Source organism: Trichogramma pretiosum, unplaced genomic scaffold (genome assembly GCF_000599845.2).
Source record: "Trichogramma pretiosum strain Unisexual culture from Peru unplaced genomic scaffold, Tpre_2.0 scaffold3, whole genome shotgun sequence".
Classification (NCBI taxonomy): domain Eukaryota; kingdom Metazoa; phylum Arthropoda; class Insecta; order Hymenoptera; family Trichogrammatidae; genus Trichogramma; species Trichogramma pretiosum.
Window position 1 is genome coordinate 4,190,814 of NW_019641698.1, and position 72,089 is coordinate 4,262,902.

Here is a 72,089-nt window from a genome sequence, read left to right on the forward strand (position 1 = left end):
AAACAATTGATGAAACTTACGATTCGACAATAAAGAGCGCAACATTTTGGGGGTGAAAAACAAACGACGACGTCTCCCCGGGGGCAAAGTGTCGTATCCGAGTTTGGCAAGTTTCAGACGTCAGCCGAGCTCACCTCGGATTTTAGAGCATTCGCGCAAGTGCGTCTCATTTGCGTCGTCTGCTGCTCATTGTCAACTGACACAAGCTCTGCCAGATGTCAGGACAAGCCGTTCGTCGTAGGAATTGCACTTTAGCGCGTAATCGTGCCGCACGTTTTATTTCTGATCTTCAGGTTTGCGATCTCTGAAAAGACGAAAAGTGCAGTTTGCCGTTTTTTTCATCGTCGCAGCCACGCTTACAGTTAGCCTACTTTTTGGATATGGCGTTGTTTTTTTTTACGACAAGGTGTGAACTCTCGGGCTCGAGATACGGATCTCTTCCCTAGAAATACAAAATTACCTAATGATAGGTTGCTCTTTTAGGAAATCTGCAAGGGTGCATGTGCGGTGGTGTCTTGCCGAGGTAACGAAATCACCTGCACGCTCTTGGACCTTCTATATAGCACCTGGAGGAAAGATAGCACATGCGCTTATAGAGTAAGAATAGTTGAAAAATGACTGTTATCGAGTTGAAAGAGGAGCGTCGAAAAGAACGAGTATGAACTTTAATTTCAATTAGTCAAGTGAGCGGGGTTAAAATTTTAACCGCAGAAATTTTCGTAAATAAAAAGACCTCAAGGATTGTCGATGAAGTTATTAATTTTAAAAATGTTACAATTGATCATTTCACGGAAACACGTGAAATTTATTTAACAATCGTGCATCGTCCAGCTGCTTTGCACATCAATTACTCATTTTCCGCGAGCTTCATTGATTCACTTGCACGCTCAGCAAAATTTTTCGCTTACTTCTTTTTGTTTGAAGAGAAAAAAAGTCATTATGCGGAGAAATCTGGCAGGAGAGGCTCTTTTTTCAAAATCTTGCAGCAGCAGCTGTATAGGGTCGCTGCAGAAGCATTTTTTTATCGAACGTCTTAATTGCTTTTGAGTTGCAGTACTTACACACATTGCACCTATGTACTTGGCGCACTTGGCGGGAATGGAAAATCTTTAAAATATGTTATGAGTATGCAATTGCAATATGTAAGTGCACTTGCACAGGCACCTTTGAAGTGAACCGCGCACAGGTGTCTATGTGTAAGTATGTGTTCGCGTTTCATAATTCGCTATTCGGCTTATCGTTTGAGCATATCTTGGGCTACGCATTACGGTTTACGCTTAATTCCATCCTGGATTACGAGTAAACCATTTTACTCATTTTTTTTTATTGTAAGAAAAAAATAAATCATAACTGTTTTTTTGTTACTTCGGTTGAACGTATCGATCTTAATGGTCGATATTACAGACAGTCGGGAGCACATATAAACATACTTAAATTATTTTCTGTACCACACTTGAGTCGTTTCCATTCGCTTGACTTTTTTCTGCAACTGTAGAACTCCGTAGAGCAGAGCCTCAGCCGAGGGCGGACAACCTGTACCCAGCACCACAGACGTGTTGAGCGTAAGTGAAAAAGAAAATACATTTGTAATCAACGGCAATCGTCTTACCGGGTATGTATATGTCCACGGGTATGATCCGGTCGCAGCCCCGAACGACCGAGTAGCTGTAGTGATAGTATCCACCACCGTTTGAGCAACTGCCCATCGATATGACCCACTTGGGATGGGGCATGAGATCGTAGGTCTTCCTGAGGGCGGGTGCCATCTTATTGCAGACGGTGCCGGCGACTATGACGACGTCGCACTGCTTGGGGCTGGCGCGAAACACCACGCCGAAGCGGTCCATGTCGTAGCGCGGCGCTGCCATGTGCATCATCTCGACGGCGCAGCAGGCCAGGCCGAACGTCACCGGCCACATGGAGCCTACCATAAGGAGTCCCGGATAAAAGAGGCCGCGTGAATTTATATTCAATGGTTATTATTTTACACACAAGCACACACTGCATTTATTTACTTTTACGTCCCCAGTTGATGAGGTCGTCGAGTCTTGCTAAGGCGAACTCGGCCAATCCGTCGGTGTCTTGAAACGGGCTGAGAGGCTCTTTCTCCACCTTCTTCTTGCCGAAAAAACTGCGACGAGCATCGATGCCCCGGCACCGTGGCCATCCACCTGTAGAAGCACGATAAAATCGACAAAGTTATCCGAAACAATAGGTTACACGTCACGCTTGCTCGATCTCGCCCTCGCCAAGATCTTAGCCGTGTAACACGATAATAGAGACGCACAATCGTCGCGAGCAGTGCCAACACAATTTCTTTTATCTTTACCATGCGTCGTTGTCGTCGTCTCCGTCAACTTCATTATCTGCGACGATTCGCCAAAAATCAACCGTGACAATGCAAACATCTTCGTGCGATCGATCCTGTCTTCTTTTTGTGTCGCCTCTCACTATAAGCATCACTCGCGCGTGCCAATTGCAGCGAACAGTTCACAGTCTGCAACAAGCGTCTCGGTCGAGCGCTGCTGATGACCGCTGGGCTCCGCCGACTGTCTCGGCGCACTTTTCCCGCGCATAAAATATTAATGGGCCGCCGTCGCGACTCGCCGATCGTCTTTTCTTTTTTCGCCGTCGCGACGGAAGCGATTTAGATTCTTCGTCGCGCGGAAACTCACACGTATCTGTATGAATGTCGAGTGTCTGGATTGCTTGACGCTAGTTCCTATTATAATTTTATATTTTAATATACGTAATAATTTATAGGAGCTATATAACTGTAGTTACAATTTCAATTGAAAACGTGTCGTGCAGCGAGGCATCTCGCGCGACGCCAATCCGCAATGCCTCATCATCCGAAGGCAAACGATTATCAACGAGGGCTTCAAAATCGTAAATAGTCCTGCAGTGTCGGGGAAGATTGGCCTCGCGCGCTGCAGGTGAATCGCGCACCGACCCATCGGCCACCCAAACCAAATGGGAAAGCTATAAAATATCCACTTTATACGTGGGCCGCGCGATATGTATCGCTTATATGGATCGGCGGCAGCAGCAGCAGAACCGATAATAATACACATACAATATTACGCTCGGGGCTAGCAAAGACTTTCGGCGGAAGGTGTGTATGTGTGCGCGCATCTTGACGCGTCGGCGGAGCAGCAGCCTATAACTCCGATATAAACGGGATATATAGGTATACCTATACATAAGCGAGCGGCGCGTGCAGTGCTGCTGCCGATGCAACTGCACAACGACGGACGCGAGCCGCCTATACATGTTATATACGTCGTGAAATAAAAAAGGCGTGCGCCTGAGCTCGAGAACGGGTAAACTTGACGGATGCTTATACAACGCGTATAAGAAAGGGTCTAGCCGCTCGCCTATAGATCACTTTCTTCAAGACACGTCGCATCTGCACTTGCACACATACACAGTCACGTGACTCTCGGTGTTTTAAGGCGCGCGTTCCGCTTCTCCTTCCACTTATTCCTTGACTTTTTGTTTCTCTCCGCGCTTCCACCCTCCGCGCATACATATTCTACTTTTTTTCGCCCGAGCGCAAAGAAGAGAGAGGAACAATCGACGATCGATAACCGATTTATACGTCCGATAAAGCTGCGGGCAGGCGGCGTGGGCCGCAGCAGCAGCAGCTCTCATTAGGTATAAGTAGATGCGCGCGTGCCACACGTTCTCTCTTTCTCCCGCTTCCGATTCCCTTATATAAAAAAAAGCTACCGTGAATTATCGGTCTCGTTCATCATTCGCTCGATTCGCTCGTATAATGCCTGCCGACGTTCCTTTCCTTTTTTGCGCGAATTTTGTGGCCAGGCCGCCAAATAATACGATCGTTCGACGAGCCGTAATGCGTATGCATTTTAAGCATCTAAACGGGTGAGCATAAAACAATGCAAAATCGACTGCGGGTAAATATCATGTATTATATAGGCAAACAAGACAAATTCTACTAGGTAGTTTAGCTCGTTTGAACGCGAGTACTCCAGACGCAGATGCAGAATTGATGAGTAGTTATAGTATCAGTATGCTGCTACTATACTTCAAGTCGTCGATGTTTTGCCCACCCAACTTTTTATCTATTCATAATCATAAATGAATTATAAAGTTCAATTGTATTAAAGAAATGCTGCTGCTTACCGATCGCATTAAGTGCCACTCGAGTGGATTAATGGTGATAAAAAAACAGATTTTCCACCAAAGTAGACACACAATATGTAGTAAAAATTCTCCTCTGCATGGTCGGAAAGACTCGCAAGTTCAAAAATTATCCTTCACACGTGCAGCAGCAGCAGCAGCAGCAGCAGCAGCAGCAGCATAAAGGGCCAATAAATCATGCCAACGGAGCTTATATCTGATCTGGCTTATATTAATACACACATGTAATTCACATACGAGGATCGCTTATATGTATAAAGAGAGAAGTGGGATGGAATAGAGAAAGATGATCGAGACGTCGCGTGCATCCATCAGACTGAGAGAGAAAAAGCCCGGAGCGTTTTTATAATTTCCTAGTCTCTCTCTATATAAGTATACGATATATGCGCGCAACGCACGTAATAACCCGTGCAAGGATCTCTCCGTATTCTCTTGCGAAAAAAAGACGCGCACACGCACTACGTACTTATGGTAGCGGGTGCGTCTATATACATATATACATTCGTTTGGTAATGCGAAAATTATCAGTACTCCAGGATCAAAGCCGATGCGTAACTATATACAGAGAGCCCAAAGAGAGAGAGAGAGAGAGAGAGAGAAGGAACAGGTGCATATATACCGTATTTATACACAGGAGGAGAATTTACCAGGCAGACGGAGATGGAGTAAAGTCCGAAGGAGAGAAAGAGAGAAAGAAAGACGAAATCTGGGCCGATTTCGCGCGTTAACAAACAAGGCCACAAGCTGCGCACTTTATGTATAGACTCTTTTTTTGTGCACGACTGTCCGCTCCGTGTATACATACAATATATATATATATATAACATAAAAGTGACTTAATGATTGGCGCGCGCCGCGGCCTGGACTCGATAATTCACGAATACGCGCGGCACATAGGCTGCTGCAGCTACCTACATATGCAATTTCACGGCGATGCAACAAACGGCTGCGTGAGCGGTACAAAAAAAAATCGGACGCGCATATGCCACGTGTACACACAAATATAAAACATGATTTTTCTTACCGATTTCGGCGAGGAGATTAACCCAGGAAATGATTTTCACGCAAGGGCGAGTAAAAATACAGAATTTTTTGCTGTAGCGGCTTCGCAAGAGTATGCAAGCGCAATCTCGCGAATTGAAACGTAATATATGTTTATGTTGCAAACGAAGGACGAGACTATCTTTTATAATTTTTTTTCCACTCTCCAGGCTCGATAACGTCTCGAAAAATTAAGGGATTATTTAAAACGTTACTTTGCGACTAGTTAAGCCGCACAGGAAAACAATAGCAATTAACAATTAACAATTTACTATTAGCCGCAACGGAGACTTGTGTTTAACGGTGTGTCTGTGTACACGTCCGACGTTATACGAGCTCGCAAAAAACAACAAAAAAGAGAGTTAAAACGATCGGCAGACTCGAAGCAGATGTCGTATCGAGGTGCATACATATCTCGCACCAGCTTCATACATAATAAATACGTTTATAAAACATTTACAGTATATAATATAGCCTTTTTTTTATGTTCGGTTTCTCTATCTTTGTACAAAAAAAAATCGCAAACACAATCGCACGCACACACGCACGTACACAGTCGCACAATTGCAAAGGCAAAGAGGTATGGTATTATTTAGAGAGAAAATTTTCTGATACGCGTGTGCTTATAATGGCTAGTTATCCGCGCATGGGTCCCGGTCGCGAACGCGCGCGCGCGCGCGCCCGTGGAACCGCCAGGTATAGAGAGCCGAGAATTATAAAAGGCCGGGAAGATTTGTTCGGGCGTATACAATAATAAGTGGCAAAATAGCTGGCTTGGCTGGCGTCGAGAAAGCGTAAACGGAGCGTATAAGCGACGATCGACTGCGAGAGAGAGAAGGAAAAAGAAAACGATCGTTATCGCGCGACTGCGCCGCTGCAAAAAGGCGCTCTCGCTCCGATGTATTAAGGCCTCGTTGCGCTCGCGCGATGGCGGTGCAGGCGGCGGCGGCGGCGTCGGCGGCGCTTCTTCCTGCCGATCTATCTATCGGAGTTCGCGAGTATATTTATATGTATATATGTGCGGCGCCTAATTGATGCGGAAAGCGGTTGTATGCGCGAGTGTGTGTATACCTGTGTCTTCCGTAAAATGTATAATGCTATTGTCTTTTGCCTGCCCGCCCGGTTTGCGTACGCGAGCGCGCGCGAGCACTCCTCCTACTTCTCACTGTGCGATAATCATTTGCAAAGCGTTGCACTTTGTGCACAGCGCGCGAGGGGGAGAGCGAGACGGGGGCTAAACGACGGCAAAAGATGGAGCGGAGGAGAGGTTAATTATAGATACGCGTGTGTTATAAGTTGAAAAGAACGAGGATTCCCGGGCGCAGAAGCGTTTTAATGATTATTGCGCGACGAGGAGATAAATCGATGCAAAACATTTTTTGTTACTCATTCGTTCCTTCGTTTCGACGATTGCTCGAGGAGGAAATTAGGAAGGACGAAAAAAAACACAATAAAAATGTAGAGATGAGTTTTCGACCGGACGCGGCAATGTCTCAGGCAACGGGCCCAGAGACTATTGTTACAAAGCGATGAGAATTAGAGAAAGCGCGAGCTTTGAGTTACAGTTATACGAGTGTCCTTCCGAAGAGTCAATCGGAAGAATCAGCCTCCGTGCATGATTCCCTGGAAGAAACAAAGATTGGGCACGTGTTAAATATTAATCACGACAGAGACAAGGAAGCAACATTATGAGGAGCGCGAACGAGCACGACGCGCACTTTAAATGACAATAATGTGTTACTGCTAAATTTCCACCTTACTTCTTGTGTTCTGCTTCGCATTCATCTTATCCAGTTAAAACGTCTTTATGTACACGTATCTACTCCAGTCTCGAGCATCGATTCTCTTCTTTTTTCTACCACATAACGTACATCCTTTTATACCTTCTCAATATTTTTCCTCGAAGAGGCGAGTACGAGCGCGCGCGCGTACATATCGTATAAATGACTAACTCGTGATTCCGTCCGCGCGCACATCCATCACGCACTCGCATGCGCGCGTGTGAACGATAATATACATGATTTTTCTTTTTTTTTTTTTACTTTTTTGCGAGGACAGGCGCGCGCGCGACGAGGAAGAAAAAAAATCGCTCGAAAGAAAATGATAAAGACGAGACTCATTAGACTCGAGCGATATCGAGTGGAATACCCGATGAAGTCGCACAGCGGGCGCGCGCATATATGCGGGTGTGGTTCAGCCTTTTTCTCTCTCTCTCTCTCTCTATCGCCCGCTCGCGATGCCGATGCTCATCGGGTAGTCCCGACACGCTCGTACCGACAAGTGTTAGTTTTTTCGCCTCTTTGTTACGCGCCTGCCCGAGTCACGACTATACATTACAATAATATAATATAATACGCGTCGCGTTTGACATATTTACGTATGAGACTTTTTGCATATTTATGCCGCGAGCGTAATTATATTACGGTCTTAAGCGATATTTAAGCATGGACGACGCTTTACCTCTCCTCTTGGAACTAGCTACTCGTATTTTTTTTCCTCTGCTCTCTATCCTTCATCCGCTTTTAGGTGAGCCTTTTTATGCGCGAGTTTTTGGAAAACCGTGCTTACACACGACGTACGCGAGCATTGTGGATAATTAACCAGACTGTAGATCTTTTATTTTGGCGCAACTTTTCCTTTCTTAAAAAAAGTGACAAGTAAAAAGTTTGGCATAAACAACTGTCTACACTGTAAATGAGATATTGTCAGTCGTTGCAAGGTTAATTGAAATATAAGTGGCATTATTTTACATTTTATCTTTTTAAATTATTTTTATTTACATTAATATAAATATAAGAAAATCACACAATCTAATATAATATTTAAATTGATTCCAATATTGATATTTAGACATTGTACATTTTCCCAAAAAAATTTACTGACATTTTTGAAATGGAAGCTTTGTTTTATATAGTGCTAAATAATAATTGAAGGTACATTGAGATACATAATTACCCTTGAATTAATTTGAAAATGGATAAATTTCAAATACTTTTGAAATAAATTTGAAGTTCAAATTCAAATAAAATGAATATGATTACAATTCAATGTAATAATTTCATGCACAATATCACATTAAATTCGCATTAACAGTTTTAATTCCTATTCATTTTGCTGCAGTTTTACAATTTTTTACTTTCAATAAAATCTTTGTTCTTTTTTATTCGTTATCCACACAAATCAAACTACTTGGACTTGTATAATTAAGTTTACTTTGCCACTTAAAGATTTACAGATAAAGGTACTCGCTATCTAGTGGTCAATGGTGGAAGCTCTTCAGATAATAAAATTTTCATTGAAAATCAAATATATTTAACTGAAGTATTTTACAGAAGAAAAAAAATTGAGTATTAAATGTAATTTTCCAAAAAATAGAATAAAAAAGTGACACAAAAGAATTTTCATGCTACCTCAGCCGAAATTAACCTTTGAGGCATTTTATACCCAGTGTCCTAGCGTATCGTCGCACGGCCCAATTAAGGAGGCTGTAGCGAAAATGAAAAAAACTTTAGATCGAAGTGGAATTTTAACCAATGATAGTTCATGAAATTACAAGATTTTTGGTATAAAAAAAATTTGGGGTTTTCATGCAAATTTCGATCATCGACCCGCAACTCAAAAGGAGAACTTTAGTGCTGCGCGTGTAGATCGAAAGCGGAGGTGATTTAACATCGAAATGATGGATTACTTTTTTCTTCTTGGTGCGTTTCGATACTTTTTACGTGAGTTAAAAACTGAGTAATTTCGCTTAATTGCGCCGTGCCCCGACGCACTAGGACCGTTGGTATAAATGCCTCTTTTTCGGTCATGCAGCCAAAACGAAAAAATCAATTTCTGCTGAGGGACTCATAAAAAACAGTAGACAATCCTATGAAGTGAAAAATGAAAACCTCGTAGAGAGTAATCTACTATTTTTACAGTATTGCACGCGTTTCGATTTTTTTCTCAGCGCAAGAATTAGCATAAAAAAATATAAAAGCACTAAGAATTGCCCTTTATTGATTGAATTATATTTATAATATGATTTTATAACGAATTGATATATTAATGATACTTCATTGCAAAGAAATATTGAAGTTTTAAAACGAACCAAAAACGCGTAAAGCGTACTATTATAGAGCCAAAATTGAAAGAAGATGTGATGATTTGGTGGACAAACGATAGATCGCCGGATAACATGAAAGATAAAATCCCAAAGGACAGATGTATCTAAAATTGCTTCGTATTGAAATCGAAATTATATAGAATAAACACTTTTTAACACGTATTTGCATTTATCGTTGAACGCGTAATAATACACATAAATACGTTTAATAGATGGCCTTGATGAAGAACTTGCAATTGTCATAAGCGCACATAAAAGGACCGTGAGAGACCGAAGAGAATTGAACGTTAAAACATGCGCATTGAATACATATTCAATTTACAATACAAAAGTTTGATTTTAAACGAAAATTTATAAAACTTCTCCGACTGCTACGCAATCGGCAATACGGTACGAGCCTATACATAAATCTCTATAAACGTTACGTAGGTAAAAATCATCACAGCGCAATTATCTATATGGTAAATAGCGGATATTATTATGCGCGTGTGTGCAGATGTCAGAGCAATGCACTATTTGTACTCTTGGCCATTTATTACATACATATAAATATATGCGAGCGTGTAAGCGATTGGAGTCGACGATCGATACGAGAAACGGAAGTTCTCACGCGAGGAAATGCATCAACAGATATAATAGGAGCTTGGTACACGAGTAAAGTACAGATTCGTATATGAGCAGAGCAAATATTATATAGCATTTACGTAAGCTATTTTTTTCTTTAAGCGTGCATGTCTGTACGCGAGTGACAGATATTTTTAAGAATATATCGTCTCTCTGCGTGATGTGCGATCGCGACACAATGTAGGGCATTTTTAGCTCGTAAAACACATAAAAGACCCAACGAATAATTGTTACATCGCTACTACGGAGCGCTGGAATAATCGTCATTAAGAGGAAAAAAGATTGCGAATCGAGGCGCAGATGCGCGCCGAGCGTGATTGCCACCTCCGCGTGTTCCGACCTCCGCGTCGTGACAATGGCTTTGCACGCATGCAGATACTGCATTCGCGCGCGGTTATAATAATTCTCCAACGTCACTGCACTTGAACTGAAAAGCTCGCTCTTCTCTTGTTCTCAAAAGCTCGGCTTACACGCTATTTATGTGCGTGGGTATAACTTATACGTATGCAAAAGGAAAAAAAGAAGGTGGACAAAAAAAAAGAAGAAAAAGAAAAGAGAAGATCGCTCTTATCCTTGCGCCCGAAAGGGTAAGCCTCGAGTGCAAGGAACGCGACATGTGTGCAAGGAAAAACGACGTAAATAAGAGAGAGAGAGAGAGAGACAGAATAAGCTAGTCCGCGACCTTGTTTTATTATATAGGCGCGCGCGAGACAATGAAACGTCGAATTACGAGCGAAGTACATCTTTTGTAATACATTTTAAATCGTATTTGTAAGCTATATAATGCATAAAGCACTTATTATTAGTCTCCACGAGCAGCAGCTACATACGAGGCCGTGACTTTTTGTTGTTGTTACTGCATATTATATGACTCTTAATTCTCGAAAGAAAAGAAAATTCGCGCGCGCCTGCATTGCTCGTAGTAGCTCGACTCGCACATTACATTACGAGGGATAATTTAATTATATAATAACGCGGTTGGTGCGAGCTCGAGCGAGCTGTGACTGAGAATTGCGTAGAACGAAGCTTGCCTGAGATATATCTCGGTACACACACGTGCACACAAGCAAGCCTGAGCTCGTAATACGGCGAAATAAAAGTATTTTATTTTTAAGGAAGAAGTAAAGGAAGAAAAGAAAAAGCTGCAAAGACGTGGGCCTTTTCCTCTAAATCGAAGAAAATTACGAACACGACTGGCGAATGAAGTATAATTTTCACGAGGCGACATGCGCTTCGGAGTTGCGGAGATTAAGGCCGGACAGGCCAAATCCAATATATATTCGTCATTGCGGGTGCATTTGTCTATGGAGCACATACGGCAAATAAGATTTGGGAAAGTACTTTCTTAGTTGGCGTGGCTCTATGTACTACTACAACGTATGCAACGAGTGCCGAGGGCGAAGTGAATGTGCCACACACACTATGTTCTGTACGTATGCCCCGGCGCGCGCATCGCTGCGACGTCTATACACAAGTGTAGGTATATCTGCGCTGCGCTACAGCGTGTATAGCTATGCACTAAAACTCGCGATGCCATACAAATTCTCTCCAGACTTACAAGTTTTTAGCTTCGTTCTCACGAATATATTACTTCACGCACTGAAGTCGACGCGGCACGCGTATAGCTCCATCGCTACTTCCCTAATACTCGAAAATGACTTTCATCTAATACCTGTGTGGGTACATCACAATGATGCAAATCAGTACTGTAGGAGACGCGGAAATAAATTGCTCGTACCTTTTCCTTGTCAAGAGTAGACGTATGAACTAGATTAATAAAAAATTGTGAATAAAATATTAACATATGACAAGTGTAACGCGTATGAAATTCTGTATTCTTGGCCTCTGTATGCACATATAGTATGTGTGTGTGTCCGAGAATACAATAAGAGGAGGAAAGAGTTGACTGCTGCGTTCGTGCGCGGGTGACAAAAGCCAACATCCGCTCCTTCGTCTCACCGGCGCAACAAAGATATTATACTCCAGGGGTCTGGTCGCGTATGTGCATGTATGGATGCGACAAAACACGCAAAATAATAGGATAAATTCGGTCGCGCGAATTACCACTCGACTCTTTCCCTTTTTCTCTTATATACCCTCGAATCCCAAAAATAAAAAAAATAATGAGGCATGAAGTTTGGTTAAACGCTGCTCGCGCCCGACTGTCCATTCCACATAATGCGTATAAGAGGAAGCAGGAAGAGGGCGTGTGGGAGAGCGAGAGAGTGAGAGATGCATATTATACATGTAATAATGATAGTAGAGAGCGAGCAGGACGCATCACGCAATGGCTTGATACGTATGTATACGCGAAAATGTGTGTGTGTGTGTGTGTATTATAGCGCCGTACTTTTGCTCTTTCTTTTTCTTTTTCTCTTTATTTTGTGGCTGCAATGCGACTGCACACACATAGCGTTGGATCTTGTCACTCGATACACAAACACACACGCATATACACACACATGCTCACAGCTGGCAGAGTATTTTTTTCTTTTTCCCATTTTTACACGTACGCATACTTACATGCACACGGGGCTTATTAATAAATGATATCGTGCTCGCGCTCTACAACTCTTGCCTGGCTATTAGACAACTCGAGCTCGTTTATACGGACGAACGCGCGCGCGTCGCTCCCGTTGCATTACGACGACGTTGCGTAGAAAAAATGTGCTCATATATATACAAGCTGCGGGAGAGCTCTATATCATACACGCATATGTTTTTTAACGTGTGCATCATGTGCAACGTTTTATTAATATGCGTGCCATGGCGCGTCCGTTCGATTCGCGCGCGGCTATTGTCGGAAGAGAGAGAGAGAGAGAGAGAGAGAGAGAGAGATCTGCCCGCCTCTTTACAATAAAAGTTAAAACTCGCTATGTGTGCACGTACACACGTGCGATCATTGTGTAATAAGCACATCATTTGAAAACACGTTCGCACCGTCAAGGCTCATGCGATACACATACATATAAATGTGCCTCTATATATACGAGTGTGCGTCTGTCCCTCTGTCTGCGTGCATGCCCATTTCGATTCTTTTCTATAATGATATAGATCACAATTATATTTAAATATATCGTGTCGGGCAATTCGAGTCGTTGCATAATCCATGAACCAGCGGCTAGAAAAGTGTAACGTCGTTGTTTTTGCAATACAATGGATGATTAAAAGCAAAAAAAACGAAGGGAAAGGAAAAAAAGAAAAGAACGATTGTACTTTTTATTGAACTTTTTCATTTATTCATCCCGCAACTTACAGGTACGTAAGTGAGTAGCTTCGATTTAATAAGTCATCGCACTTGTTTCTGCTGCTGCTGCTGCTCTCTCTGTCTCACTCGCGGTCGTCGCAATTTAATCCAATCGTCCGGTTATTTCATAAACGGTTCTTTTTTCTGCTCGCTTATGTACGCACGCGCCTATAAGTGCGCAAGTAGCGCGAGTATTGGCCCTTTTTAAAAAGCGTTAAAGCTAATTACACAGTGTGTAGTGCGTTGCATTGTACACATGCGTACCTATATATGCAGTACGCGCGCAAGAAGCACAAATCGTATAATGAAAAGTGCAGCAGCAGTCAGCTATATCCCAGTAGCAGCAGCAGCGGTGCGCGCCGCCTGCAGGTGTTTCATAAAATTCTTCATAAATCATTAAGAGTGAATTTAATACACACACAGACGGACAGACGGACGGACAGATATGGTACGCGTGTACGCGAAAGCGATGACAAATAGACTCGAGTTGCGACTGCGAGTATATTTCGAGACTCGGAGTTCCGAGCTCGCGCGTGCAACTCAAAAAAGGTGCCAATCAACGATTTCAGGCCCGCGCCTTATAATACGTATTATCCCACAAAAGAATAAAATGAGCTTCGTACGTATATACGTAAAACAAAAAGATACGACGATAAGGATGTATTATATACGTATAGCCGTGCGCGCCTCCTTCTTTTTGTTTTATTTTTTTTCTTTCGGCGCGATTCCACGAATGTAACGTGCCGTATCTGAATAAAATCGCGTAAATTACCGTAATAGTTGTAATCCGAACGATTCCTTTTGCCAATCGTCTAATTCCACGTTCTTTCTCGTCTTTTTTGCCGCATACTCCACCACTAGAAGATTGCGTGGATCAATTTTAGAATTGCGCGTGCACGTTGATAGATCCAAACGTGCGGCTGCATATAAATGTACACTATATAAACACAGCGATTATAGCAAGAGAGAGTCTAAACCTGCAATTAACACACGCGTATAACCGAAAAAAAAAGTTTTAAGCGATGATACCGCATCGCGCGTAAAAACTCGCTGCATAACGTGTGCCGAGTGTGTCGGCGGCTGCGGCGGCGGTGCATCTGTATATATATTATATAAATACGTACGTATGTATATAGGCGTGTGTGTAGGTGACTTTTATTATGCCCAGCTGCCGCCGGACTTTTAGCCCTTTCGCGGGCCGCGGCGGCGGCTACCGCTGCTTCTGTTTTCTAGAATACAGAGACTTGTCTGCGTTACTTTAATAAAATATATACAGGTGCACACTGACTGCAACTTTTGCGTTTGTGTGGGGGTATGTGTGAGTATACGTACGAGAGACGTATCAAGCTACATCTATTATGCATTCAGGGATGAAAGAAACAAGACAATGGTGACATCTGTCCAGGTTCCGTATTGCACTTTTTGCGCTGTATACATCTACACGCATAATAAACCGGATCCTTGTAAGAGTTTAATGCCTGAGCTGAATTACCCATGCGCCGACAAGTAGCAATGGCAAATCTACGAGAAATTTTTCTTCGCTCGATTTTTCATATTTTCAATGATACTTGAATGGTTTGTATGAAGCGGAAACTGATAAATTATCAAATATATCGCCTTTGGATTCAAACTCAATGAAAGACCGAGCCGATATGATTTAGTTGTCGAATGCTCTTGAAAGATTAAGGAAACGAGTCATACACGCTCGACGTTTAATTGTCTCGTTGAAACACGTTCATCTTCCATTCAATACCAACAAGCGTACGACACAAAAATACAACAGAAAAAAAAGATTATACATGTGTATGATTCACAGCATTTAGACAATATAATCGTCAAAACAATCGATCTCTTTTCAGCTTCCAAGTTCAATGACTCAAACGATTTTTTTGTCGTTTCGAGTCTCGAACCAGAAAAAGGCTAATCGGTATTGGATTGTTGGATCGGCAGGAAAAAATGGAGAAGAAATAGCACACGCGATTACAAAACTACATATCATAACGTACGAGTCTTATGGAGCGGAAGTCTCTCTCGGCACGCGAAAAACAACCTCAGCCAAGTCGAACGAATTTATCCGCGTATCCGCGCGCGCGCGAGCCTGCGTTATATTATATATACTTGTGCGCTATCAGCATTTATAATACAAAACGAAACAATTGCGATTCTCTGTCTCTCTTCTGCTCTCAATCAAGAGAGAGAAAACTCGTTCTTCCCTCAGCAAATGCTAATCCATCAACAAACATTTACAGTTATATAGGCTCCACCTAATTCAGAAGCATGGCAATAACATACATAGGATAGCGCGCGAGCGAAGGGAGGCACGCAGCGGAGACGATTCAATGCAAATTTTGCACAACGAGTTATGTACATTATAGACGCGGAGTCTTGTAATTAGTCTGATTCTTCGGCGATTAAACGGTTTTATCCTCTGGCAGAGCAGCAGCAGCAGCAGTGGCTATTGACTGGAATGGAACGCATATACATGTATATATAGTTTAAGTTTCTTGTATGTGCGCAAAAGGCACAGACGCTCGACGGCGGTGGCGGCGGCAGCTATATCTGGAACACGATGAAGGCGATTTTCATGCGTGACTGCTAACGTTTAATACGCTCTCGATCCCTCGGCTACACCTGTATTTAAAGGTGATGAATTTCTAACTCTTGTTTTGCCTTTTTTTCCTCTCTCTCGCTCTGGCTCGCTCTTTTCTCTGCGTTGCATGGCTCCACTCGACAAAGTGAGAGAGAGAGATTCTTCGCGTGGAGCTGTATATGATTGATGCGTGGCTCCGCTCTATTATGCACTACTATACACACACATGCATACGCATTCATACACGTATATAAATGCAATGTTTTCTCTCTTTATATACGTATCTATTTGAAAGGTCTCCTCTTTTTTTATGTTTTTTTTTGTCAATCCAATTTACAAGCACGTGATTATTAGCGGTAGCTGTTATTGGTCATTTGATGCACGTCTCTGTTTCTCTCTCTCTACCAAAACAGAGGCGCTATTCTGCGAAAATATTTTGGGACCTCTATTAATATACTCTGTATTATTCAGAGCTGTTTAAATACATTATCATCATTTGTGGGTTATTTTAAATAAAGTATACAGCAATCTATGTGGGACGAATTGACATACACACACACGAATGCAAGGGACTTTGCGAAAAAATTCGTTTGCATTCAAACTGAGCTATAATTTTCTAGGGTCTTTTAAATGCTAATACGATTGGAATATAATACTTTTGGTTAATTTTAAAAATAATTCAGGTCCAATTATTCAAGCGGTATCATTATGCTGCATCCTCTCTCGAAAAAGTGTATAATATATTTTTCATATCCATACAATGTGTGTATCGCGCGTACAAGCGCGTGCAGCACTGCGGATTTGAAAAATAAAAAAAAAACTGGTAATTTTTCGCAAACATAATCGCGCTCCGCGTTTTGTAATTTACGAATAGAACCGTACGTGTATGCACTCGGTGTCGTGCGCTAGGAGTGCAGTTTACGTAAGTTGACTATAATTTCAGCGAGCACGAGCGCGCTCGCTTACCGATCATTATAAATATTTCTTCGTGCGCGGATCGTTTAGCAAGCACTCGTAATACATTTAAAACTTGCGCTATGTGGATCTTATAAATCGTCGAGTGAATTTTCGCCCCGGTACGAGTTGCACGTAGCTACTGTACTGCCACGAAAATGACGACGAAAGGTAAAAAAAAAGAAGTGCACGCAATCAGGGGTAGGTAGGTAGGTACACCATGGGTGCGTGGAGAAGAGCCAAGATCTGGAAAGAGAGAAAAAGGACGCCGATGAGCACACGCAGTCTTTCATGCCTCGGGCCAATTAACTGCACGTTATATATCTATACATAAACGATACATGACAATTCCTCGGCTTTGACACGTGGATCGCGCGCAAGAGCATATATTGATGCGCGCGGAATAATAATTATTCGCGTGTACATGTGCATCGATCCGTGTGCTTGTACCCGCATACACGATTATCTTTTTAATGACCCGTTTTTATATATATTTATATAATATGAGCTTTTTTCAAATATACATGTACAACGCGTGTAAGATCGCGCGCTCGTCTCGTTTTGTTGCGGATGTATAATATATGTTTTATTATAAACGAGGCACCGAGGGTAATGATACGAACCGGTTGGAAAGCGTGCTCGATCGATTTTCCTATGGCTCTCTTCCGCGTCTGTGTCTGTGTATGTTTCTGTATATGTGAGCAGAGTACACGTCGCGGTCGTCCGAGAAAATTATTGCTCTTGCTTGTTTATGTGACGCGAGTGCGATAAATTGACGCGTTAACACTATAGCTTCTTGTCTGTGCAGTCGTAACAAATTTGTTTACTTTTAAGTTTAGAGTCGAGTACTCACAGCCACTTCTTATTGAAGGAAGAATCATTTTTTATAATTTACTTCAAGAGATCAGATGAAAAATCGCAACACCAAATCTTGCGTGTATGTAAATTTTGATCAACTCTTTTCAATCTTTTTGGAAAAATCGATGGATCCCGGAAACTCGGTTCTGTTTGGGGCGTTATTTAACTTTACTTTTACTTTTATAGAGTTTCTTTATTTGGATTTTTTGAGATACAAGCAGAGCACGTGTAGTATATACAGTTTAAATGGCTTGTTTTAGGCGCCCATGTTTCCACTAGCATGGATTTGGCCCAAACTTTTTCTGGTCATTCAGGACAGTTAGAAAACATGCCCTGTTGTGTTAGGTTGTGTGAATATGCCCTAGAAGCCTTAGGTAAAAAATAAACGTTAAAATAATAAAAATAAGCATATTAAGCGCAATGAATATTCATTTCCTATCCTCAAACTATTTTGGTAACTTATTCTAGACACCTGGATCTTGAAAAAATTACATTTCATTTTTAAGAAGTTGTTAGATCTCACTCGTGGCCCAAAACATTGCAATATTGCACAAAGGCATGGCATGAAATCATGGCAAATAGTGGTCTTATGTGCAAATATTATTCACCTCGTCACATCATTGATAAAATTCAACTCTGCATAGGTACTTGAAGTGTTAAATTATTCAGTGAAAAGTGTTTTAACAAGAACTTGTCGAATCTCCAGTGCTTGTATTAAAATTATAATTATTTTAAGCGTTTAAGGCCATAAGTATTGATAGTAAACGCTTTAATTTAAAAATATTGCAATGTTTTGGGTCATGAGTGAGATCCAATAACTTCTTAACCCGTTAACGCCCAGACGGACAGAATTTTTTTCTCTATTGTACTCTGCAATTAAATCATCTAATCGGAGCGAAAAAAATTCTTAAGTACTCATTTCTTTGTAAAATTTAATGTACTTTTTGAATATGGGTTAATATATTAACCTCTGATAAATATTAAGAAAGTTATTAACAATTTACTGCGAAAAAACACGATTTTCAATCTTGAAAAAAAATCTTTGATTCAACTTTTTTTATGAAAGAGACTTAAACTGCGGCCAACAATACCTAAAATTGTGGAATGATAACCTACAGTTTAAAGTACCGTAGGTGGGATTTGAGTATTCAAATTGTAGACTCCAAAAAATACACTTTTGCAGAAAAATTTTCCAAAAAATGAACTTTTTTGTTACTTAACTTTTACTTCACCTTACCCTGACTTATATATTTATTTTGACTTTGCCACTTGCAGATTTGCAGATATTGATATTCGCCATCTAGTGGTAGAGTATCAAAGTAGTATTATCGTAGTTACAGTAGTTGAAAACAGGTCTAAATTTTTTTGAAACAGTTTTATCGTCACGTTCAATTCATTTAAAATAATATAACATATATCACATTATTGAAACAGTGAAATGGCCAAAACAATAATAATGTATTTTGAAACAATTAAAATTTTTAGTTTACTGATCATGGAAATATTATTAATATTATGGATTTCTACCAAGGGCTGTTATTAAATATAAGTGATGATCTCCTAAGCTTAAACAGGCATTATCAACGAATTCTTTGCCGAATACATCGAATTCGTTGCATTAAAAAGTATTAAGTACTTGAAGTTTCGCCATTGTTCCACCACCCCCACGCAATTCTAAATTTCAGTAATCGTCGGTGTGGAAATGAGTATCTGACAAAATAAGCTATCGCAATCATCCATAAATCCTCGAATAATTCGAAAAATAAAAATGGCGAAACCATGTGATTCAATGAATTTCAAGCAAAAGTATAAAGAGCATCACGTACACCTCGGCATACACACATATGTATACGTATGGATACATATCGTTCCATAGCGTTGGAGTGCATTCGCAATACACATACATAGAATGCACATATAGCAGACAAAGCGAGGAGAGGCGTGTGCGCCGTACGGCTACGAGCGATGCAAGCTCCGCCTATGTGTACCTCCACGACCAATGAACGTGCGCAATCGAACCAATTGTACGTACGGAGTCAGTCTCTCTCTCTCTCTTTTTCTCTCTTTCTATCTCTCTTATGCTCTATCTCTCTCCTTTTCTGTCTCTCTATCTTGCGTCGATTCTTCCTACCCCCCACACTTACGGTTCGAGCAGGTCGAGCTTTTCGTCGCAATATATAGAATTTTATGCTGTATGTATAGCATCGATACACGCAATGCGCGAACGCAACTGAGCTTAATTAATCGTCGGCCAATGTTTTTTTGATGTGGTACGCGGCTGTGTGAGTAGACTCACCGAGTAATACCTGCTTTTTTCTTTCGGAATATCGATGTTTCTAGCTGCTTCTCAATTAATTCATAAATGAAAATTCGTTAATTTTAAAGTATCTTGCAGGATTTATTGTTACATCGTTCATTTTATGCTTACTCCTAGAAAAAACTTTGTGACTAGTATAAAAGCGACTTTTTAAAAAAGAGCTTTAAACTAACGTTTTTCAAAAATTTTGAAACCATTATCCTTTTGCATGTGTATGAATGTATATTTTTGATAATGGATTATCCAATAGCAATAAATTTTATTTTTTGCATTGAATTTTATTTTTCGCAGTTTTCAACAACAATCATGAAATTGGTTTGATTTTCTTGTTAATTAAAATATAGTCCAATGTAATTGTAGAAGTAACACCTGTTTTATGTGTTACAAGATTGTAGCAATAATTAATTCACGACACATTTGGCTAGATGTATGCAATAAATTTAAAGGTATTCTTGAATTGATCACGATGAAAACGTTGAACGGTGCATCGTTGGAATAATTCAAAGTTGGTCTACGAAAATTGGAAGAAATTTCAATCGGCTATCATGAATTTTCGTCGATTAAATAGTCAATTAGTGATTAAATAATTGCGAGACTATATTTTTAACTTTTCCAAAACTAAAATTTAAGTAAATAGGGCTACGTAACATATTATGTATCATGCAATCAAATTTTTTTCATAACAGCGGCTAAAAAATTACTTTTCCAGTCATACGGTTAAAAGCGAATTGGCTGTTTTCGGACCACCGGTTATGAGAAATAATATACTGACCTAGACTGGGAAAAAAGGAAAAAGTGGAAGCCCCTGCGAAGGAAAAATTCTTCGAGGTACGATTTCTTTAAATAATTTTATCTTAAATTTTAACAACTTGTTTCGTTAAATAATTTTGTTGCCCTGGTGGAAATGCTCAACATTAGTGATAGCCTAATAATGAACGAAATGTTTTAAAATACATAACCATTTTCTAGCTATTTTTAGTGATTTTTTTTTTTATGATTTTAACTTAATAATAAGAATTATGTTACAAATATTAAGAAAATTTTAAATGACCTAAAAATGAAAATTTAATTATTTCAACAAGTTTAGACTAAGTATGAACCCCTTTCAATACAATAATACTACTTCGAATCTTCACCATCTATAGATGTCAAGTACCGTGATCTGTAAATCTGCAAGTGGCAAAAACAAAACAATTATATATAAGTCGATGCACGGTGTATAAAAGTTAGTATAAGTTGTGTAATCACCCACAACGATTGAGATTGTAAATAGTTATGAAGTCAGCCTGGGCGCTGAGCGAGAAACGATATTCTAAAAACTGATGTAAAGTTGAATTGTAAAGGGCTGATAGCTCAGCGCAGAGGCTGGCTAGAAGCGAACTCCGAAAAAACAATTGTTGTTGAATAAGTTGCCAGGCAATGGTGAGATGTTATTACCGGCGCTCGCTAAAATTGTTCGTGCTTCGAGGAGTCTCTAAATACCTGTCACTCATTAATAAACTACTCATAATTATTCAACCTTTGCATTTAATTTATTGCTCCATTAATTTTTAACGTTTCTTCAATTACAACCTCGTTTATGCTGGCTCAAATCAAGGCTACAAAAACCATTTAGACACTTTAAAAGCTCATCGGAATCGCATACTTTTGTATAACAACTCAATCGTGAAAACAAATGGTACGTGTGTACATTTAAACATCGGTTATCGGTATCGGCCTTGCGAGAAACTTATTGCGGTGTATCGAACGAGTAATATAAGTATAAAAAAAGAAAACAGCACAGCAACTTGGATACGAAGGAAGGAAAAAAATGCGAAAGGTACGTTGCAGGCAGCGCATCGATTCCCAAGAATGTCGGGTTAAAATACATTCGTGACTGCAGCGCGCTAAGAGAGCGAGGAACGAGGCAAGAGCTCTCTCTGCGAGGCCAGCATTCAAGTCATCATCGTCATTATCATCATCGTATTAAAGATGAGTCAATTTTTTTTCTTTTTCAACTCGCTCAGCATCTCTACTCTCTCTCTCTCTCCATCCAGTATGCACATTAAATGAGCTTAAATATTCCCATAAGCGCGCCGGAGGATGGACGTGTTGCATAGGAGAAAAAAAAAGCTAAAACAACAACAACAACCTGAAACAACAATAATGAAAAGTCTTCACGCGTGCGCGTGTTTTTATATGTGCGTGCATGTGTGTGTATGCACACGCAGAGAGGCTCACAGTAGCGCGTTGGCAACGAAGGGGTGGGCTAATATATAATACAGCGCGTCGTCTTGGAAGTCTACCCGCAAGGCATTTCTCTTGCGAGCCGCCGCTGCTGTTGCTACTGTGATGCAGTAGTCGAGGTAGTTGTGCAGTAGCAGCGAACTACCACCACCGCCAGCAGCAGTAGCAGCAGCAGCAGTAGCACCACCACCACTACCAGCAGCTCCACCGGCTAATAGCGAGCGGGAGAGAGGCGCATTTATGCTAATCGGTGCATGCGAGCCGCAAATAAAGGAACGAGTGAGCGGGAGAGAGAGGCTAAAACAAGCTTCGCGAGTTCATGTACGTACATGAGGAAAGAATAAAAAATAAGGTAAAGGGTCTGCGCGGCGGCAGGGCAACACACAACACGTATAGCGGAAAGAAAAAAAAAGGCACGCCGCAGCGAGAGACGTTTAACGTCGGACCCGCGACCGCGTGCATAATGTATGCATAAGTTCGAGTAGCTCGCGAGCTGCAAGGAATATATCTATAGCTATATATTTTCATATGCAAGTACACTGCGGATCGTGCACTCATTTGATGTGTGCGTGTGTGCATGTGTATGTGTGTGTAGGGGGGTAAGCACCTCCTTTCGTGGGAGCCGAGCCTCCGACGCTCTTCAATCGCGTAGTCGTGAATTCAAAATGGCTCAAAGTGCTCGCAACTTACTGCCAGCTATAAAGCTCTCTCTCTCTCTCTTTTCTCTCCGCATGGGCGCAGTATAACTCGCAGGTAGTGCATGTATTTGTACGTGGGTGGCTCAACTTATACGAGCTGTGGGTACTTGGTAGCCCGCGCGAAGAAAAGCCGCAATGCCTGCGCCATTTTGCTTAATCCACCGGAAGAGGATAACTTAGGCTGAACTTTGCGCAAATGTGTGTGTTGGTGCTATTGTATGTATATATGTGCAGCGAGTCCATGCATACGATTATATCGTGCATCGGTGCAGCTCGCGCGGGAGGAAGAAATCGATAGACCAATGGTTCTCGCGAGTTTGGCGCCTCCGAGATAGCTTGCGCGAGCGTGGTTGCACCTCCACCACAGCACTGATGCTATTAAGCTGCGCCACTCTGTGCGCGCGCGCGTGTGTATGTATGCAACTACCTGCGCTGCACATACTTATACGCGGCTGCGTTTTATATACATCCAGCAACGAGGAGCTCCTGTGCATACTTAATGCCCTTTTATAGAGCTGATTCATTGCCTACACCTCTGGCTGGCCATGGCTGTGTGAGCGCGAGCCTATATACCCCTAGACTTATACTCGCACATGTATACCGCGAGTGGACGCGCGCACGATGATTTATCAGACTCAAGCCCGATTTCTACCGATGATAAATGCTATTATCAGCTCTTACTCTCAACAAAGCTACATACATAATACAAAGTGCCGCCGCTGCTGCTGCTGCTGCTTTATACCTATCCCCAGCAAGTGCGCAATTTATTCATGAAAAAGCTGCTCACGTAATGCAAGTCGGGGTAGCCGCCGCCGCCACCGATGCAATTGCGCGCCCCATGGGCACCAGTGGCGTCGTCGTCGTCGTCGTCGTCGTCTAGTAGCCGTATACAGATCGGTGGGGATAATGATAGCAAGTGCAGCGCGCGCAAGTCGATTTGCTTAGGCCTAGTAGCTGCTGCTACCCGCTGCTGCGATATAATATACATACGCGTATAAGCTCCACCGTTGATTGCACCGCGATGATAATGATGCCGCCGACGCCGCTCGGTAATGATGATTATAATATATAGCTGCAGCTCCGCACGCGTACGTATATGTATATTGACAGTCTTATAGTTAATGCATAAATGCATGCGGCGCGACATGCAGCATACAGGCATATACAGGTATAGGTACACGATGCGAGGGAAAAAGAAGAAAAGAGCTTGGGTAGCTACTAGGCGACTGCGCGCGCGAGGTGCGATGAATTTTTCATCGTCTCGACACCGAGTGACAATCAAAGAAACGCATACAGATATACACGTCGCCGTCTACTGGGCACGCACACACACATGCATGTACGCGACGCGTTCGTGCGAAACTTGAAAGTTATCGTGCAACGACCGGCCGCCACCGACACCACCGCGTCACGGCTACCACTTCGTCCATCGTCGTGTTGTGTCTGCTGGTACTACACACATGCAGCTTTGGCCCCCGCGCTCGCGCACGCGGATAGTTCTCCAAGTGTGTGTATGCAGTTCGCAGAAATTGTTCAAAACATGTTATTAAATTTTTATTCGCCACGCGCCCGCTGCTACTGCTGCTGCTGCTGACTGACTGATTAATACGCACCACCGAGAACCGAGACTTTATTATATTACATATATACTATTGCCTCTTGCACGTATACTGCACCACATCTATATGCATAAATTTAACGAGTAGCGACAATTGCAAGTACGACATTATTTATACACGAAGAAAGGAGAGCTGAATTATATATAATTATTCTCACGCGCAGTCTATGCTTATATAGTAGTGCGTATTTACACAGACGCCTTGCCATTTTTCGTCGGACTCGAACCGCGATTGAGGCGGGCTTGAAAATTAACGTCCGTACGTAGACGCGTACCCGTGTCTTCAAAATGTTTTTCCACCTTTTTCCACCTTCGTCAAAAATCGTATCACGAATAATGTATACATCTTGATACGATTCATTTTGCATGAATATCGTTATCATTTTCGCGGTAGCGGAATCAATGATTCATCGTCGATTAAATTTTCAATGGGGCTGAGCAATGATCCATGCATAATTGAAGATATCGCATGATTTCTAGGATATACATAAATTTATGAGGGTACGTTTCAAGTCCCTCCGCAGCTTTGCGGTGATATTAACCGGAAAAACCATCGACTGTGTACACGGCCGCATTCATTTAATTGCGACGTTCATAAAATATTTGCAAGGACCGTACACCGCGTTTAGATTGAATTTTATAATATATAGAAACGCCAATCGAAGAGAGCGTATACATACAGAAACAGATGTGATTTGCAATGTTGCGGCGCGGCCGTATCGAATAACATCGAAATTTCGCGCGTTAAGAAACGTAGCCGAGGGTATATCCTTTCGCGTATCTCTCTCTATACTGCCGCTCAATCGGTGTGTAGTGTGCGCGCCTATACGTGCGAGTGTGTATATAGGCAAAAAAGAGTCCAAGGTCTGATTCCGAAAAATCTTAGGAATATACGACGCTACCCGAGCGAGTATCGAACTACCTTTTTTTCAGGTAAACACCTCCGAAAGGGACGATTAAATCGCTTGTCGCTCGAGATCTTCGATCTCGCTGCTCGATGTAACCGTCTGCTAAGGTGTTGAAAAAGCTACTATATTTACACTGCCGCTATAAGACGTTGCTGCTGCTGCAGCCAGGAGTAGTTTCTGTGTAAATCCACTGCTATGACATGACCATACGCGCGCCAAACGAGCCAAGCTATCGAATTATGCGGTTTCGTCGCTCTTTTTTTCCTTCTCTGTCTACTTCTTTCTCTTGTACTCTTCAATTTTTCGACTTTTTGCGAAAGAAATCACGGAGAGAAATATTACGACGGAAGCTAAATAAAACCTATCACTTATGCAATTAGACAGGCATTAGGTACGCATATATAATACAAACATGAATCTCGAATAAGTATTATCCCCCCCCCCCCCNNNNCCCCCCCCCCCACACACACACATACACGTGCACATATTTATATCGGAAGCTGTAAAATGTGTAAGTAGCTTAGTGCCGATTGAACCGTTACGCGTAATAGTAGGCGAGCGAATATAATAATGTCAATTAGAGCCGCCTCTGGAAAAATACGCGAAAGGCAGAGAAAATTGCCATTATATGCACACGCGCGCTCGTGGCTCGCTCGACTATCTAATTATGCGTATGACTTTGGCATGACAAATTGCTCGAGCGTCGGCATCACGGCTAAGCTGCACGATGTGTTTAGCGCCGATGCACCACGCGAGTCTCGATCGTAATGACCGCGACGATGCTGCGCGGAAAATCGCGCTCATTTGCTTTGCACATACATGCGAGAAAAAAACTAATCGCAAAGATGAGCAAACATACGTCTCAAATCCATCGTCGGAGCAGATGATTTATTTTTCTCGGTGTCATGAGAAAAAAATTTGCGTGTAATTGCTCGATTCATGCTCTCCTCACGTGCAAATGTATTGACGTACTCGAGTTTTCCGCATGATTGAGGCGGATATGCGGATAAGAAATAATAACGCTCGGAGTTATCTGTCTCGCGTACGATTGATTTTTATCTGTTTTTTTTTAATAAGCAGAATTGTGCCTGTAGGAAGTACTTGTCGGGGAAGTGAAATTATTGCAAGAAATCAATCGAATTCGACAAATGTCGCTTTGTTCTAGTTTTTCATTTATTAAACGTATCCAGTGCATTTATGACGACGTAATAATCTAATTTATTGCTTCACCATTAATTGTAAAATAATTAGAAGGAATTGTTATGTTTCGAATGTGTACACCTTTCTCTTATTTCAACAAAAAAGGGCGTTGTCCGTATCATTACTATAAAAAGAGCTTAAAAAATATGTCTAAAATTTAAAATTAAATAAACTTCAATTACTAAGAATAATTTTTCGAATTAAGCTTGTACAGAGTAGCTTGTAGAATTTATCTTTTAGTTTATTTTAATTAGATGTCATTATTGCCATAAAATTTAACTTCATGACTTATTTATGCGATTTATTAACTATTTCATGAAACCAACTATTCATGAAACCAACTATTCATGATTTGCTTCCTGCTCCTATGATGCCCTATGATGTACTATTGAAAAGTAACTTTGAAAAGAACAAACACGTTATTTGATGTTTTATAATTATATATGACATACATGACTAAAATATTTTATTATAGTAAGTTTGAAACTTGAACTCATTTTAGTAAAAGTTCGCTAATTACTATAATAAAAATTGTATCGATTTAATTCTACTAGGGTGGCGGCACCAGTGAATGAATGGATTCACAAAATTATGCTTATAATCAATTGATTTAAAATCTAAATTTGCATTAATCCCTAGCGTGCATTCAAATTTGTGTTCATTAGGACTTATTTCATGAATAAAAAAATTGAAATACATGAAAAATAATATTTCATAAAGTTATAAATGATATAACTCAATAAAATGGGGTACCCCAGTGAATGAATGGTAAAGAACCAATTAATGAATACTCTGGACCCAGTGAATGAATGAATTATATTATGAGAGAGCATTGACAGGTTGAGAATTTTATCGACATTATGTCCAGTTTTTTCAAAGTTTTTATTTTACGTTTTTATTGTTCGTTTCGGTTTTAGCCATCTTTAATAACTAGTTTAAATTAAGTTAAAATTAGCTTATAATTAACCTAAATCTAAACGATGTACGCACTGCGCCCTGCATGCATCGTCTGCGACCTAACCTCAAACGTTGGCGGGACGGCAAAAACATTGTCTTTTCATTTACTGGTATCGCGCCATGCCAAGTCGCATTATCCCAGTAAATGAATACATTCATTCACTATCGACTCTATATGAATTTTTGTGAAAAAGTGAAGCTAGTTTAACTAAAACTGATCATAGTATTTCAAACTTCAAGCATCAATAAAATAAAAATAATTTTTTGACATGGGTTAAAATTTCCTTTCATATTTTAATTTTAATCTTTTCTTGGTCATTCATTCATTGGGGGTCATTCATTCATTGGTGCCGTCACCCTATATGGCGCATTGGGAACCTGCAAGTAGCAAAATATCAAATTCTGCAATTTGTCTGTAAATTTAATTCAAGTTATTAGTACTAACTCTTAAATAATTTACAATTTGATATGCTATCTTGCATAGCTGTGCCGAAATAAGTTCCGGCCGGAATGTGTCTTTGCCTTAGCAGCCTCATAAGACTCACGCTTTCTTGTATCCAAGCGAGTGTAGTTCGTCATGGGATAAATCACCTCACGTATCCCCCTTTTTATGTATTAGTGTCCTATACTAGCGCTCGTATGATATCGCTCATTATTTTGCAGAACTGATCAATATTTTTTTAATAAATCATAATTTTCGCTCTTTTTATGCAAAGAAGAACAAAAAATGTTATAAAAAAAATCGTGTATAAAACATATTATCTAAATTTTTGAGAATATCAATATTTAATATTATGATAAAGGTACAATTTTTATAAAAACGCTCAATAAAAATAAATTAAGTTGGTTTTAAATTAAAAAACAGCTGTCATATTATTATTTGCTTAACAGCTTTGACATTATTTGTATTAACAGCTAGCATATACAAATAATGCTCTAAAATTTATGAAGAAATCGCTTGGATTCGATGAAAGAACCCGTGTGAATTTTTTCGTAATTTTCGGAGCAATTTATGACAATATAGTGGTAGTAAAAAACCGTTGTAAAGTCATTGGCAAAGAGCTTTCGGATAAAAAATGTTATTTTTAGGTATCACCACTAATATAAACTAATTAAAGCTTTATTATTGATAAATTAATTATAAATCTTTAATTTGATCTAATAAAAAGAGGATAAAGTGTGATTACATTTTGAGTCTATAGCTGCGAAAGCCAACAGAAAATATTTATTGGCAATTCAAGGGAGTTTACAAATGTATAAAATGAATGACCCAATAATGTCTGGTTCAAAATTTCATTTTCAAGAATCATAGAGCTTCTATGAGGATGATATTCATATCGCTCCCTCTATGAAGAAGCAATTACTTTATTCAAAATAGTTTATTTTTTATGTAGCGTAACTTCAGTCGATAACTTAAACGAATTCAGTAGAGCAGAAGAAAACAATCTCAGTAGGCAAATTTTTATTAATACATCTACATCAAATGATTCATTATAAAAATCTCTATAAAAAAAAATATATCGTACGAGAAAATATAAAATAAGAACTGAGAGATGGATGTTAAAATTTTGATCCGTTGAAAAATGAATATTTATCTGGCGTCAAACTATAGCGTGTTCGGTAGATTATTTCCTTGTAATTTACACGCAATATACATACAAAACACCATTTTGTTTAGCTGTGGCTCGGATTTACGCGATTTTCAACATTTGCACGCGTTTAAAGAAAGTTGGATACGGGCGAGTATACATCACCTGTCAGCAGCACACGCACAAATCGCAGCCATGTTCTTTCACACAAGCCAGAAATTATTACGTGTACGCGTGTAAGAGCCAGAGGAAGGCTTTTTAAATTGCAGATCGTCTCGATGTGATTCTCTCTCTTTTTCTCTTTCTCGAACAAGATAAATTTTGCTCAAATATATATGAGCAATTACGAGTAGTTATAAGCGTGTCAAGTTGTCGGCCGGTAACAGCAGTAGCAGTAGTAGCAGCAGCAGTAGCAGCAACAGCAGCATGATATCAAACAAAAGATATACAAAACTAGCTAGTCGCATTATGTATGTAAGTAAGCAGTGCGCGAGAGAGCAGCCATGACGCGACGCCAGCGTTAAATCAATTGATTTGCATCGCATGTCTCGGCTCGCTCTCTTGGCTCTGTGCGACGAAAAGAGTTGCAGCGATGCTCGGCTACTCTACCTCGCGGCTATCAAAGTGGGAGCCTCCACTCTCTGTCTCTCTTTCTCCTTCCTTCTTAGCCATCGTACAGGCGCTGCTGCTGCTGCTGCTGCTGTGCGCGAGCAAAAGAGACGGGCAATGTGCATGCATGTGTGAGCAGTGCTCGTGCTGCATATACTACAACATGCGCTGCGCTCGGTGGGCGTCCGCGAGGCCGAAGGTGGCGCGTCCAATTGGAGATGGTGGGCGAGCACTGGGTAGGCGTGCTCGCGCTTCGAGCTCTAACCCTATTGCTCGCCCGAGCTCGAGCGAGTGCGCGACTCCGTCCGCTTTCGTGTATACCTGTACAGGCGCGCACACTCATACACACGTATACTCACGTATACACCTGTGAGCGCTGTGTGCAAGCAGCGCCAGGTATAAGCGCGAGCAAAAGAGAAAGAGAGAGAAAGAGAGAGGAAGAAGCGGAGGTAGCAGCGGTAGTAGTAGTAGTAGTAGTAGTATAGTTGGTAGGTAGGTAGGTAGGTAGGTAGCCGCTGCTGGCGCGCATCACCCCCGCCCTGAAAGTCAGCGAGGCGCGCGAGCATCGATTATATTTTAAAGCTTTGCACGGCCAGAGTGCTCGTAGCAGTCGAACGAGTCGCATCGCGTGTTGCTGTTCTTGTGTGTCGCGATCGTGTGTGTGTGATATATACGTCGTGAGAAAGAGAGAGAGAGAGAGAAAGAGGAACGACTGGTGTGCAAAAGTGTGCGAAGATTTGTACATATACATTGCGTACGTACATACACTGCAACACGTTAGAAGTTGCGATACGGCCTTTCTTGCATACGGATATACAAGCATTTGCGTACGTATACTACAATGCCGACGTTGACATCGTCTTTATTTACGTCGTCGGTGTCGCTGTTACCGTTGCCGCAGTCGTCGTCGTTGTCCACGTCTACCTTCGAATCGTCGTAGCAAAGCTCAACGTAATTCTTGTTTCTGTTGCTGCTGTCGTCGTTGTTGTTACTGCTGCTGATGTTACTGTTTTGTGATTCATTTGGTGCAGTACAAATTAGCATACGGACTCGGTTTTTGTAATCGAACAAAATCGTTCATCGACTGGACGAAAAAAGGAGCAGAGAGAAAAGTCCGGGCTGTCAGTCGACTCGGTGCGCTATGATAGGCGGCAGTGGCGGCAGCGCAGGAAACAGCGGCGTAGTCGTAGCAGCGGCAGCGGCAGCGGCGAGTAAACCAGCGACACCCGCCGCGACGACTCCCATGCTCGTGGTCGAGGAGCAGCAACGATTGGCCAGCGCCAGTCCAGCTACTGCGCACACCCCCAACAATCGCGAGGACTCCAACAATAACAGCAGCAACAACAACAACAGTACCAACAACGCCGCCGGCACTACGAACGGCAACAACAACAACAACAACAGCAATAATGGCAGCAGCAGCAATCACTCGATTATCGTCGCTTCCACGACTGCCGTCGCAGGAACGACCGCCAACACGACTGCTAGTGCCGTTTCGAGTATAATCAGTGAAAACAGTGGTAACGAGGATGACGAGGACAGTAGCCGGGAAGTTAGTAAAAAGAGAGACGATATCGTTAAGGAGCAGCAGCAGCAGCATCAGACGGTGCAGCAGAGCATAGTTGCAAGACCCTGGGAGCAGCCCAGGCATCATCAACAGCAGCAGCAGCAGCCGCCACATCTATCGCGACAGCATATGGCAACGCTTCAACCGGGCCTCGTTGGTGGTAAGCCTCCGCGCATTATAATGTCGATTGATCGATTAAGCTAATGCGAAATGATTACGCGATCTTGACTCTGCTATTTCATCAATCGAGTATTGAATAAATATATCAATTTATAGGAGTAGATAAGCCGCGAAAGAGACGAAAAGAGTGAAATTTGCATATCGCGAGACACATGCCGCAGTCGCAAAATCAAATCAGATTTTTCGCAAACACTCGTGCCCAGAAGCGGTAGCCGTTCCAAACAGCGACGTGAATCGACGTAAATCGTCATCGATATGACGCCCTTCTATATATTACGATATACACCTGCCCAAAGAGAGTGAAAAAAAATTAAAGAAAAAAACGCCGCCCCGTAAACGTCTTATCTCGCTAGCGAATCTACAATCTTAAAGGCATCTTGGGCAAATTACACGAACGCGTGTGCGCACAGCGTGCCCATTTGTAATATTATTTGCCGGGCAATTATCATTGAAAAATCATCAGCGTCGCGATGAAGGGTCCCCGCCGCTCGTGCACACGCGCGGCCACACCACAATATGAATTATTTAAGCTCGCGCATCGTCGTCGTGTTAACACGCTTGTTACGCGCATATTATATACAATATACATGATCCATACATCATGAACGACGATCGCCCATATATATAAATCGCAATATAATCGCGGCACTCTCCCTTCTTACACTTCTTACATGCGTGTGCGTACCTATTGCTCTGCGGTTTCATCGGCCCGTATAATTAATTAGCGACTTCGGTCCGCGTGCCCCGATCTCATATATTTTTTTTTGCTGCTGCCGTCGTTGCTGTATGTATGTGTACGCGCGGGGCGCCCGAAACACGGCCCACGGTGCGCGCGAGCGATAGAGTCTAAATTACACGTGGATAACTTATTGGGCCTGGAAGCGCGAAAGAGATAATTGAGGCTGCGGATAGAGATGGCTATCGTTGAAGTGTTGCCCGCGCGAGGCCTACACTATACTACCTCTAAAGATGCTGCTGTTTCTGTACTACAACTGCAGACAGACACACACACACACACACATACACACACACATTCCACGCAGACTAACACATATGCAGAAAAGAGAGAGAGAGAGAACGACAAGCGACTGGAGCTGTCTTCTTTTTATTGTTTTACACGAGGCGCAGGAAGGAAGGAAAGACTCGTTGCACTGCTCTGCAATATTCTTCTTGTGTATATCTCTCTTTCTCTCTCGCTGCAACACACGGCAGCATCAGCAGCAGCACTTCGGGATTCGCTCTCTCAAGTTTTTTCAACTTGATTTACGAGATGTATATAATACTTCTCAGTGTCTCGGCTACACACACGGTTATAACAGCTCCGAAGCTGCCGGCTTGTGCTGCAGCACACACTCTTATACTCTCTCTCTTTCGCTTATCGTTCATCTTTCGCGCCGCGCGCTTCGAGACGCGTGCGCGCGCGAAAAGGTGAGCCCTCGGAATCGCCATTGATGTATATATACGAGCGAATAGTAGAAGCTTTTATTGCCGTAGCCGCAGCGGCAGCTTCGGAGCTCGTTGTTGTGCAGTGTCGCGCAACGCGGTCGGAATCCCGGGACGATCTTCTTTTATAACAACAAAAGAAAGCGCACGATAATCGTTGCTCACGTTCGATCGGGCCCCGCGTGTAGATATGTTTCATTATTACGAACGGGATATTCGATCGATCGACGCGATGAGAAGAGAAGAGGCCGCGGCTAATCGAGCTCGCACGATATTCGCTCGCAGCTTCTTAAGAGCCGTAACGCCACACGTAAAATTAGGCTGAAAATCAGTGCCTACCCAAGAATGAAAGATTTGACGGAAAAAAAGATGTAAAAAGCATTAAAAAAAAGAAAAAAGGAAAGAAGGAACGAAATTACCCAGTTCATCAGGCAGTTAATACGTAATGTACGCATCGCTCGCAATGATGATGATAATAAATGCAAGTCAGCGGCTAAATGATTAAAAGTTTTGCTGTATATATGCGCGAGTTAAAAGAGCCAAAGTCTATGTAGGGCGAGCGCAAAAAACGGAATCGCCTTTAAACGATTTGCCACGCTTGTCGACGGAAAAAAAACAACAACCAAAAAAAAATTGAAAAAAAAGGAAAAAAAGAAGGAGAGAGAACTCTCGACTGGTCTCACGTGTTAATATTATATACGCAGCGAGCAGAGATTATAAATGAATTTGGTATGCTGATACTTTTATGTTATTAACGAAAAGACAATGACTTATAACACGTAGAGTCATGATTGCTCGATTAACTCGGCTGGCGGCTCGGCTGCTGCTTATACACTCCTTTTTTATTCCTTTTCCCTTGCACTCGGATCTGCGGATAAAAATATTAATCGATCGAACTTTGACTTTCTTCCATTCAGGCGTTGTATATATATATCGCGCACAAGAAACAAAGATCCGCAGCGACTTAACGCGAGCGCGAGAAAGAGAGAGAGAGAGAGAGAATTGAGAATAAAGAAAAGAGCGATGGCGTGTGCAGGCTAATTGGAGCGAGAAAGAGAGGACTATATATGTGTGTCCGTATGCGCGCGAACGACTAATTGAAATGCTTCGCGTGTCTCTGCTCTCGATTTAATCATTCCGAGTTCTGCGCGCAGCAATAAAATTTCACTCACACGCAGATAAATGTTATATATATATACGTGTGCGCGTATGTGTATATGCGAAAGAGCGAAAGATTGTGCGTGTCCGTGTGACGCGAGACCTTTTAATTCGATTCGGTGTGAAATATCCCTTGTGTTGTCTACCTTGGGCGCGAACGCATGCACGAGCGCGGCGACGACGACGACAAATAAAAAAAAAGAAGAGAAGGAAAAAAAAATACAACTGGGTATATATCCTTTAGTCTTCTGGCTTGTTGGCGAGCTTGTTGTGTATATATAGATACAGACACCGCGAAAAAGATCGGTGCTGTGTGCTGCAGCAACAGCAGCGCAGCTCGCAGCTCTCTCGCAAGAGAAGAAAAGGGGAATATGTGGGTTATTAGTCAGGCCGATTACTCCTAATGTTGCGCCATTAATTTGCAGCAGCCGCTTCTTACTCTTCCTTTTTTTTTTTTTGTTTCGTTACTTTTGCTTTTGTTGTTCGTTCTCTCTCTCTCCTTCTCTCACGCTGCGCGCTCGTTAAGTGCGATATAGAGGCCAGTTTGAGAATCTTTTTTTTTCTTCTCTTACGTTCCTTTTCATCCTTTTTCCTGCTTTATAAGAGTAACGCGCGAATGTGCGAGCGCGCGCACTGGCTAAAAGAGAATACTAAATTGATTTTACGTAACGAGGTGGGAAAATGAATTTCGCAGCTCGGTGAGACTCGAGTTGTTTTTTGTTTTTTTTTTCGTTGCCTTTTTCGTCTCCTTATCGTTAAGCGATACTCGTTTTCTCGCGGCAATTTTTCAAGCTCCATATAATGTATTCGAATCGCACGCAGATATTCACCACCGAGCGGCCAGTCTGAATCTGCCCAATGCCGCTGCAGCCGTCTTCGCCAATATTTTCTCGAGTGTCGGCGGTGGTGCTGGCGGTGCTGGCAGCAACAACAACAATACCACCACCAACAACAACAACAATAGCGTCAACAGCAACAACAACAATAACAGCGGCAGCAGACACAGCAGCGAGTCGAGGCAACAGCAGAGACTGCTCGAGCTGCATCACGGCATCGGCGTGAGGTACTACAGCGAAATAGCCAATCACGTGCTCAATCAGCCGGCTGTCAGTAAACTTTTCGGTGAGCATCTTTTTGTTTACTTAGCGGCTCGATACACATCAACAGCCGCGCTGATAGTAATCGAATCTTGATAACGCACGAGAGTGTACTTTTTAATCGAGACAAGCAAGCGAATAAAATAAAAAGAAAGAGGAAAGAATCACATAATCGATTACACTTTAAAGAGGCGCGCGATAGTCATGCTAATTTTTTTCTCGCTCGAAAGTTATTAACAGGTGTTTGGCAGGCGACGATCGACTCTTCGACGCACCTCATTTGCGCGCGTTTTAATATATATTCGATTCGATATAATTGACAAAACCGCAATCAGTTTGGGCGATCTCGAGCCTCGCGTTACTGCTTCTCTCCTCTCGTTCTCTCTCTCTCGCTCTCTGGCTTTTAAAACATCAAAAAGTCATTTTGCGACGAAGAAGGCGAGTAAAAAATAAGGCGAGAGAGCTTGCGAGCAAGCGGGACACTCTCGGGGCCCCAAAGGAAATCGAGATAACATCCTTATACGAGCAGTGCCCGCGCGTGTCTCGTCCTCGATCGCATATACATACAAGGCACAGACGCACACCTATGTAACACATACATAGCATCCGTATCCGATTATGCTAATTAATTAAGCCGTTAAAGCAACCTCAAAAATCCACACCTTTTGCCAGCGATGATCATTTCTTCTGGAAATAAATAATAGTCCTGCGCCTCGGCTCGGTATACGTGTATGTAGCGCAGCACACGAGTCCATTCACGATTCCGCAGCGAGCGATGCTTATCTGCAAAAGCTCGATTTAAGTAATCGTGCGCACGACGAGAGATGAGAGGCTGCCTCTCGGCTCGGGCCTCTCCCCGATTATCGGCACATTATGCGCGTACTAAATGAAGACGTTATGCGCGCCTCGCTTTTGCTCTCGAGTGTCTGCGCTTGTCGACTTGCACACGTGTATATAATATAACATGCGAGAAAGAGAGAAACGATACGAGTAAAAGAGTGAGAGAGGGACGTGAGCAAGTTTTGCCAGGATAGTCTCGAGATTTTTACGAGCTGCTCGTAAAGTTAACGAGCTAAAAGGGATGATGATGCTCTGGACTGTGTGTGCTGCAGCTATATAGACACGAGCTCGCGCGCGCGCGCATTCTTACCGCGCCGCGAGTCTCCTTTTTTTCGCGCGCTCGCTTGGTCTTTAAATTTTGGTTCTTTTGTTGGAGGCGCAAACCTCTATATGTGTGTATGCACATGCGATCGTTCGGTTTGGTCATTATATATTATGTATAGGCGCGAGAGTTGCGGCTGCTGCACGGGTTGAAAAAAAAAATCAAAGTTATACGTACACGTTGCATGCATTACTTGCACCAAGTTTGTCTGCGGATTACGAATAAACAGCAGTTTTATGAAGTTTCGGTATACGTGTAGCGCGCGTTCTACAGTTTTTTTGTGCATGGCGAAGAAGAAGAAGAAGAATCGGGTTGAGAGAAATTTTATGGTCTTATAAACGACGTGGTAGCATATTCGATGCGTGGTGCTTGCTTTGTTTGATTTTGGATCGATGTGTGGGTATCGTTTGACGCCTTTACCTTCTTTAATCATTTTTCTTTCTGGAGTCGCAGAAAAAGATATTGAAAATAAATCGATTATCGGATCGCGTTTACCAGCAGCACGGCGCAGCAGCTGCGAAAATAATGTACATACACGGCTCGAGACCGGTACAAGGTAAATCTTACACGCTTTCGACGCAAATTATGTGATACGGCGATTATTATACAAACATCGATTTCGAGCAAATTTATTTGCTTTAAAATTAAATTGATCTAAGTAGCAAATCGATTATTAGATAAGCTTATTTTTGTAAAATATTATGTATACGATCTAAATAGGCAAAACCACATATTAAACGTAAATGTTTCTAAATAGGAATTATGCTTATTCAAACTCATATTAGATAATAGAAAAGATTAAACAATAGGAATGATGATTGCTCAAACATTACGTGGAATTTTTGCAGTAATAATTTCTCACATGCAAAATCATTGGTCTTAATTATCTATATAGTTTCTCAAACGAACTGATATGTGCCTCTAAAAATCGTACCTAAGACAAGCGCGAAATCGTTAAACTCGCGGAAAACTAGCCGCGCGAACTCGTAAAATCAGTTTCGCCAAGATTATCCTCGGCGAGGCTGAATTGCAAAAGGGCGCTAAAATTGTCTCGAAGCTCGGCTTCGATGGAACGTGAATCGCACATAACGAGTCGATCGTGAGCCTATATAAAATACCGAGCAAGTTCGTTATTACCGGCTTATATAATTTGTCGGATAGTAGAGTTGGAAAATTGCGCGCTCGGCGGCTATTATTGACTTGTTAAGCCGAAGCGAGCGTGTGTGTATGCTTGAAAGTTTTTGTGCTCTCGCGCCGCGACTCGCACATATCTGCTACATTCGCGAGCAATAATCGACTCTTAAAACGACGTTATGCTCTCTCATATATAGAACATGAAAATACCTATATACGTATATAATAATAAAGGGAGGGGCGAGGAAAAGGAAAACAATTGCTTGCTGGGCAATAACAATGATGAAGATGATGATGGTGATGATGGCGATGATGATTGAAGCTCGCGGAAAGGTGCAGAATACGAGGTGTAGAACTGCGGACGCGCGCGCAAGCCAGAGAGGATTTTAACGACCGGTAGTATAAAGTTCGATTTTATGAGCTTGCCGCGCAGCAACTGAAAAGTCCATACACATACACGCAGACCCTAACGTAGTTGCCGGCTTTTGATTTCGTGGGAATTTGGATCTAGCTAGTCCAGCAGCAGCAGGAGCAGCAGGAGCAGCAGTGGAAGCTTTAAACGTCGTGCGCGTATATAATACATACACAGGGTGTGGTATGTGCTCTTGTTGTTGTTGCAACGTCTTCAGTTCCTGCATATAGATACGTAGGTACGCGCGCGCGCGCAGACAGAGGCACTTACGGGAAGATTTAGAGTCTTCGGACGCCCATTTGAAATATATTTATTGGAAAAAATTCGGCGACTTTTTGCTCGATAATTGCCAACGCCAACTCGTTCGAATAGTCTATAAACGTAGACGCGCGCGCGCATATATACAAACTCGTCGATTGTATCTTTATCGTCCGGAACGTCGCGCACAATCGATATTACGCGCGCATCGTCGTCGTTTTTCCTTTCTTTTTTTGCTTTATTGCGCGCGTGCAATCGATCGAATAATGAAAAACGAATGTTTGTATTATTCTGTTCGGAAGCTCGCAGCTACTCGCGATACGCGCGGCGGCGGCGGCACCGCTTGTTGTTTTTCTGATGAATAATAAAGCAGCGATTAATTTATGCGCGCAAAAATTAATCGAGCTCGCTTCGCAAATTGATTTGTAATCGAGCAAACTTTTGCAATCGCGTTTTATAAAACTGCTACCGCGGTTAGCATTTTTCAAACATCGAGCTAATTCGACGCGACAGGTATGAAGTATTTTCAAGGCCAGCTCGCGCACAGCACACACGGGTTTGCACTCGCTGCGCTCGTGACTATAGTTAATCATTACATATTTGTCTCGCGAAATTGATTCCGCGATTTTACTGCGCGAGCTTTTAACGAGTTAACTTTGATTTGGTTTTATGGGCAAATTTAGTTGCTTCTTTTTTTTTTAATATTAGATGAATAAAGGTTCCAGTAATTACCATAGTATTACGCTGGTTACGAGAGATCGCAAAAGCGGATATTTCAATCAACATCGTAGTTTTGTATAGTATAAAACTCTTTCAGTATAAAGATGATCGAATCAACGCAATGACCGAGAAAATAACTATACAAAAAACTGAATAAAGCAGGTCGTGCTCGTATGAATGTATGCACCTTTGGTCAATTATATGAACTGAACTTTTCTGCAATATGCCTATTGCCGATTCATATACACTCTCGAGATGCACAAGTTGGTCGTCGCCTGGTATGTGTATTGCGCACACGGAGCTCTAAGCAGAAAGACAGTCGATACAGCCGGTTACGGGACTATTTCCACACTAATGACAAGCCGACACCACTGCGCCACCACTTCCCGGAACCCCTTAGTCTTTCTAAATGTGTATATAGCTATACGTCGCCTCGATATAGTATGAATATACGTGCACACATGTGGAGCTCGCAGATATGAGCACGTACGTACACACGTACACAAGGCGTATGGAAATTCTGCTCTAGCCGCATCTTACTTACACTAGAAGTGCACGTAAATATGTGTTTGTGTGTTGTGTCGTTTGCGATACACATGGAGACACAGACACGACACACACATAAGCTTTGCGCACAGCTACATGCGCACACATAGCGATAGAGAGAGGCGCGGGCCGCAGTTTAATCCAATTGTAAGAAGCCTTCATTCTGGACGCGCATCTTCTGTGCTTTTTCATGTAGTTTTTTTCTTTTCTTGTTGTTGCTTTTTTTTCTTTACAAAATTCCACTTTCACGTAAAGTCACCCGCGCGGTTTCACCATTATCTATATGAGCTGCAAAACTACCATAGTGAAAAATTTGCGATACCTGCCGATAAACAGCTGCTGCAGCTAAACCCTTTGTAAACTTTTTGTTGTTGTTTGTAGTTGTCGTAGTTGTTGTAATGAACCCAGCAAAAGCCCTTCAAGTCGATCGATGCGCGATTACGATTCGGGCCTTTGCGCGCACACACGGATTTCAATCGTTCGATAGGTACAAACGACGCGTACATCGACGTATGTATATATTTATACGGATGAGTTTTTTACTCGCATTGTACACTAGCCTTTGTCTGCTGCACACACACAAACACGTATAAACATATAGGTGCGCGTATACACACGCTGCGTAAGGGCACTTTGCACGAAGAAGAAAAAAGACCAAGAGTGAAAGAGAAAACAGAGAGAGTCGGTGAAGAGAGCTATAAGCTGGTTTGTCTGTAGGTGAAGTCAAGGGGTAATTTTGCATTAGCACGACTTCACGGGTGTGAGCATCGATGCGAATATTGCTCATACGCGGGTGTACGATAGTGTATACGCGTAAACGCACACACATACGCACATGTACGCGACACAAAGGTAGGTACGTACAATGTGAAGCTAGCTAGATGAGAAAGCGAGGTGCGAACTTACATGGACAAGGGCAACCTTAGCATTTTTATCGGATTATCGATGATCAATATACGCTTTTACATACGCGCAGCAGTAATATAAACGATAGCTACGTGATAGATCCTCTATATCTCAAAAAAAGCAAAACAAGAATGTTTCTCGCGTCAATTGTTTTCTTTGTTTTTGTAAGATTTGAAGATTGTTATAACAAATGACTTAATTATTGATTATTTTCAATAGTCGAACGCGTAAGTCCATTGAAATAAGCAACACGAAATTTTTAATCGTATACTGCGTACGGTAAATCATCCGGGGGGTAATAAAGATTAAAAGCCAAGTGAAGATCTGGTCAGGGTATCATCATCGTCGCCGTCATCATCGCGATCAGCACGGACGCATTGCCATTATCGGCCAATCAACGGCGAAACAGCAGCCAATGTATTATATGTGCATAGGAACGAACGATGAGAAAGAAGAGGCAGAATAATGCACCGTACGAAACACAGACCCGCAAGAGCTGAACACAACCGAGCGCATACGAGAATGTACACACGAGCGAGAAAAAAAGAAATAAAAATTGATATCTCATCTCTTGCACAACACAATGTGTTCCGACGCTCCTGAAATACTCAATAATTACATACTCCCCGCGTGTAACGTTCCAGCATACTATAATATATGCTTTATAAGCATCATCGCGCACGCGGGTCGCTTTGCACGTGCATTTTCAGAACGAGGGGGAGGAGGTTGAGGAGGAGTAGCAGCAGCAGTAGCAGCCGTCGAGTCGCATGCATTTTTCATTTTCTGCCTTTTCATGTGAACGCTTAAAAACATAACGATCTCTAGCGACGATTAAATGATGCGCATAAAAGAAAAAAAATTTCTCAGACAAAGCTCATCGAATAACATTAAACCCATGATTTCTCTTCTGCCTCGCGTGTTTGATATATTGTTCGCTAGAAGAATCGTCTAGCCACCGGGAACGGCTCGTTACGCATACATTATTTATTATAATGCATCATCATTGCGCGTATCAGCTCGATAATTTTGCTACTTATTTTTCTTGGACGTTCTTATATATATTCGTGACCTCGAGTGCGTATGCTATACATAATGCTGCACGCGAAGACGTATACACGCTCGCGCGAGGATCTCGAGCAAATACGAAGAAAAATAATTGAAAAAAAAAATGATTATTTTATGAATCGTGTGCGATCTCATTTGGTCGCAAATTATTAATGATGCGCGTAATACCAGCGTATACACGACGAGACAAGAGAAATTTGTCTTAAATTTTTTTTCTCGTCCTTGCAATTAATTCGCAGAGATTAACGAAAGGCGTGTTTTGTGATTAATGTATCGGGATGTACTTTACAATGCACATCCGTGTTTTCATGCGTACGTATACGAGCGACGAGACGAGACACAAAGCGACCGATCGAAAGTGAGAAATCGCGTGACTCTTTTAAGATGCAAATATTGCCCAAAGAGGAGGTGAAAAAATCGTTTTGTTCTCGTGCACGCGGTAACTAATGCCGCAAAAGACTATTTTTTCCATCGCCCTTAAATAGGTATATTTTCTGGGGAATTTTAAAAATATCGAAAATGGCTCGGTCATCCCATATAATTTTGTGGCACACTATTTAAGAGAAAAATTAGAGAATATATACATCACGTAGGATGCAAGAGCGAGAGAGAGAAAGCGAGGCGCTCCACACGTCCGCATGTCTCCAAAAGGACTCGTCGAATCGGTCGAAGAATTTCCTGTAGTTTGCCTCATACGTGCTGACCGCTTGCTAATATAATTGCTCAGATTATACACACACACACATATTATATATAGGAATTGAATAGCTGGGTAGCCTTCCAAATTATCAATACACAAAAGATGCGAAGGAGAGAGAAAGAAAGACATAAGCAGAGAGAGTGACTGAAGCCACGGGGCTCTTAAAGCTGACACGCCAAAATCTTACGGTTTTTTGTTTGACATGCAAGCGCACAAGTCTGGAAATCAGCGGTCGAATGGCCCATTTAACGGCCGAAAAATTTCGTAATTACGGCCCCGCTACCATATATCTGTAAACCTTCATTCACTCTCGTTTGAGCACATAAACTCACAATGATATATAATATATAGTGAACTTTTTCAGTGGCACACGAGATTGAAATATCCGATCGCGGTTTTTTTGGCCTTTGTATTTTTGCACGGATTACCCTATTTTTTAGCCCTCGCGAAACAATGCGAATCGCTTTTGGTGGATGGGTTGCGATCTCAATATATCGATGAAGTTTTCATCGAATGCATCTGGCAGCTGCATCGAAATCAAGATCCAAATAACTTCTCATCCCAATTTTATTTCATCTGCGCAGTTTGTAATCAATTTTTTGAATTTTATCTGAATATTATCTAAATTATAAGGTGCAAGAAAAAGACTCACTGAGTCGGCGGTTTTTCAGCCAGAAGCGTATGCGCGACAAGCGTTTTTGAATGTATGTATGAGTCTGTGTGTACGTGAAATCCAGCGGCAGAAGAAAATAAGCAGGAGCAGGAGCAGCGAGCAGCATCGGCACAAAAGAGAGAGGTGTTGATTTATCCTTTGTGTGATTGCAGGCACCCTCCGCCCACCGGGTCTCATTGGCGGTAGCAAGCCTAAGGTAGCGACGCCCGCGGTTGTATCCAAGATCGAGCAATACAAACGGGAGAACCCCACCATCTTCGCTTGGGAGATACGCGAGCGATTGATCTCCGAGGGTAAGTCTCTAGTCCCATCATCATTATCACTTTTATTCTTCTCCTTTTTTCTTTATTTACCTCCTCATCTGCTTCTTCCTATCTTATTTTCTATATTATAGCTGCTGCAACACGTGTGCAATCACAATGTGCTTCTTTCAAATTCATCAATCACTAATTAATAAGAATATATTTGTACATGGCTGATTTTCTGTAAAATCATCAAATGGAATCATAATATTTACAAAATTTATACGAACGACATGTTCGTCACGTCACTATTTTTCAAAGCTCTGAGAAGGTCTTCATTTTGCTCTATCTATGGTCGTTTTTGTACTTCTTTTCAATTATTTAAATTTTTGGTAGTTTTTTTTATCAAGGTATCATGAAAATTTTATATCTACTTTATGACAATTTGATGAAATTTTCTGATTTTTTTTTTATAAGAAAACGCTTTCATTGAAAAATTAAATAATTTTTAATAAATAATTCATTAATTTAATCAAATCTTGAAAAAGGGTTTTCTTAGAACAATTTAAGAATCTTAACAATGTCTACGATCATTTCTATTGTGACAAACATGTTCATACAATATTTATCTCATGTCAAATGAAAAAAACGTCTAGCATCATTAGATTTTATAGAGAATTGAACAAATATTAATATACCCGAGCGTACACAGGAATATAAATTAATTTTCACTGATGTACATCGAAGCATCACTTGGCAAATGCAATATTATGACTTATGCAACGCGAGCATGAAATGTGCGTGTGTACGAATGAGTGTAAAATGTAAATTCGAACAGCTGTTACTAGCACTTTCGCGTTTCCTCGGGAGGAGGTCTACAATTTTTGCAGTATATTATATCGTTGTTGCAATCGTTTTACTCTCGTGCTGTGTGCAGCGTACGCACAATAGCTATCGCTGCTGTTTGTGTTGCTGCACGAAGCTGGGTGTCTGTTTTTTTTTTGTTTACCTTAACTTTACACGGCAGCAAAAAAAAGAAAACGAACATTTGGGCCAGCGTGGTCTTTTTTTACATCCAAAAGGTAAATAATAATATACGTGTGAGGTAGTTCTTTTTTTTTTTGAGCCCTCATTGAATAAAAGTCACTTAAAACGTTGGTTAAAGAATTCAAAGTAGCGAAAATGCGCGAGCAACATATGCGTACTAGTGAGCATAATGCACAAACGCACACGTAGAGTCACGAGATTTTTTTCAAGCTTCAACGAATAAATACCACTTGTCATTGCAAAACCTTCACATCTACCATCCATTACATCCATTTGCTCAGCAAAATGTAGCGTGCGCCATTTGGTCCTGAAAAACTCACCCGTCATCCGTAAATAGGTGTGTGCAGTAACGCAACGGCCCCGTCGGTAAGCAGCATCAACAGGATACTGAGGAATCGTGCCGCGGAACGGGCGGCAGCGGAGTTCGCGCGATGCGCCACTTACGTCAATGCCTACGCCAGCAATCCACAAGCGTATTTGCAGCAACAGCAGCAGCAACAGAGTGCGGCCGGCCAAGCATCGGGGGTCTCGCCCTGGCCACCGGGCACGGTTCCGAATTCGGCAGCGGCGGCCGCGGCCGCTCACTCCTGGCTCTTTCCCGGCGGTCTCTCGGCGGCCGGCATCACCGGGTCGGCTTCGGCCCTGCTTTTGCAGCAACCCCTACCCTCGGTAGCCGCGGCCGCGGCTGCAGCTGCGGCAGCCGCCACCAGTCCGGAGCACGCGCTGCACGCTGTCGACGCTATCGCCAGAGGATACTTGCATCCAGGTGAGTTCTTTGGTCATCTGTAAAAAAATTTCATTTTTACAAATAAATCCTTCTACAGGATTTATAGAGGAAGAAAAAAAATTATATGAGCCGAGAAACAAATTTAAAAAGTTATTGTATGCAACACGTGCCCAAAAACGTCTTTTGGGCACTTGTTGCATAAATAACTATTATACGCGCAATTATAGCTTGAAAGTGCGCATAAATAAAACACGTAAAACTGTAAAATTTTCTTGTTGGCCCGCCATTCAAGATAAATGGAAAATTATACTTCCTGGTCAAAATACTCGACATTTTAAGGCTACTTTATGGCCAGCGAAAAAGTTTGTTAGTGTAACTTTTTTGCAACATTTTATGGCCTTGTAATGTTCCACATTTGTTGTATAATTATTTTTTCACTGCATATAATTCATGAAAATCACCATTTTTAATCACCATTAGAGGAAAGAAGTAATTGAAAGTTTTGCAAAACAGAGCCGTGCCTTATACAGTAATCATTACTTTGCCACTAGCAGGTTTCCTGATACAGGTACTCGCCATCTAGTGGTGGTGGTGGTTTGGAAGGTGCTGGAGGCTTAAAGTAGTGTTATTGAATTTAAAAATATTAAAAACGAGTCGAAATGTTTGAAACAATTAAATTATCATTTTCCGGTCATTTGAAATGTTCTTGATATTTGTAACATAATTGTTGAAATCAAAATTTTGTCAGAAACAAGTTAACTCATAGTAATAATTTTTGAAACAGTTCAAACGGTCACCTTTTGGCAACTAAGACATTATTTATGTTGAGAATTTTTGCCAGGGCTGTGAAATTTCAATAATCGATTACGATTATAGGTATCCTTAACCGGGCATAATTATTTTTTATTAGATGGGGACGGTGACGACGGCAGTTTGGACGGTTCGGAGCAACCAAAATTTCGACGTAATCGAACGACTTTTAGCCCGGAACAGCTGGAGGAATTAGAAAAAGAGTTCGAGCGATCTCACTACCCGTGCGTCTCGACGCGAGAACGACTCGCATCGAAAACATCGCTATCAGAGGCAAGAGTGCAGGTGAGCTTCGTGTAATGGAAAAATCGCGAAAATCGATTGTCACTGATTTCATTAGTAGCTAATTCGTTGGTACCACGATGCATTGATTCTCAGGTATGGTTTTCGAACAGACGTGCCAAGTGGCGCCGGCATCAGCGCATGAACCACTTGAAACGTTCGCCGCCCCATCATCACCATCATCATCCACAGCTTCATCATCATCAGAATCCGCTGAGCTCTCTGAGCCCGGTGTCAGCGCCACCGCCGGCCGCGGTGTTGGCGGGCGCGACTACGCCTCAAGCGCCACCGCATCAGCCGTCACAATCGAGGCTCGGTAGCGGCGAGAAGAGCGCCTTCAAAACCGTGGAGAAATTTCGACCCAGCGCCTTCCGAGCCATCGACGATCTCATCGGCTCGAGGGAAGAGTCGAGGATCGAGCGTCGGATGGACAAAATGGACGTCGACGACGACGAGGACGAGGAGATCCAAGTGCAAGACTCGCCGAACTCGTGGCACGATCGGTGGCCGGAGCAGCAGCCCCTCGAGCTCACCAAACACGACCGTTGATGTGCTTCATGAAAATGTATTAAAAATACATTTTCCCTCTTTAGTGGTTCGAAACTCCGCGTGAATGTGGGTATAAACAAGTGGAACTTAAATCATAGTATGTACATATCTGTACAATACCGCGATGATTGCTTTACAATTGAGGTGTGTGGTTTCGTTTACGGATATACCTATACTTTATTATAAGTAAAATTTAGGCACACTTTTCATGAAACCAAATTCGTGAGATGTGTGATGTTTCCCGAGTGATACTTTTATCTCGCCTTTTTCAGAAGTCGTCTTGTTCAAATCGCAGCTCCGAACGGAAGTATTACTATCTCGTTACTGTTAGTGTCTAATTGTGAAGACTCTTTCTACAATATTTAATATTATTTTTATCGATGATGTAATTACAACTGAATTACGCAATAATTAATTTGTATAAATGCAAACTGCTGCTATTGATGTTGCATAATAAGAGCGAATTGAATCAATCAATTCGATATAGATTTGATAAATTTATGTTCGAGTAAGCTTCAAAGACTGTCTTTCATTGACTCTTTTTCATACGTTACGTGATTTCAATTTGCGGCTCGTGCGTTAATGTGCGAAAAATTCAATGAGTTCATCGACCGGGAAATCGCGTCGTCTCGATATAACAAAGGAGTTCAAAACTAGTCCCAAATAGACAAAAAGTAAATAAGAATGATTATCGAGAGGTGAATATAATCGAAAATTGCGTGTTAATTTCACACGGATTCAGAAAGAAAAATGTTTATATGTGAAAAGTATAAAGATACACAAGCCACGCAACTTTTGTCAGTTCGAAACTTCGAGATTTTGAACAAGTTGTGTTCGTTCATTGAAATACTTATTATTATTTGTTTTTTTAGCAAATGACTAAATGCACACGATTTAAAAATCATTAGCAAAGATTTATAAATATATATTATACATAGACAAAAATATATTATAATTAAACCGTGCTGTCTTAAGGGCTTATAAGTATCTTGAAATTAAATTTTTTTATTGCTTTTTTAGTTGGATTCTTCTTGTCATTTGAGAAGATCTTGTTTGAGTTTAATTTTTTATAACTATTCATCAAGATTCAACAGTTTCCGTAAAATATTTAGTGTTCATGAATCGATTGATCCCCTTCTCTAACATTTTCTGGCAATTCATCTTTTTTAAAAATTCATTCACCTGTCGTAATATTGAGAACCAACCATTTGAGCTACAGCATCCAGGTGGTGTATTCTTCGGAACATCAATGCTTATCGCCACAACCTCGGGCGAAGTGGTTGAACCCGTAAATCGTTCTGCACAAAACACTTAAGTATGATTTTATTTTTCTTTATTTTTTGTGATCTCCATCGTGAAATTATTCATCCGGAGTGACCTATGGCTACGATCCCTTTGCCCGAATTCGCGACCATGATGTCCGCAATGATATTCCGCAATGACGTTAAATTTTACTAAAGAAGTAATTTGAGAAATTCGATTTGAAGATGCCTGTAAGCCCTTAAATAAATATTCTTAGGATTGAATTATACATAAATTATAAATACATAAAAATATCGACATAATATATGTGGAAGAAAAGGCTACTGATTCTATGTGTAAATTTCGTGCTTGTTTTTTTGTACATATTATAATATAATATAATGATTATACTCATATCAATACCAATTGGTCAACATTTGTCATTGTATAAAAGAGAAGAAATTTATTAAACAAAACACGAAAAATAATAATAATAACGAGTAAAAAAAGAAATAATAAATGACAATGCGTGTACATTTTCTACATCGAATCCGCGGCTAAATCCTTTAATGCTCCCTCGTCCCCCTTCCTTCGCCCTGTCTTCAGTCAGTTTTCACAATTTTTTGGTCGAAACGGCAGAATTCACACGTATCGCAAGTATAGAAGGCAAAAGAGGCTTTTTGCCGATGCGTATACAAATGTGCACGCTGTATATAAAGACGTGTGTGCGCGCAGGTATAATAAAAAGAAGAAACACCGGCGACGCGTTATTTTGCAGAATTAAGACAAGAACGTCGTCGCGCTGTAGTCGTCGTCTTCTCGATTAACTCATTCGCTTGCATCCCAAAAGAATATGTGAAAAGAGAGAGAAATCAGCAGAAGAAGGCGTGAGAGAAGCCCTTGTATACATAGTACATAACTGGTTTTTCCCTTATTTCTTCTTTTTATTTTTCGCGCAAGTCTTACTCTCTTACTCTGCGATCGTGCTTGTGAGTGTGACTGGATCCGTGCAAAAGCCAAGGGAAAAAGATTAAGAGTCACACTTGGTACAAATTTCACATCCTTGCTCTCTCTCTCTTTCTCGCTCACTCGAATCACGAGCACGGAGCAGAAGAGAGATGGCAAAGGCGTCCTACCTCTTCTTATATTGAGGACTATAAAGTCGAGCATTACACCGGAGCGATAAAGGGCGGCGGCGGCGGCAGCAGCGACGTTGGCTGGACAGCAGCAACCGCAACGCGCTCCGTCAATTTGCATTTCTTTCTCTCTGTCTTATTCGCGCGCACCTTATATATTATACTATTTTTTGCGCTTCGCTTATCTCCGGGGTCCCGCGCTCGAGTGTATATTATATGCGCGCAGCTTCTTCTTCTTCTGCTTCTCTCCGTCTGCTTCGTTCTCTCTTCTCTTTCGTTGCAATTCGTACGGATGTAGTATATGTATATAAATTCGCTTGTATATATCTTGAAGCGCGTCGATTTTGGCTGCTAAACTGAGGGAAATTTACGACTCTTGTCGTGTATTATACATTGGTGTACGCCGAGAAAAATAAAAAAAAGGAAGCCGCGCTTATTACTCATGGGTGCAGTTATGCAGAATTTTTTTAGAACCAAGCAGAAGCGATAGGAGCAATTCGGCTCATATAAAAATCGGTATAGTACAGTGTATTTTATGTGAGTTTAGTCTGTGCGTTGAGCTGGACACAAAACAAAAGTGTCCAAGATTAGAAAAAGTTCCACCTCCCACGTAAACTTTCATTTACCACTGAATTAAGGCAGTTAATTTTTGGAAATTCGGAAAATTAAAAAAAGGATTGCAATAAGATTTTGGATTAATGAAAGTAATTAGGAAAAGGATAAAAGGAGCTTCTAATCATCTTTAAAAATGTGGAAATTAAATTACCAAGTGGTTTTCACGTTAGTTTTTTTTTATAAGAATATATTTTTATTACTGATCATAAAGAAATAATCGGTTTGTCAGCAAACTTATAAAAATCTTTCTCTAACTACTTAAATCAACTTCACTTACGTCATTACGTGAGGTTTATAAAAAATTGAGTAGCTACTATATACTCGCTTCATTCACAGTTCTAACAAAGATTCCAATAAATAAAAAAAAACCCCTCAGCTGAATATTACATCAAAAGCTGCAGTAAGTAAGTAGCCAAAAATGCACGAAGAATAATTAGCAGTACATAAAATTTCGTCTGGTACAAAAATAAAACACCACCGCGATATTAAATAAACATATGCCAGCAATGATTTCGAGATATACGAATGATCAATAAATTATACATAAAAACTTGATTATTATGAGACGCACAATTGCATGCTATTATGTATGTTCGTGACAATGGGAAAAAACTAATTGAAAATTCATTACTACCATTCTTTAATCGCGACGGGCTTGTTCACCTTTATTTTAAGGGGCTACATATCTTTGGGAGATAGACTTTTTTTTACTTCAAACCAAATTTCAAATCAAAATTAAATTTTTACTCAATGAAATTTAACCGTTAAACAAGCTGAGAAAAAATTTCAGCTATAAATGTTGAAATTTATCAATTTTCTATCATAATCAGTTTTCTTCGGCCACTCTTATATTTTCCGGCTAGGATCATTGAAAACGAAGAATGTATCATATTTCTTAAAGTTCAAACTTGGCGAATAAAGGAAAATAAAAATGATGAAATTTGATGAATTGACACGAGTTTGAATGAATTTCTTACCATGCCCATATTGGGAATATGATTTTTTCTTCAATTTTCATCATTTTTTATTTTCCTTCGTTCAATCACTAGCTAAGAGTATATTCTGCCAGGAAATAAAAGAGTGACCGATAAAAGTAAAAGGAGGATCGGTTATTTTCAACATTTTTAGCTAAATTTTTTTTACAGATTTTGTAACGATTTAACGTTATTGTGTAAACGTTTTGAGTTGGTTAAATTTTTAGTTTTTGAAATACAATTTAAAAAAAAATTACATCTCACAAAGCTATGTAACCCGTTAAGATATCAACGTTTGAATAAAAAAATAACCAGTGTTAGTTGCATAGCAAGCAAGCTATCATAAAAAAAATTATCGTCATGAACACGATTATTATACAATGAAGTTAAGCAATGGCTTTGCGACCTTTGTGTACTGTCTTTTGATGAGAGAGCAAATGAGATTTTCGACCAAATGTCTTCTGGCACTTGTCGCATGTTAAATCTTTGCGACCCGCGTGAACTAATGTTTGGTGTCTTGTCAAATCACTTTGTCGTCCAAATTTTTTCTCGCATCTGTCGCATGTAAAATCTCTACGATTTTCTTGTATTGTCTTTTGGTGCCTAATCAAATCTGATTTAGCCCCAAATTTATTCTTGCAATTATCGCACGAGTAATCTTTGCGACCTTCATGAACTATCTTTTGGTGGATGAGGAAATTCCCTTTTTGAACAAATTTCTTTTCACATTTGTCGCATGCGAAATCTTTGCGACCTTCATGGACTGTCTTTTGATGAAATATCAAATTTGATTTTTGTCCAAATTCCTTCTCGCATCTGTCGCATGCGTAATCTTTACAACCTTCGTGGATTGACTTTTGGTGTTTCAACAAAACTGATTTTTCCCCAAATTTCTTCTCGCACCTGTCACATGCGAAATCTTTGCGACCTTCATGGATGATCTTTATGTGTACGGTCAAACTCCTTTTTCAGTAAATTTCTTCTCGCACCTATCACATGCAAAATCTTTGCGACCTTCGTGAACTTTTTTTTTGTGTAAGAGCAAAGTCGATTTTCGTGTAAATTTCTTCTCACACTTATCACATGCGTAGTCTTTCCGACCTTCATGAACTGTTCTTAAGTGGACGAGCAAAAGCCATTTATGTCCAAATTTCTTTTCACACTTGTCACATGCGTAGTCTTTCCGCCCTTCATGGACTGTCTTTAAGTGGACGAGCAAAAGCCATTTATGCCCGAATTTCTTTTCGCACTTGTCACATGCATAATCTTTACGACCTTCATGGACTGTCCTTTGGTGGACAATCAAATGATGTTGAAGTCCGAATTTCTTCTCGCATTTGTCACATGCGAAATCTTTGCGACTTTCATGGACTGTTTTTATGTGTCTGTTCAAAATACTTTGATCCGCAAATTTCGTCATGCATTTGTCACATGTGAAATCTTTGCGACCATCGTGTACTGTCCTTTGGTGTTTTAACAAATTTGATCTGATTCCAAATTTCTTCTCGCACCTATCGCATGCGTGATCTTTGCAACTATTGTGTACTCTCTTTATGTGCACGAGCAAAAGATGTTTAGTATCAAATCTCTTCGCGCACATTTCACACAAGTAATTCTTGAATACTTCGTGAAATATTTTTTTATGCTTAAGTAAAGTTGATTTATTTTCAAATTTTCTCTCGCACTTGTTACATGAAAAATATTTTCGATCTTTGTGTACTAATTTTATATGCATAACCGAACTCGATTGTTTCACAAATTTCTTCTCGCACTGGTCGTATGGAAAATCTTTGCGGTCTTTGTGTAATGATATTTGGTGTCTACTTAAATGACTTCGGAACTCAAATTTCTTTTCGCATTTGTCGCATGCATAGTTTTTTTGTTCATTGTGTGTTGTGTCTCGGTGTGTTATCAATCTTGATTCCAGAATAAATGCTTCCTGACAAATATCACACACGTACTTTTTATCATCTGAAATAGCAATGTCGCGTTCACTTAAATTATCTTTTGAGACAATTTCTTCTATTTTCTCCTCACTTTTATCCATTTTGTTGATTAAATTAAACGAAGGATATTTCTATTTAGTTTTAATGGTATGACTTGTTTCATTGAGAAAGACAATATTAAAACTAATTAGTATTTACATTAAACATAATCTGTATGTCAAGGGAATATGCCAAATTGTTTATTATCGTATTGTTTACAATTAAGATACCGATTTATCTGTTTACACATTGTCCTTCCAATATTTGAATTAGTTTAAATACGATGAATTTTTTCGAGGAATTTTTTTGACTTTTTAAAACTGAGTAGTTCAGAATAACCAACTGTAATATCGAGTCAATAGATCATTATACAACACATTACACATTAAAAGAAGATTTATTATTCATTACGAAATTCGCCACTGGCATGCGTTGCAGCCCCACGCCATGTCGTAGTTGGCGTGCTCTATAACACGCTACCGCCGGCAAAAGGTAAATTGAAGCACATTACAAATGTCATCTCCTATGATAGTCGGCGCGTAGTCTAGTACGTGTTCATCTCAAGTCGATGGCAACGCTTGGACTGCACATGGCAGAATTCATAATTGCACGAACGACAAATTTTGCCATTCAAGTATGAATTTTATGCCGATTACAATGATTTTATATTTTTTTTAATAAGCTAAGAGATTTATACATTTTGTGAACTACATTTATAAAGAAAAATGTAAAGGAAAATAATATAACATTGTCATTCATATACAACCGATAAATCACTGAGCAGATTATTGGCATGAGCAGTTATCGGAGTCATCGCATAACTGTTGTGCAATGCTGTTTACCAATGTTTTGACAGATACTGCCGTCAAATTTCAATTTTTTTCCCCTGTCTTCTTACAATGACCAACGCCGTAATGGATGATCAAAAAATTTTGAAAAGTCACGAAAACCAAAAAATTATAGTATAAACCGTAATAAACAGTTTGTTGGTATATGAAATTTGACTGCCTGTATCGGTCGTAATATTTCTATCCAGAATTACACAAGGCGGATAGTAAGTATAAGCTCGACGCTTTGGTCTCTTATCCACTGGCTGCTGCTTTTGCTGCGCTGCCCCGGCGCTGCACACACATACAATCATACATACGTATATTATATGTGCTGCTCCTTTTATTTGCTGCGTGTTAACGCGCGCGAGCGAGAAGAAGAGCAGAGCAAAGTCGAGCTTCCCCAATGAGATATATTGCCTCGAGTCACGGGCGTGGGACGCGCGAGGCTAGCTGTTCTGTTCACTCGCTCTCTCTCTTTCTCTCTCTCTACCTGTACGATACGTGTATAAATATACCATGGACTAATTCGCTCGCGCCTTCGCGTGCTCAATTAAGCGGAAACTTCGTCTCTCTTTTCTCGCTCGCACATACTCTACACACACTTGTTCTATAAGGCAAAAGAGGAGGAGGAAAGGAGGCGAGGAGCCACGAAAAAAAAGGGAAGAAGAGTCTAGCAACAAGAGAGCGTATATCTTCTTCGGTTCGCTGGTGAGCAGCCGAGTCCTTCGTGTACGTAGGCTTTTGTCTCTTTCTCTTTCGCTCTTTCTTTTGCCGAGCTTCTTGCCTTGTGCGAGCTACACATACTACGTGTGTGCGAGGCAAGGAAAAAAGCGAGTAGAAACTGCAAACAGGCGAGAAAGAGAGAGAGAGGGAGGGAGGGAGGGAGAGAAAGAAGACGGTGATGTACTACGACAGGTTCGATAGCGTTGTAACAGCTACTACATTGGCCGTATAGAGAGTCCCTTTGCGCAGCTCCTTTATCGCTTCTTCGTCCTCTTCTCCTGTTGCTGCTGCTGCTTCTCCTTCTTTTGTCACGAGGCTCTGTATAGTAGTATATACGCAGCGAGGACGCGTTACTCGCACCTCCAGCTACTTTTATTATTTTTTTATTATTTTTGCTGCTGCCCTCGTCGCGCTCGCAGCTCGACTCGTGTTCGAACAAAGTATTTTCAACCCCCCGCGAGAGTACCAGCTTACACGCATATAGGCCTCAGTTCTAGTCGATGTGCGGGCAAGGCAAATTAGACGATTTTTCTCCCCCCCGTCCCTTTCTCACTTGCTCCCAGCTCTCTCTTCGATTCGCGCTGCACACGTACTGCACAGCTCGAGTCTGACGTAAGGAAGATAAAGTGCGTGTGCACGCATGTGTCGAGTCTCGCGGCTTATCTGCCTCGTGCGCGCACACACGTTCTGTCTTTGTAGTAGAAGGTAGTAGTTACAGCAGTAGTAGTATAAGTGTAAATGCACGATGTGGCGGTGCAGGGGGGACATATAAGGAGGCCCTTGGTGCGCGCAAAGTCCAGAGAGAAAGAGAGACAGAGAGAGAGAGAGAGTTGATGGCAGCCATTAGCGCATGTTTATTGGCGCGAATAAGCGAGACGGTATGCGCCGAGCGCAAATTTATTTCCACTCAATTATCGCTGCCGCCGCTGCTGTTGCTACGAGGAACAGTTCGCACACCCACCCCCCGCCATCGCGGCCTCGTTATATGTGCATCAGCAGCAGCAGCAGAAACAGAGAGCCCTATATAATATGGCGCGCACTAAGAGTTGCTCCCGCATAATATGAGCTCTCTGCCCTCTGCATACTCCGTCTACAACGTATCTCGCCGCGACGATACAAAGTTCACAATGGGACGGCGTATTAGTGCACCGACGGTGTATAATAGCAGTACGAGACGCACCGATATTATAGCTCTATGTATACAGAGAGATAGGCACGTAATGGAAAAACTGCGGCTCGCGCTTATCGCTCGACAATGGCCCCCATTTAATTTGCCGACGCAGTTATTATTACGTTCGAGACGTGCAACCGATTAAGATTTTTCTAAATAAATCGCGCGGCAACGTTTTCGCGTCGTCTCGAGCAGCTAATTATTTTTTCTCACCCGAAACATCTCGTCGTCGTAGCCAACGAACTTTTTAATAGACTCGCTCACGCAGAGGCAATTTCATTTCGAGTATATATAACTTTTTCGCACCTTTTATTTTTTAAACGGTCCATTTTGCGAGCTTTTATACACGCGCGAATACACTCATTCGATATGCCCATAACTCATATATTACACGCATATAGACGGATAAGGCGCACGCGTGCGCGCGAGCCTTTCAATTTAAACGTCCGATTCAATCGAGCGCGGCAAAAGCGGCCCGCGCGCGCTTATACACACATACGTACTCGTATAAAGGGATGAGCCGTGCAGTCGTATACATGTTGTATGAATGTATGCATAATATAGTCACTTAAAGAGGCGCGATGTGTATCCATATAACGAGCTGCTGTTTTACTGGCTTGCGGCACTCTCTCTCTCTCTCTCCCGACTCGAGCCGTCTAGAGGCTCTCGCGACTGCCGCGCCGAATGACAAATGGAAGCGAACGATCCTCGCTTATATGTATACGAGTCGAGCGATAAATCTCTGGCACTTCGAAAGGCCAACAGTCATACGCCGGCTAAATAAAACGATAAAAATCCCTATCTTATATGGCTTAATGTTTTCTGCTCTCTTACCCTTTTTTTGTTATCGTGTCTTTGATACCGTGGCTGTTGTTGCGCGTTGCTTTTGTTCGCATGGACCCATGGCCATTACAATAAGCCAAGCTAATGATTGTCGCGCGCGGCTAAATCAATCGAACGCTCGAATCGATCGAATTCCGTGTAAAAATCAAAGAGAGACCAGTGAATCCAAATTTTTGCGTAAAATTCACGAAATCCTGCCGATTACATCTATTTTGTGCACAATTGCATATAACGCCGATCTCAAAGTCGTCGGAGCGTAAAAAGCATACATTTTCAATAGCTTCGCAGCTTCATCTTACGCTTTTGCTCAAACGAATGCTGCGGAGGCACGCGCGTTAGTCTCTATAACGTTTGGCTCGTTCGACACCTTGCTTTTTCGTATACACACAGGCAAGTACCCAGACACGCGCATTTCTCACTCGAGCGGCGCTTCTTCTTTCCTACGTTTACGTCTCATTCTCTCGCTGCTCTCGTTTCGAGTCGACTCTGCAATGATCACGCCGATAAAACGAAATTATTGCTTTTGTTATCTCACGCCACTTATGCCGTTAAAATGATGCTCCGAGAATTATATGCAACTCGCACGCGTTCGATTCTTTGTTCTCGTCTTCTTTTTTTTCATTACGTGAGTACTTTTTGCTTTGTAGGCAAGCACAAACGATTTTCTTTACTATTTGATGTCCTCTGTTATAAGTATTTCAATCGCTTTAAATGTATATAAAAAATATTAGAAATTTCGACAATTTTGAATTTGGTTTTTTTATATATAAGTATTAGAGAGAATTTTAATAAATTTAAATTAAAATCTACAATAACATCATTCATTATTGATTATCACTTTTAAAAGACTATATTATTTTTGCCTGCTTGATTTTACTAAAGTTTATAATAAAATAGACAACAACGCAAAATTCAGATTTTTTTAAATTATAGCCACGTTGAAATTATTTTATAAAAAAAATTTATCCTGCATTATTCGATCAAAATGCGATATTGTCGGTATTCGAAATGCCTGTAAGTTCGGAGTCTGCTATATCACTCGTTATTTTCTTTTTTGAGAATTGGTAGAATTGGTAGAATTAGAGAATTGGTAATACAATTTGTTGAAAAAAACTAGAAAATTCTTCTTAATCGCGGGGAATTATACAAACATTTTCACAAAAAAATTCTGACATATTTATTAAAAAAAATTGAATCTTGCGAAAAGCTCGCCATTCGAAAGCGAGTGGTGGTCGAAAAGGTTTAAAGATAATGACAAGATATTTGTTCTGCTTACAAACTATTGTCGAAGTGCGAACATTTTGATTTAGTGAGAGCGATATTAGTATAGTCCGGTGCCCCAGGGGGGTTTTAGAGCCGATGAAGGTACATGCGACCTAATAAGTATTTTTGATGTATTTTGACCTTCTGAAACTGAATACCTCAGGTGGATTTGGAGCAAGTGGCCAGGAAATTGTTTAAAAACAAAAAATTACTTTTGGCAAAACCAAAATAATTTATAGATTTTTTGACCTATTTTAAACAAAAAGTTACACTTGTGATTTTTTCGTCCAATGCAATAAAAATCGTTTAACACTTGAAAAAGAACAAGATGAATAAAATTCTAGAAAGAAAATGGAACCTAGGAAAAAGACTCTGAAGTTTCACTTCTGGTGCTTTCATATACCATGGATTCTATTTTGGATACTTTTACACTCCTAATACATGAACTATGTATTTTTTGTAGCCAAAACAAATAACATTGAAACCAAGGGCACACGCATATTGTATAGACACGTAGTCTAAGATCAACGCGGCATCTCTCGGAGTGTCCTGTGCGGTTAGAGATGACTTCCTTTCGATATTAGATCGGGTGAAACGATCTCTTTCATAAACACACAGACGCACTGATTCACGGTCGAGCATGAGCAGTCGAGTATTAAAATTTTTTGACACCTAGATCAAGTGGTTTTGGTCCGAAAAAATTGCGTGAAACTGCTGCCGTTGCTGCTCCGTGAAACCTTATAGATCGGGGCCAAGCGCGCGCTCAGTGGCTGCGAGTATATGAAAAAAAAGAACCTTTCACACGTATGCCTTGCAGGCCCGTGCAAGAGTCTGCTGCGTGAGCGAACGCGAATCGTGAAGTAAATCGACTGCTATCGAACCTGTATTAACATATCTCGCATGCGCGGATATATATTATTCTAATCATGCTTGCTGAGCGTAGGTAGAAACCATCAGTCACGCGGCCGCGTTATCCGTAATCTCGAGCGATTTCGCGCAGACATATCGACGAGCCGCATATTAGATAAAAATTTGACGAAGCGATTTTGCAGGAGCAATCTTTCCTAGCGCGTATAGCAGCAGTGGCATCGTCGTCGTCGTCGTCGTCGTCGTCGCCATGAGGAGCTTTCGTGCCACGAATAGTTCAGCATTTATCGATTACTCTCTCTTTCACAGGTGTAACTATATAATATATATCGGCTGGCTTCGAAGCAGCAGCGCCGCATCGATTCGTGTGTTGTGGTATAAGGTGAATTCCAGATTTCCAATTATCCCTCATCAACTCATCAAAAGGCGACGGTGTATTGCAGGTATACAGACTGGCCCACGCTCACACATCTATATACACGTCTACATTTCCAACGTTTGTGAGTGTGTGCTGAATATAAGCGAGATAGAGCGAGGAGTGCGTGACTTGGCCTTTGCTGCTGCTGCTACTATAAGATGATGATGATGATGATGATGATGATGATTATGATGATGCACCGGTAATTGCTTCGTTGCCGCTGCACAAATAGGGCGCTACTTGCTCGCGCTCGTCTCTCTTCCTTGGCAGGTGGTCTTTCTCTTTCTCTCCAGGGCCTGGCCACAAACGGCAGCATCGAAGGTCTGCGTTGGGCAGCCAGGCTACTGATTAGGATTATGAGAGCAGAGCAGAGAGAAAAAAGTTGGGCGCGTATATCGACCAAAGAGACTCCGCCAAGTCATGGATGGCCCATTATAAAATCATCCAAGGATGAATTATTCGCAGCGGGGGTGTTTGTACGTGCGTGCGTATATATATACGGCTCGCGTGCAGAGCTGTGCCGCGCAGCACGTCATGCAGATCGTATTATATACATTTATATACGCACACACACACATACAGACACTCGACGCAGAATTTGCGCAACGGTAGCGAAATGGACGTCTCGGCTCGACTCGACTCCTTGAATGCACCCAAGTTGGCTACCGATCGTCGTCCGCCGCGCACAAGCAAGCAAGCGAGCGAGGGGGATTATGCCCGCAGACATATACGCGCGTCTCTCTGTCTTATTTTCCAGCAGCAGCTACCGCTTTCGTATCGTTTCATAACGCCAATCAATTATATTATACGAGGTGTATATTATAATGTGCGAGCCGTGCGCGAGCTCGAGTCCATATACTACCACTACTATACTACTATTGGTACTGCATCGCGGCAAACGAAAGGATTCGGGATTCGCGTTGTATAAGCGTTGTCGGCTAATCGTCGCGCGGCGGCTACTATATCGGTAGCTCGAAGAAGTACTCGCGCATGTAGATATTATTATAATAATACGAAGAGAGAGAAGAGGAGCTGTTATACCGCCGATGCTGCCGCAGCAGATTACACAAACTGCATCGCGCGGATCATCCTGATTATATTTATATTTTTATTTATTTTTCGCTGACACACCGCCGCCGCCGCTGCTGCCGCTGACGCTCGGCTCCATTGGCCTTTCGAGAGAACTGCACTTGTATATCTTTGTGGGAATCATCATCAGCTCGCGCGCGCGCGCCCGCATACAAATGGATCGATTTCGTTGCCTTCTTCTTTTTTTCTTACTTTAATTTTTACACGCCGTGCTCGATCAGCTATATTTATATGTGCGGTAACACGAGAAAGGGCGCAGTTGCAGCCTCGATTTTGTTTGTAATACACAACATTGTCTTGTGCTCTTTCGCTCTCTCGCGGCTCTCGCGATCGGCTTTTGTTCGGTGGCCTATACCATCGAGCTTATTCGCGCGCGGTCCAATTTTTATTTTTGCGCTCGTTTCATCCTCCTCCTTTTGTGAGAGATGTGTTCTGTGTGTGTGTATGCCGAGGATGATGACGATGATTTGCGCTTACATGCGTGCGCGCGCGAGAACGAGAGAGAGAGAAGAGAGAGAACCTCACCGTTCGCCGCTTCTGCGCCAACTGCCCACGATAGGCAGCACCAACGGCAGCAGCAACATGTATACAGCCGCGCGCGCTTCTCTTTGTATATTATGCACGCCGCGCACTACGTACCGTGTGCATATATATCGGCGAGTTTGACTGCATTCTCGAGATTTCGTCGAGTGTGAAAACATCTCGAGACTCTTGCTCGTCTGTGTGTGTGTGTGTGTACGAGGGTGAGTGAGTGTCTCTCTAGACATATAGTATTTGTAAATGCCGTATTAAACGTTCATTCTGCTAAATTCGTGGAATATCGTCGATTCGACGAGAGAGAAAGAGAGAATGAGAATTCGCTAGACGGTTTATTGTGTATCAGCTCGCGACATTATGACGAAAAAAAGGAAGCAAAAGAAAGATTTGTAAGACGAGTCGATTATTACGCGTGCATCAAGAGTAGCCGCCTTTTTTATGCATTCGCTGATGCGCAAATTTTTACGCTTTCGCGATTGACATTCGACGCGCACGAGAGAAAAGGAAGGATTGCCTGGATCGATGCTTAGACAACGACTGCAAGCTCATGTTTTTACATCGAAACTAGCCCTTAGTTTTGGGTTACGGAAACTACAATAGCTACTCACCTTCGTATATGCACACCCACACGTGAAACTACTGAAAAAGTAGATATCGAATTTTCAAGCTGCACCGGCGTGGTGCGCCACGTCGACTCTATCGTATGACACGATGTCACATATAGGCCCGAGGCCAGACATCTCCTCCCGAGACCTCTTTCTCGAGAAGTTTTTGGATGCAGACCAAAAACTGCATAAAATATAGAGTCATATATCATAGGCCCGGAGCTAGAATACGCGAGAGATCGACGCGTATTATTTTGCAGCTCGATCGCAAAACTGCAACGATCGACTCGAAATTTCTTTTCTTTACAGAATTTCGCCGAAGCTACAATTTCGACAATAAAAAACTTACGGCCCGACGAGAGATATATCGCTTCTCGGCCGAATCGAATTTCCACTCGAATGGGCGCGCGCGCGATGAGGAAAAGGACCAAAAAATGGCATGGCATATAAGTTATGCGTATGAAAAATCTTGCTTTTATTAAAATTATTGCACACATAATGAGATTAATCGCGGTTTCTTTTTGCTTTCTGCTGTGCGCGCGTCAGGCATAGGCCTTATATTCAATAGTATACAGTCTTGGTCGTGAACGCGCGCGCGAGCTGCTGCTGTCGTTGCGCGTTATAATCGATGTCACACCCTTTACTTTCTCTCCCTCTCTCTGCTCTTTCGTTTACCGATTTTTCTTTATATTATACGCGTCGAGCAGCACAAGCGAGGTTTACCTGGAATTATAACACGAAAGACGCGCACGCATATCGCACACGTGCTTATACATAGCAGACATACGCGGCTGAGCCCTTCTCACGCCTACGAGGTTGCGAATAAGAGACGACTACTGACTTTTTGGTAGTTTTGCTCCGCTGCAAGCGAATTCACGTGTATGGATTTTTTTCTTGCCTCTTCCGAAGCATTTACACTCACGTGTGTATGGATATATAGACACACTCACACGCACCCAGCAGCAGAAACGTATACGTACGCACGGTGAGCTAGCCGTGTGTGGAGCTACTCATGCAAGGTTGACTTACACACATGCTTTTCCATATACATAATATAAAAAGGGCTTAAGTTACACGCAACATCGACTAACATATAGAAAGTATACACATCGACGTGGCTCTACTATGCTCAAAGTGGCTTTTTGGAGCGACCAAGAGAATGATCATTCGAAAATGTTTCAAAAACCTGCACTTTCGACTATAGCGATTATCGATTGTATTGCGAGTGATCGCATAATATCGAATTGAACGTAAAAGCTTGGATCACTTTTTTATTTCATTCATATTTAAGTCTATGTTCATCGATTCAATAGAATTTGTTATACAAGTAGCATTAAACGTGAACTCAAATATACTTTTATATAAAAAGTTCGGTATGAACCGAGTATAACACGCGCACATCACACACGCGTTAAGGCCGTTTATATTTATCTGAACTCAAATTCGCGCGCGGCACGAGGTTGTGGTAAACGTACCGACCAATCGGAGCATCTAAGATATATCTTTGAGTTCACACGTGTGTGTGTGTTTCAAAGTCACCTGAAAATTGCTCGTTCGGCCCTTCCAGACGCGATGCCGGTGTCGATGAAATTCTAGATGCTTTGACGCTTCGCATTCGTGCGCGTCTCGCTCGTGTTCGACATTCTATGGTCGCTCTTTCCAAGTACAAATTAGTGTTTCTCAATTTTCAACGCCAATATATGCATTCACAAATAGATCGACTCTGTATGCATAGCTCGGTGCGTGATGAATCTGATGCATCGCGAGTGTGATAAATATAAATGTAGGAAGATATGGTTAATCCAGTCCGATCGGTACGGGTGTGGTTTTTTGCCCCGCACTCGAGCTAAGCAGTGCAGCGGTGTGGTATAACAAACGGAAACTACACGATCGTCGTTGAGCGATGAGACGAGCGGGATCGAGCCGTGAAGTGTGAAGATCAGAGAGCTAGGAGGATAAGATCCGGTGCGGCGTCCATCGCGGTATAGATTTTCATTTGTAGCTTTATGATTTATAGCTTACACATCAGTCCGTCGTATTGGTATACTAGCTTGAGCGACTGCTGTGTAGCTCGCGATTATTTAATTATCATTATTATTTTTAAGTTATACTTTGTTTTGCCCATTGATTTTGAAAATGAGTCATACTTTTGTAGGTACATGCAACAATTCAAAATTCGTTTTAACAATTAGATTTATCAAGTCAATCAGTGTCACCTGCGACTGTAAGCTTATTGATGGAACATCGGGAACTCGCAAGCGACAAAACCATTTTCGTAAGATTTATACACAAAATATTTTCGATATTTCTATGATCCTTTTTCTGGCTTCATAATAAACGTCAACATTGCGAAAATCACGCACGATACACATGTGCGCGCGTGCATGGGCACATACTGCTTGGACATACAGGCTCTTGCATTTCTTACCACATATGCAAGTATAAAAGGAATTAAAATCAATTATTAGCCCCGATGGGCCTGAATTACGCACACCGTTGCAATTGGTATCGAGCGAAGAAAAGAAAGACGGAGTGGAGAGTCATGAACACGCGATCGATTTCTCATAATGCATTATAATAATCAGAAAATCACGCCATGTACATCGATTAGCATTACATACGTACGTATAAATTTTCTCTGTGCATATACGTACACTCATACGTGTACAATCTCGGTTCGCGCGGGCTTTTACCTTATAATAAATAAGAAAAAATAAACGCAGAGAAAGATGGAAGAAAAGAATCAAGAGTTATGTGTGTGTGTGTGTGTGCAGTGGCACGTCGCGCAGCACCGACGGATATGGGCTCACCGTTTTATACACACACACACACACACACACACACACACACAGATAGATATGTGTGTATATATAATGATCGTAAACCGATCGCGTGCGATAAATTGACTCTCCTGAACTGTGCGCGCCACTGCCGCCGCGCTACCGTAAGAGACACGCAGCGCGAATCTCTTTCTCTTATGCTACTGCTGCTGCTGCTACTTTGCTCCGTCTCTTGCTCTCTCTCTCTCTCTCTCTCTCTCTCGCTCTTTCGTGCATTATGTATCTCTCGCTACCGCGCTCTGCACCGTATAATACTCTCTGCAGTTCGCACAGCATCTCTGAGGCAAGCGAGGAGCTTATGAAAAGAAAAAAAAAGGAAGAAAAATAACTTTCGGAGAATTCATCAACCTGTCGCGCCGATCAAGACAACGACTGCATGAACGCGGCACGTGATAATAATTGTGTACATAGATTATATGCATGGTATGGCCATCGACTGCGGGTTGCATGGACTCGTCGACGTCCTGTAGCTCGCGTATACCATAGCACGTATCGCATGTACTCGATGCGGCAAGTGGCGAACTTTACTACCGACCGCGCACGGCGCTGCAGAGCAGCTCGAGATCGATCGAGCGTAGGCGCGTGTCGACCGTCGGCAATTGACTAGCGCAGGATATGCAGAGCTCGCCGGGCGAGTCAATGCAGTGCACCACTACGGTAATCGACACTGCGGGGAAAAATTCGTGCATGCGAGGGGTCGCTAGCTCGCGCGCCAAGCTCGAGTTTCTGCATAGCGATCCTTACACATATAGCATCCGCGTAATGTACATGTGCGCGTACTATACGCGATACTTTATAGGAGCGCAGGCTAGAGTCGAAGTGCAAAAGCAGCCCAAGATAGATGGGGAAACTTATAGGTAGCGGGAAGTTCTGCTGCGCCTGGCCCGTATTCGAGTATACGAAGTAGGAGCAGTCGTAGTAACAGCAGCCGCTCGTATATACTGCACACATACGCTACTACTTCTGCTACTACTGCTGCTGCTGCTGCTGCTGCTACTGCTACTGCTCGTCGACTAAGCTAAGCTATGTGTGTGCATATAAGAAAGGTAATCGATATGTACGAAAGCGCAGGCTCTATTTTCAGAAGGTGTCCGTGTAAGCTCGGCAGGCAGTACTACCAGCACCAGCTCTCGGACCATAAACATATCGTGTGGCTATTTTCGTCCGCTCTCAAAAGTCATTGCTTATTTCGATTGGCAAAATAAATTAAACGTACATACGTCTATACAGCCGCTATAAACATTTACTCTGGACTGCCTTTGAGTAGACGCGGAGCGAGAGTCGCGTCGTTTACGCGCGACAAAAAGCTCGCGTTAGAGTGAGATTGAGAGAGCGAACATTATTATTCCTTCTTTGTTCGCCCAAATATATACGCGAAAGCTTAGGCAAAATTCAAATGTATATTTTCGCTCGAGGGTCTGAAAGAAGAAAGAGTTTTTCCGTACAACTGGCTTTTTTTGGTACGCAAGTTCAGAGAAAGAGAGAGAAAGAAACGAAATACGCACGCATATACACGTGCGCATGTTTGTACCTGCGTATATGTGTGGGAGCGAGTGTACGCGTGTGCATGGAAAAAGAGCGAAAGAGGGTTTATGCTCTCTCGCTCGCAGCAGGCGCCCCGTGCTGCACGCTAAAAGTCACTCGGCAAAACGATCGAGGGTCGTTAAAAGTGATTCGGACTGATTTCAAAGCCGACGAACGAGCGAGCGAACGAGAGGGAATGAACGAACGAACGAGGCTATTGAAAGTACACATAGAAAAGAGGAACGAAGCGAAGAGAGAGAGAGAGAGAGAGAGAGAGATAGGATGGTTGAAAACGCAATGAGAATGGCCGCGAAATGAAGAGGGCGGAAAAAAGTTTGCCGCTGCTGCTGCTTCGCTCTCTTTGAAGCACAGTCCCGCGTGCATTTTGTCTATACGTAGTGTACGCATAGCTCTATATGCACACACGCAGACAGATGTACGAAGCTCGACGGTGTGCCGTGCAACACAGTGCTGCAGCAAAAGTAGTATACTGGTATGGTACGCACGGCGACGTCGTCCTAGTGGTAGTAGTGATGGTAGTAGCACCTATAACCTCGGCGTTTCGCTATATCCTGCTTCGGCGCTGCTTGCGACGAGGTGCTTGATGAAAAAGAGAGGCAGGAAATTTCGCGTTTAATTTTACGCGCACGGATTTAAATGAGACACGAGCGCGCACACCACGAGAGACACATACACACATACACACTGCGTGTATAGAGAAGAGAGAAGAACAGGCACAGTGAGCTTGCAGATATAGCACGAGCGAGCAACAGCAGTCGTCCTCGTCGTGTACGCTCGCTCGTTATAATACACGTTTTGTACAAAATATATATACGTATTGCGCTGTGTATACTTCTGCTCGGCTTATAGACGTATATCAAGTGAGAGCTTGCGACTCTAGACGATATTTATAACGCGCGCGCGAGCTTACGGACGAAAGTAAAGGACGACTCGTGCGCTGCGTAGAAAAGAATTGCCCGAGCTTTGCGGTTGAATTCTTTTTCTCCATCTTATATATACACGCATATACACACAGTCGCGATGAAAAAGTATTAAAGCGGTCCTCGTGTGGATGATAATGGCCCGAGTATACGGCGTACACACGCGGTATACGTATAATCGCTTGCGTCCGTGCAAGCTCGTTGTCGTGCCAGCCCGGCCAGAGAGGTGCAGTGCTGCTGCTGCTGCTGCTGCTGCTGCTGTTGCTGTTGCGCGTCTCTCGGCTGGATGCTGCTGCTGCTGGCCACACGCGATACGCCTATTATAATGCGCCTCGGATTTTATTGTTTGAATCGCTCGAACGCGCCGCAGCAGCCTGGCAGTAGCAGCAACAACAACAGCAGCGGCAGCAGCAGTAGTGGCAGTGGTATAGGAGCTCAGCGCCGAGGAGCATTACACTTATTTCAGCTATACGTATATACATAGCGGGAGGCACTGGACTTTTTAATTAAACCAGCAAAGAGAGAAAGAGAGTGTATGAAAAGTCATGCGAAATAAACGCCACTGCCTGCTTTCATTTAACGACCCAGCTAGTAGTGGCCCCCGCTGCGTTCTTGCGGCCGCCCGTGCGCCACCCGCAAAACCGAGAGAGAGAGAGAGAGAGAGAGAGTGAGCTGCTATAACAATCCTCTTGATCTACTTTGAAGAAATTTTATTTAATAAATGACGCTAATGCATAATACACCGGCCGCCAAGTGTATTATAATACAACACATTGCGCGGTGGCGACGACGACGACGATAATGCAGCGCGTGGAAAAAACTGCTGCTGTTGCTGCAGCAGCGAGACGCTGCTATGCGATAGCGAGTGTATACAAAAATTTGCAACACGATAGCAAAAAAAAAAACTTAATTGTGACGTTGATTTTCGCTGCTCGGGGCAGAATTTTTTATCCCCCACACCTCTCGCGTCTTTTTACAATATATGCATGTATACGCGGAATAGCCGACCGAGCCGTCCAATTCCTCGCGCGCGCGGCAGACTTTTTGGCGTTGCACCAATCCTATTATTTATCGCTACACGCGCATTGTTTATATATTCCCCTTTTTTGCACGAATTATAAAATAAAACTCGCCGATTTTGTTGTCTTTTTTTATTTTTTGACAAATTTGCATGGAAACTTATAAACAATACATGGTGCACAGGGCAGATTTATAAATAACTACATTTATTACGCTATAAAAGGCTAAAAATAACACCATGAAAATTTTAGCGATTTATATAGCGCGCATCGGAATTCCTCTGGAAATGAAATAGCAAAAATGCGGTGGAAAAAAAAGCCAACGAGAGAAAGGAGAGCGAGAGAGAGAGATAAATAAAAAGATACGATGCGTGGCGAGCTCGATTCGTCGCTGTGTGTGTGTGCAGTAGTGTGCACGCGGGCTATGTATTATACGTATCGGTGTATGTGTGCGAGTGCAAAGTGGTCATCGGCACTCCTGACACTCGACTATATTCTATACAGTCCGCGTGCATATACTCGTGCCTCTGCACTGGCAGCAGAAACGAACGTTTCAATCGCTGCTTGTATAAACATCCGACGGCGCACAGCGCAAACCGAATGTCTTTTCATATCTCTACTTCAACCTGTCCCTCTCTCTTTCTCTCTTGAGAATATGTATATTATATGCCTACAATATACGAGCCTATATATACATAAAATTCAAACTATACATTCCTCTTTGGTCAGCGGCGGTATTTATGGAAGGGGTAACGCGCGCGACATATGACTCGTCATTCGCGAGTTCTTTTAAAGATAAATAAAGTGTAAAGAGAGAGACGAGAGAGAGAGAGGCTCTCGACTCGTATTGTGCGAATTACTGCACTTAGTCGTAATCCAAATGCCGATGTGACAGATCGTGTGTGCGTGCGGTGTATATGTATAGTGTAACTCGTACATGTGTACTACTTCGATCGAAGTGCATCGTGTGTTGCAAGCTATAGCGTAATCATCCCCACACGCAGCAATTCGTTGGCGCCTATATATTAATCGATCTCAGACGCGCTTATTCTGCTCACGTGCTCGATATAACGAGAGAGAGAGAGAGAGAGAGAGAGAGAGCGAGACAGAGAAGGAGAAGCGCACTGCACACCAATAACAATAATAATAGCAATAATCATATAATACGTACGACGCAAGACAATTTCGGAGTGGATGGTCCTTGGTGGAAATTACCCGCCTCGTTCTTAAGGGGGACAGACATGACCAATTGAGGAATACGAGTAACCGATAAACGCGCGTAAGCATCGACACAGATACAGTAAAGAAAAAAAAAACGAATAACAATCATGAAGCAGTGCAGGACGATACTTGTATTGTTGATGCTGATCTTAGCAGTGCTCTCGATACACGCTCAACAAAGACAGCAGCTAAGTCAGCAGCAGCAACAGCAACCCGAGCAAGAAGTACAGTTCATATCGTTCGCGCAGCTGCTGGAAGACGCCAAAGCCCGAAAGATCCAGGAGAGCTCGATCATAAACATACCGACGCGCTGTCCCGGCAAAATGATCAAGATCAACAATCGTTGCCGCAGAGTTTTCAGCTGAAAACATCTCCTCAAATATTTATAATGCACTACGTAATATCATAACGTCGTTACAGTCGGAGTGCGCGAGCGAGGTGAGTCGTTGTTGTTTTTTTTGTTATTTCGTTCAGCAGCAACATTGATACACGCGCACACAACATAATATGCGTGACGCGCGGCATAGATTCACGGCACGCGTCTCGGTGTGTGCGCGCGCGTGCAGCCCGAGTGTAAATACAGATAAGTTTGCGAGGAACGAGCTCGAAAGAGAGAGAGAGAGAGAGAGAGAGAAAACGCGCATTCTCAGATTCTATGAAGATAAATGTCTCCATTCTCGGGGCTTCTCTAACCTGGCTGCACCTCTGAACGCGAGCACACAAGCACACGCACACACACATAAACTTACACGTCTTTATAATACATACATATAGCGAAAAAGCTGCTGCTGCTGCCTTGGCGCGTGGCGAACGAACGAGTCAGGTGGCGTTAAATCAGTCGCCTTTCGTTTAAAATTACTTTGCCGTGACGCGGGGGCGCAGCGCCGCGTGAACTTGCAGGGTGATATATATACGTATGTGCTAGTCTGGGGCTTTCGAGTGTGTGCGTATAAGTCAGTGTATGTGTGTGCGGAAGACGGAGGTAAAGGCTACGTAAGACGGAGATTAGTAGTAAATATCTATGAAATCCGACGTGCCCGAAAAACCGCCCGGATAAGTCGCCTCGGGCTACCATTCACGTATCAATTACATTCGTCCAGTTACGTTAAATGATCGACGTAAACCTATAAAGCGCGTAAATCCATAATCGAGATATCGGCTAAGGCGTCTTTATCTTATCGCCGAGTACCTTGAAAACGATTCAATTGTAAATCGTACCTCTTTCAAAGCTCCAAATGTGTATTAAAAGAGAGATAGACCGATAATTTGCCGAGAAAAATAAGCTTGGCACGTTTACAGCACGATTTCATGAATCAATCACACGTATTTTGTAATGCACTTATACGCGCTAAGGCGCTGTGATTCTCGACTTTCTGTCTCCTGCTTACAAACGTAGTCGCAGCATACAAATACGCACACACTCTGGTATGGCAACGCGAAAAGGATTTGCGATTTCGTTTCATTCCCATATATAAATCCGATAAACTTGATTCCATATCCCCGGGTGAAGCTCACTGGAACTCGTCGAATATGCATTTAAGCGCGTACTTCAGTGCACCAGTACACGGCGATCGCTATACATACACAGTCGAATCCATTTTAATCGATCAATGGCAAGGATTCATACATACGTTACATTTTTATCATCTCTCGCTCTCCGAAGCTTGATTTTTTTTTTACTACACGAGCGTAGAGACGCGGAGAAAACAAATGCTCCGGTTCCAGCGCAGCACGCGCAGTAGCACGAACAAAATGACAGTCAGTTAAAAATGCGATCAAAAACGAAACTAATAAATAACGAACATCTATAATACCGCTTCAAAGACGCACGCGCACAGCGATATTGCTCAGCTCCTATTTCAAAGTTGGAGACGTTTCTTATTTAAGGGCTCAAAGGTACCATACATGTATTTTTTTTTAATTTTTTACAGAATTTTATTTTTAAAATGTAATACTTGCATTTCCTAGTAAAAATGATCATTTTATGGTTAGTTCAGCTCAAAAGTTTCTCGGGTATAAAATCACAACCTTAACCTCAGATTAACATTTAAATATACTTTGACTTATATAATTATTTTGACTTTGTCTCTTGCAGTTTTACAGACAATGGTACTCGACATCTAGTGGTGGAGGATTAAAGTATATAAAAAGGTTGAAATCGGTCTAGCACTTATATTCACAAAGATTCCAAAAAATTGTAACCACCAAATATAACCCCAAACTCTGAGCGTTATATAAATTATTTATTTTAGTCACTGTTGAAAGATTCCGTTTCAAAAATTAACTACTAAGTTACAAAAGGTTTCTTATTATTCGATGAATCATTGATCCGAACGAATCCTTGAGCTAAACATAAAATGAACTTTTATCATTTGTTGTCATATTTTTATCATACAATAAGGTACAATTTATTACTAAAATAGCATGGAATAAAAAATTAATCATCAGTCTTATAACTCAAAACAAATAGTCCTAGAAAGGTTAAGTTTGATATTGTAACTATAAATTTAACATTTTTTGGGTATCGTTATAATACTCACAAATACAGTAATAAAAAACGCAATAATATTACCGGTAGTAATATTAACACAATAATAGTACGGTAGTTTTAAAAAAAAATCTTTTTAGCTTTCCTCAGCTAATATTCAGTAAAAACATCGAATGAGAGTTTGAGGTTTCCTTAAAGCTCTTAATGACTTTCATCGACGTGCATTTATCTTTGAAAACCTCCTCCCTTCAAACGTATACGTAATTTTATTATTTATTCACCTAAATATTACTCGCAGCACGTGATATTGCACTACGCGAAGCTGCAGTTTCCTGCGGCTTGTGCCCACATGATACTATAACGCGTACGAATTCATATACTCCGATAAAGAAATAAACGATCTCGCATTACGTACATAATGTACGATTTTACACGCATAGCAATATGTACAGCTCGTTCGAGTTTAATTCTGCAACTGGTAAAATTGTAAATACAGCATAGTCGGAGCCCCGACCCTGCTAGTCGATGTACCATTGTTATTGTTGCTGCGCAAGCTCGACGCAGAAACAGCCCCTTCTACGCTGGACTCACAATTTCAGCAGTTGCGGAGTAAAACTCGAACGAGTGTACAATATGGACTTTATATATCTGCTGTAAGCATCTGCTACTTTTGCACCATTAATAACATTACTTCGAGGCTATATATAAACGAGCAGAGACCGAGAGAGCACTAGGATTCTACCGTAGAAGCTACTATCCTCCCGATACGTATAATCGAGCTCATCCTTTATTACTCGGGCGAGGAAGTCGGCGCCGCGCGCGAAATATTCGCACGTCGTATTATACGATGTCGCTCTGTATGTGCATGCGCAAAGGAAATTAGCGCTCGAAAAATTATCGCTCTTTGATTTGCACGTTTCGATCGCTCTCGAGCTAGACGCGCTAAAAACGTTAATTTATATACGTGCGTGCGTGTATTATTACGCGCGTCTGCTTGTTTTGCGCGCGTAGGTATTGTGTAAGCTCAAAAAGCAGCAGCAGTCGGTTTCAATTGCCGTTAAAAACGATAATTACTTGTTTTTGCATGCCGCTATTTTCCGAGGCCCTCCCCTCCAGCTAGTCGCGATCTCTTGTATACATCCCAGCCTCTTGTATTCTTTTTTTTTTTTGCTCAACTCAAGCCCTCTCTCTCTCTCTCTCTCTTTTTCTCCTATTCTTGTTCGAGTCATTATATACCCTCTAACTTCTAAATTACCCGAAAGTGAAAAAGTTTCATTCTTTTCTGATCTTTTTTCCGTTTACTGTGCTCTTTTACGTTTATATATATACGGTGTGTCTGAATGTATGTATGTCCGTGTATACACACGGCCAA

At 41.8% G+C, this 72,089-nt stretch overlaps 3 protein-coding genes across 3 annotated transcripts in view; 1 reads left to right on the forward strand and 2 right to left on the reverse strand.

The window, feature by feature from the left end:
* The window catches only part of LOC106650965 (NADH-quinone oxidoreductase subunit B 2-like), a 1,618-nt gene extending 1,456 nt beyond the window's left edge, over window positions 1-162 (reverse strand). Inside the window, exon 1 of the mRNA XM_014369274.2 lies at window positions 21-162. Coding sequence (XP_014224760.1) covers window positions 21-45 — 25 coding nt within the window. The 5' untranslated portion in view covers window positions 46-162. The remainder of the gene's footprint in view (window positions 1-20) is intronic.
* A 1,273-nt stretch (window positions 163-1,435) lies between these two features.
* Window positions 1,436-2,068, reverse strand: LOC106650769 (NADH dehydrogenase [ubiquinone] iron-sulfur protein 7, mitochondrial-like). The gene is made up of 3 exons (XM_023462413.1): window positions 1,993-2,068; window positions 1,610-1,924; window positions 1,436-1,533 (listed from the first exon to the last, which is right to left on the reverse strand). Exons 2-3 carry the CDS (start codon window positions 1,917-1,919, stop codon window positions 1,436-1,438), a joined length of 408 nt encoding a protein of 135 aa, XP_023318181.1. The 5' UTR covers window positions 1,920-1,924; window positions 1,993-2,068.
* Window positions 2,069-30,844: 28,776 nt separating this feature from the next.
* LOC106650770 (zinc-finger homeodomain protein 7-like) lies at window positions 30,845-48,111 on the forward strand. The gene is made up of 6 exons (XM_023462355.1): window positions 30,845-31,435; window positions 34,879-35,178; window positions 42,882-43,022; window positions 44,356-44,784; window positions 45,656-45,840; window positions 45,934-48,111. The coding sequence occupies exons 1-6, from the start codon at window positions 30,850-30,852 to the stop codon at window positions 46,384-46,386; spliced, it is 2,094 nt and encodes a 697-aa protein (XP_023318123.1). The 5' UTR covers window positions 30,845-30,849; the 3' UTR covers window positions 46,387-48,111.
* Window positions 48,112-72,089: the final 23,978 nt, after the last annotated feature.

What these genes read in the sequence shown, in the direction of transcription:
- LOC106650770 (XM_023462355.1), top strand. Translation starts at nt 30,850, where the DNA reads ATGATAGGCGGCAGTGGCGGCAGCGCAGGAAACAGCGGCGTAGTCGTA. An exon ending in TCAACCGGGCCTCGTTGGTG is followed by an intron (nt 31,436 to 34,878) that starts GTAAGCCTCCGC and finishes AATCGCACGCAG; the next exon opens with ATATTCACCACCGAGCGGCC. An exon ending in CGAGCGATTGATCTCCGAGG is followed by an intron (nt 43,023 to 44,355) that starts GTAAGTCTCTAG and finishes ATCCGTAAATAG; the next exon opens with GTGTGTGCAGTAACGCAACG.
- LOC106650769 (XM_023462413.1), bottom strand. Translation starts at nt 1,919, where the DNA reads ATGTGGCCGGTGACGTTCGGCCTGGCCTGCTGCGCCGTCGAGATGATG. An exon ending in CGTGGACATATACATACCCG is followed by an intron (nt 1,534 to 1,609) that starts GTAAGACGATTG and finishes TGCTGGGTACAG; the next exon opens with GTTGTCCGCCCTCGGCTGAG.